This window comes from Zea mays, chromosome 1 (genome assembly GCF_902167145.1).
Source record: "Zea mays cultivar B73 chromosome 1, Zm-B73-REFERENCE-NAM-5.0, whole genome shotgun sequence".
Taxonomy (NCBI): Eukaryota; Viridiplantae; Streptophyta; class Magnoliopsida; order Poales; family Poaceae; genus Zea; species Zea mays.
The window spans coordinates 299393007-299464734 of record NC_050096.1 but is presented as its reverse complement, the minus strand read 5'-3'; the positions used below and the strand labels follow the sequence as shown (position 1 = coordinate 299464734).

Here is a 71728-nt window from a genome sequence, read left to right as displayed (position 1 = left end):
AAAAAGTGCCCAGTCATCACCCAGCAGTTATTTCCGGAAAAGTCGGCATGCCACCTCACCACTCGGATATTATCCTCAAAATAACCCGCGCGGCTGGCTAGTACTCGGCGCTGCCTCTAAGGCGCTAACCCCGTATTCAATCGCTCGGCATTACTTCTAAAATGCCGACGCCGACCTTCAAATCACTCAGCGTTGCTTCTAAAATGCTGACCCCGTATTCAATCGCTCGGCATTACTTCTAAAATGCCGACGCCGACCTTCAAATCACTCAGCGTTGCTTCTAAAACGCTGACCCCGTATTCTATCGCTCGGCATTACTTCTAAAATGCCGACGCCGACCTTCAAATCACTCAGCGTTGCTTCTAAAACGCTGACCCCGTATTCTATCGCTCGGCATTACTTCTAAAATGCCGACGCCGACCTTCAAATCACTCAGCGTTGCTTCTAAAACGCTGACCCCGTATTCTATCGCTCGGCATTACTTCTAAAATGCCGACGTCGACCTTCAAATTACTCAGCGCTGCTTCTAAAACGCTGACCCCGTATTCTATCGCTCGGCATTACTTCTAAAATGCCGACGCCGACCTTCAAATCACTCAGCGTTGCTTCTAAAAACGCTGACCCCGTATTCTATCGCTCGGCATTACTTCTAAAATGCCGACGCCAACCTTCAATCACTCAGTGTTGCCTCTAAAACGCTGACCCTGTATTCTATCACTCGGCATTACTTCTAAAACGCCGACGCTGACCTTCAATCACTCGGCGCGGTTTCTAACACGCCGACCTCGTGTTCAATCGCTCGACGTTACTTCTAAAAACGCCGACGCCGACCTCCAATCACTCGGCGTTGCCTCTAAAACGCTGAACTTGTATTCTATCGCTCGGCATTACTTCTAAAATGCCGACGCCGACCCTCAGTCACTCGACGTGGCCTCTAAAAACGCCGATCTCGTGTTCGATTGCTCGGTGTTACTTCTAAAACGCTGATGTCAACCTTCAATCGCTCGGCGTTGATTCTAAAGCGCCGATACCGACTACAATATTACTCGACAGCTACTTCTAGAAGCGTCAATGTGATGCGCAAGTTATTCATCTACAATATCAAAAGAACCAGTTCAACAATCAGAGAAAGCGAACCATCGAGATGGGGCCAACGACAGTTCTTCATTAAGGGGAAGTTAATAAGTTTACAAACCAACTCTTCACGAGTTGGTGCTTCCCTACTTCTACTCTACATTACTACTACTACTAAACTACACTACACTACTCTACATTACTACTACATTATTCTAACTATACTAATATCTAAAGACCAGTGGCGTTTAGCCACTGGCCCTGCCACCGCTGCCCTTGCCGCCGCCGCCTCCGGTGCTGCCCACGCTGCTGCCGCCCTTGGTGCCACCCTTGCCGCCGCTGCCTCCGCCGCCGTTGCCGCCATCACCGTCGCCGTCGCCACCGTCGTCGTCGTCGCCGTCGTCATCTTCGTTCTCGCCGCCGTCCGAGTCCTCCTCGTCCGAGGAGAACCCAGACTCATTCGAGCCCTCGAGCCCGGAGCGCTCGACGGCCCGGATGTACGTCCAGACCTCCGCCGCAAGCCCCTGGGAGTCGTCTGAGTCATCAGACGACTCACGCAGGGGGATGGGAGCCGGAGACCCCTCGGACTCAGAGGAGAACTCCTCCTCTGAGTATTCCGAGTCACCAAACTCCTCCGATGGAGGAGTCGGCTCACGCTTGCGTTTGTTGTTCTTGCCCATGGTGGAAGCTTTGGGAGAGAAGAAAGGGAAGAAGCAGAGAACAGCAAAGGATGCGAAAAAACCAGAGGAGCAAGGGCGTTATTTATAGAAAGGAAAGGCAACCGCTCACTTCCAACCGCGGTCACTGAACAGTCGCAAAGCATTCAATAAGCACTCCCACCCATCGAAGACACGTCAGACGGCGGACGCCGTTTCATGCAACACTACACCCATTGGGACTCCAGTCAACAGCGCAAAGGATATGATTACACTAGCCGTCCCATCACATTACTACTCAGAAGTAGCCGGCTAAAACACTCAGCGTACCAAGCCGTCCCTTGCCCACACCCATTGGGGAGGGGACGCCCAGGAATTATCAGTATATTTTTCAAAACGGTCACATCCGTGCAGGGCATGCAGTAAATACTTCAAGACAAAAATAAGATATCAGTAAGGATCAGAGGAAAGCCAAATATAGCCAGCAAAAGTACAAGATATGACCGACAGAAGCGATGTGAGGACTAGACAGAGAACGTCCATCAAACGTCCAATCAAGTTGCAGAAGCAAATAAACTGCATTACCTAGCAAGATATGGACAGATTGCAAACTCGGCTACTAAAGACAAAATATATGCTGACCTCTGCAGCAAAATTTTGATGACATAATGCTGACCTCCAAAGCATAATGCAAATAGCTTCATGCCAATTTTTTCAAGCAAAAGGAAGACCTTCGAATGGATTATCCTTAAAAAAATCCATTTGAAGGTCGGGGGCTACACCCATTGGGTGCACCTCCGGTGCACCCCATGGAGTATCATTCTAAACCGATATAGCGCCGATTTCTAAGGCGTGGGGCAAGATTGAAAAGACCAATCCTCAACCGAGATGCAGGAGCGCGAATGGAGATAACCTTTAGAGAAGACCTTCGAGTAGATTATCTTCTAAAATCTACTCAAAGGTCGGGGGCTACACCCATTGGGTGCACCTCCGGTGCACCCAATGAAGTCCAGAATCTTACAATCCAAAATGCCGACCTCTAAGGCACAAGCACAAAACTAAACTTTGGTCGAACGAGTGATCAGAGCAAGAGAAGATAGCAGGGAGTCATTTTTTGGACCTTGGATCTTTGAGTTGATTACCTCTAAATCAACCCAAAGATCGGGGGCTTGTGGGGGATAGATATCCCCTGGGTCCACTAAAGAAGTAAAAGGCCTCACGAAAGGCCCAAGGGCCCAATAATTCGTAAGGTCATTCTTTCGTGGGCCTAGGGAAAGGCAACCAACAAAGAAGGGAAGACGTGAGACTGGACTGGTGCAAACCCGGACGGCCCACAACGTCGGACGAATGAATCGCAACAGAGACCCGACTTTCCCGCGCTGAAGCCCCCATGCAACGGAGCCATGCAAGGATAAGTCGGCGAAGGTTACGTAGGGATAAATTCAAGAGGTTCACTATCTTTTAGCTACTTGTTGTTATCATATCTACATGTACTGCCCCACGGTCGAATATATAAGGCCTAGGGGGCACCCCTTCAGATGGATCGACCCTGTTTTACTTAGCCACCCACGTAAACTCTCTGCGCCCTCTATCCAGAGAGCCCTCTTGTAACCACGCTCATATACTCACCAGGACGTAGGGTGTTACGCACTTCTAAGCGGCCCGAACCTGTAAATCTTGTCCATTGTCCTTCGTGCGATCGGCACGAACCATTTTGCTACAGTCGTCGACACCGTCCTACTCCTAAAAACACCTTGAGAGGCAACCCCGGGTGTGCGGTCGGACCCAAAACACCGACATCCGCCTCTTGTCATGATAGCTCCTTTGCCTGGCCTGAGCAGCTTCCAAGTTCTTGGTAATAACCCTGACCTTTGCCTCTGCCTCGAGTACCAAATCTGGCCCAAAAATTTCCCTTTCTCCTGCTTGAGACCAATTTAGTGGGGTCCTACACCTTCTCCCATACAAAGCCTCAAAAGGTGCCATCTTCAGACTGGACTGATAGCTGTTATTGTAAGAAAACTCTGCCAAAGACAGACACTTGTCCCAATCCTTTCCATAATGTAGTGCACATGCTCGTAACATGTCTTCCAAAATCTGATTCACCCTTTCTGTCTGGCCATCCGTTTGAGGGTGATATGCTGAGCTTCGGATTACTTGGGTCCCAAGTGATTCTTGCAGTTTCTCCCAAAAGCGGGCCACAAACAGTGCTCCTCTGTCAGATATAATGGTCTTTGGAATACCATGCAATCTCACTATCTGATCAACATAAATTTCTGCGTACTTCTCTGTCTTGTGGGTGGTGTGCACTGGCAAGAAATGAGCAGTCTTGGTCAACCTGTCCACGATAACCCAAATAGAATCATGGTGCCTGGAGGTATTGGGTAGTCCCACTATGAAGTCCATGCAAATGTCCTCCCATTTCCAAGATGGTATGGGAAGGGGTTGCAGAGGGCCTGCTGCCTTCAAGTGACTGGCTTTAATTCTCTGGCAGGTGTCACATTCGGATATGTACTTGGCAATTTCCCTTTTCATTCTAGTCCACCAAAATAGAGATCTGAGATCATGATACATCTTGTTGCTACCAGGGTGCATGGAGAATTTTGAAAGGTGAGCTTCATCCAGTATTTGCTTTCTGAGCTCAGGGTCCTTGGGAACAACCAATCAATCTCCAAACCATAGAATTCCCTTGCTGTCCTGTCGGAAACACTTGTATTTTTCTGCCTTTTGCTTGATCATATCCTTATTAACCTGAACACCCTTATCCTCAACCTGTGCCCTGATGATCTGCTCTTGCAACGTGGGCTCCACCGAGATATAGCTTAGGTCACCCGAAGAAACAACTTCCAGGTTCAATCTGCATAACTCATCACATAGGGTGGTAACTCCCACATCCATGCTCATGCAATTGCACTGGGCCTTTCTGCTTAAGGCATCTGCCACAACATTGGCCTTCCCTGGGTGGTAATGCACCTCCAAATCATAGTCCTTGATCAACTCTAACCATCTCCTTTGCCTCATGTTCAGATCTGCCTGAGTGAAGATGTATTTGAGACTCTTGTGATCAGTATAGATGTTACAGTGAGCTCCCATCAAGTAGTGTCTCCATATCTTAAGAGCATGAACCACAGCCGCCAATTCCAGATCATGAGTGGGGTAGTTCTGCTCATGGGGCCTGAGTGCTCGGGAAGCATAAGCAATCACTCTGTTCTCTTGCATCAAGACACATCCCAATCCAGTACCAGAAGCATCACAATAAACTTCAAATGACTTGGTGTTGTCAGGTTGGGCCAGCACTGGGGCTGTTGTCAAATGCTGCCTCAAGGTATGAAAGGCATCTTCACACTTTTGGCTCCACTCAAATTTGACTCCCTTCTTTAACAGTTCAGTCATTGGCTTGGCAATTCTGGAGAAATCCGGAATAAATCGTCGATAATACCCTGCCAATCCCAGAAAACTCCGAATTTGCTTCACTGTAGTCGGGGGTTTCCAATCCATCACCTCTTGTACCTTCTCAGGATCCACTGATATCCCATCCTGAGAAATTGTGTGACCCAAGAATTTAATCTCCTTTAGCCAGAACTCACACTTACTCAACTTAGCATACAAATGATGATCACGCAGTCTCTGAAGTACAGTATGCAAGTGTTTGGTGTGCTCGGCTTCATTCTTAGAATAAACCAGAATGTCATCAATGAAAACGACCACGAACTGGTCTAACTCTGGCATAAATACTGAGTTCATCAAGTACATGAAATAAGCCGGGGCATTGGTTAGCCCAAAAGACATCACCAAAAACTCATACAGCCCATATCTGGTAGAGAAAGCCGTCTTGGGAATGTCACTGGCACGGATCTTGATCTGATGGTAACCTGAGCGAAGGTCTATCTTGGAGAATACCTTGGCTCCTACCAACTGATCGAACAGAACATCAATGCGGGGCAGTGGGTATTTGTTCTTGATAGTCACCGCATTGAGAGGGCGGTAGTCAACACACATCCTCAAACTCTCATCCTTTTTCTTCACAAATAATGCTGGACATCCCCATGGTGAAGTGCTGGGACGAATAAACCCCTTGTCCAACAATTCTTGCAATTGCTTCTTCAATTCTGCCAATTCCGCGGGAGGCATCCTATAGGGTCTCTTGGAGATAGGAGCAGTCCCGGGTTGCAATTCGATGGCGAACTCAATATCTCGGTCAGGTGGTATCCCTGGCAATTCTTCTGGGAAAACATCTGGGTAGTCACAGACCACTGGGATCTTTTCCACCGGGGATTCTATCATAACAAAGGCACAAGATCGGGTACAACCCTGGTCGGTTAAATGCAAAACAGTCTCGCCATAAGCAGGGGAATGGATTTCAATGGCTCTGGCTGCAATATCCAATACTGCCCGATGCCTGGTCAACCAGTCAGTTCCCAAAATAATGTCCACGCTATCCAATCCTAAGATGAGAAGGGTGGTTCTAATCACCAAACTACCAAATTTTATAGGCACTTGCCTGTTGATTTGATAAGTGGCAACTCTGTCTCCTGGTGTTGAAATTGTAATGCCCCCATCGGTATGGTGAAAGGGCAACTGGCATTTGGCACTAAACTTGGCACTGATAAAACTATGCGATGCACCAGAATCAAATAGAATAATAGCAGGATAATTCAAAACTGTAAAGATACCAGTCATGACGGGTGCTCCCTCTGGAATATCAGCCATGGTGGTGAAGTTCAGCCTGCCTTGCCTCACTTGCACCTTCTGCCTCTTGCCTTGGTTCTGATTAGCATTCTGCCCCTGCCTCTGCTGATTCCTGGGGCAATTCTTGGCATAGTGCCCGGTGTTGCCACATGTGAAGCACCTGTTGTCATTTGCCTGGCGGTACTGCTGCTGCTGCTGATTGTTCCTCTGAGCTGGAAACTGGGCATAGTTGGGTGCCTGCTGCTGCTGCTGAGGTCGGATCACCCATCGCCCTTGCTGCTGCTGGGGTCCCCTGCCCTGAGTGTCGGACACAATCCTGAAGCGCTGTGGCTGAGCTGAGGGTCCTGCCACAGGGGTCTTCCTCTTCTTCTCTGCCTGTCTAGCTGTAATGCAGTCCTCTTGGGAGATAGCCATGTTGACCAACTCATTGTAACTGTTGGCCCTGACGGTGTTGAGACGATCCCGGAGCTTAGTGCTGAGCCCCCTCCTGAACCTGTCTCTCTTTTTCTCATCCGTATCTGCATGGTACCCAGCATACTGGCACAAGTCATTAAAAGCCTGGGCATACTGCAACACTGTCCTGTTGCCCTGAGTGAGTGCCAAAAACTCATTGAGCTTCCTGTCCATGATCCCGGCTGGTATATGGTGTCCTCTAAAAGCTGCCTTGAACTCCCTCCACTCCACCTCTCGGTCCTCTGGCTGCATAGCAAGAAAATGATCCCACCAAGTCCTTGCAGGTCCGCGAAGCTGCTGGGTGGCGAACCTGACTTTGGTGACCTCTGAGCAAACTCCATGGAGCAGTGGGAATTTGGATTCCACCACTCGCAGCCACACATCTGCGTCAAGTGGGTCCTCCGCCCTCGTGAACAATGGAGGCTGGGTGCTAAGGAATTCCTGGTATGTAGCTGCCGCGGGGTGACGTTGGTGGTCTCCACCACCATAATGCTGAGGTGGTGGCTGACGTTGGGCCAGCTACCTCAGGATCTCATTCGGCTGAGCCATGAGCTCCTGCAGAGTGGGAGGTGGTGGCGGCGGTGGAGGAACGCGCTCGTTCTGGCCACGACGCTGCCTCCCGGCCATCTGAAAAACCACATACATTCTTAACACCACAGTTCCAAGTTCAAGATTTTATCACGGAGAAAAAGTTAAAACAACATGATAGACTCCGATTTCAACAAAAGGATGTTAAAGAGGCATAAACTCTCCCTTCCAAATTGAAATTGATAACAGCATCCATCAAACAAGCTCCCAAGAGAGTTTAGCACGATTACATCAAATTGTTCCAAAATGACTCAACTCTATCTAGCCTAGTACCCCAAGGGTGCAAAAGCTAAGCTAGCTGCGAGGAGTCCGACTATCCAACTTCTAAGCCTATCCTGAACACCTAGTGAGCAAACGAAGCAACACTCGACTCGGGGGAAGGTGGTCTTCCCGAGCCAGCAGTGTCCACACTGGAGGCAGGCTCATCTCCTCCCTCGATGTCGACGTCCTCGTTGGCCTCCTGGTCCTGGATCTCCTGGTGGTGCATGTCCAGGTGCTCGTTAGCCTCAGCAAGCTGTTGCTGAGTGTTAAGGAGCTGATCCTCTAGAACCTCGATGGTGTTCTCCCTGGTGCCTACCAGCTCCTCCAACTCCTGAATATCGGTGGATAGCTGTTCCACCTGCAAGTCCTTCTCCACCATTTCTTGAGACAAATCAACCACAAGTTCCTCTCTGTTGTCCAATGTAATCTTTGTTGCCTCCAGCAACGCCATCAGATGGGACATTGCCTCACCGCGCATCACCTGCAGACGGTACAGGGCATTCATGCACCGTACAGTCAAGTGCGCGGTCTGTACTGGGTAGATGGCCCAGATATCCTTGGCATGCTCCACCCGATCCTTCCACATTGGGTCGTCCTCCCTCTTAGCGGGGAACAAACCAATGGGGTGGGTGGCCAGCTCCAAAGGATGGAATCCGCAGAAGGTAGTTAATCCATGCAGAGCGATTGCCTCGATCGTGTCCTCTGCTCGGTACCCGAAAGACTCGGAGTCCAACGAGCGCCAGCCTGGCTGCAGGGGATGAGGCTCCAAAGTCATCCTCACCCTACAGCGAGGCACTCGGTGCTTCTCGAACTGCTGCACCGCGTACTGAGGGGGTGTCGCGTATCCGGCCCCCTGAAGCACCTCCCACAAAATGCGGGGAAAGCCCTCTCGTGCAAGTCCGTCCGTGTGGGTTAGTGCATTTCCGTCATCGGAGGATCCGTGGGAAGTCATCTGTGTACGGTTAAGCGTAAGTAAAAGAAAAAGAATTATAAAAAGAACAAGGAAAAATAAAACTCAGCCTGTTTCTAGTTAAGTAGAAAGGCACTGGGGACCTAGTTGGTTGTTATTTTGTTTTTAAGTTCTTTACGCAGTTATCCATTTGCTTGATTATGAATGCATGCATGCTCGTCCTGAACGACCTCACAACAAGATAAAAGGAATAGGGAGAAACTCCCATCCTGTAAAAGTGGCCTGTAGGGCCTAGTTACTTAGCCACCTAGCTACCCTTCTATTACCCTAAGGCTTCACGTCCTAGGTCTATCCTGCTCGTCCTACTATCTATCCGACATTGTTTCTATCAAGTTTTACTTTGGAAAAAGGATGGTATTCATGTTTTACTGATTCCTCTGTGGTGGTACAAGCTCCGATACCAGCTGTGGCGGAACTGCCTGAATTATTCCAACTTAAGTGTCTAAGCCCCGCCTTAGAGGCTAGACCACACTTAAATGGGAACAACCTGTCAATCCCTCGGATCTAGTTCGACACGGCCACTGACAGGATCAAGTACCACAATCTCACTCGAAGGTGAGTCACAGAGCAAATACAATAAAGCATAAAACCATACATATCAGAGTATTAAATTATTACATCATCATCATCATCGGAGTTTTTGGCAAAAGTAACCATCATTGTTCAAAGTGCAGCGGAATAAAACTAACGGTAATTAAACAGAGAGATGGGGAAGCCTGTCCCATCACTCCTCATGCTCCTCCTCAGCCGAGGCAGGGTCCCACTCAACAGTCCAACCCGGTGGCAAGGTGGACGACCAAGTTATCCCAGCAACCATCTCCTCCAGAGAACGTGTAAAAAATTATGCCACAAGCAAGGCTGAGTATACTAATACTCAGCTAGACTTACCCGGTGTGAGGAGTCTACTCCTCTACCTCTAGACATGCAGCTGTTTGGCTGTGGGGTTTGGTCGCCAAAAGCACTAGCTGAGTTTCTAAATCAAGATTTTAACTTAGTCAAAGTTAAGTGTGACTCTCTTAAGGCTAAAAGTGGACTATCTACTCATACATGGTAGCAAGCATTATTAACAATCAACATCTTATCTCAACTCATCATACTTTCACTTATTACTCAATGCAGTACAATGGATCAAGCAGTCTCATTAGCTGCGAGAAGCAGACGATTCGAATCGAGTTTTTATCCTTGCAAGGTAAACCTAAACACACGACATGCAGGGGCACTCCGTCCCCACACATATCAACCGTCCCCATCGATTCCCTGACAACAGAAAGGGGCTCACCGCCTTGGCGTACAATGCCTCACTGACCCCGACTGGCCGTCGTGCAGTGACCGCACTTGTACCCACCATAACCGGAATGGGAGACCTCGTCTCAGGTCGCGTGAGGAGGGCAATCTGCGGGCAGGTTCACTCAGGTACTAGGCTTACCGATTTACCATATTTCTCGGTATGTGTTTAGTACGTTCAAACGCTTGACACAGGTATCCGCACGTTAATCCTTATTCCATTTTCCCATCTCGTAAACAACCAATCCCCATGGATTGTTGTCCACCAACTGGTATCATGACAGTGTGAAAGTGGGTATAATCAATTTCCTGATCTCGCGCGAGTGCTAGAAAAATCACTCGTCTTCTACCGAGATCCTAATTAAGTAAAGCAACTACTCGACCTGTCATACTAGTATTCATCTCAAAAGGATTCCTGAGATCATGCAACTAGGGTTTCAAACAATTCCTATACCTAAGTGCACAATCAGTCCTACAATCATTAAGTGAAGTAAAATAGCATAAATAAGAGGTCATGCATAAAACCGGGGCTTGCCTTCCAAAGCAGTGGCTGGCAGGTCCTCTGGCGCAGGCTCGGGTGCTGGATCTGGGGCTACCTCCTGAGCAGCTCCGTGCTCCGGCACGAGGATGTACTCTCCGTCAGCAAGATTACAGTCTATCGAAGTACAATGAACATGTATGTCATGATTATGCAAGATTTAAGAACATTAAGCTAAAGAAACTAAGTCAAGAATTAACTTAGCGTTTCCTGGTTATGCGAATCTTCTAGTGGTATATATATACATAGACTTATTACCTTTTAAGCTTAGGTTTTCTTTTAGGATAACATAGTGGGTTGGTATTGTCCTTATAGATTTCAGTGGACAATTTTATAAAGGTTTTAGGACGACATTAATTTCCATTTTTCATTTTCCTTTCTTTAATTTTCATTTAGGGTTTCTCGTGTAGGTTTGAACTACGACAGTGCTTTAATAATTTCCAAAAATTCTGTAAAAATTACAGTGGGTTGTCACTTGCTATTCTAGCTTGTTTTAAGATTTTGAGGCTTAAAGTACAAAAGCTAGGCTTTAAACAAAAATGACAAGAGTTATGCAAAATGGGCCACTTTACACTACACCTCTTAGTTAGGGGTTGGTTCTGTCCTAAAGGTTATTTTTGCTGGCATCCCATAGTAATAATAGGTCTCTGTGCTAAAAATCACAGAAAACTAAGGGGTGGTTATTTAGTTATGATTTTCTTAAGTTTAATGTCAAAAAGGCTCTTTCTACTACATTATTATTTGAAAAATGACAAACAGCAGATCTCCTATTTTTCCTAAGTTCTTACTAACAAAACATTAGTTATCCCAAGGGTAGGGGTGTTTTTACTTTGGGGTTATTTTTGTAGAGTTTTTCTAAGTTTCACTTGTTTTATTAAAACAAAAGGGATCTTACTTATTTTACAATAAAACAGGGTATGATATATTTTTCCAGTGAACTACATTGAATAAGTAACCTAACAAAAATAGAGGTACTCTCTGGTTCATTAATTAAATTACATTTTCTATTTTCCTTATCCTTAAGCATATTATAGAATAAAGGGTAAAACTAACTTAAATGGAGTGGACAGAGAGATTTAACATTTTTATTTGGTTTAGTAGGTATATATAAACTTCTCAAAATTTTTCTAACCCCACCCAAATAGTGCAACTAATTTTGGCCCTATTCTTAAGCTTTTGGTTAAAACTATAATTAAATCAGAGCTTTAAAGTTTTCTACAGTACGTAGGGGGTTTTATATTTTTCTTAAGTAGATTACATTATTTAGAATCTGACAAAATTGGTTTAACCAAATTTGGATGATTTAAACAGAAGTTATGCATTTTCAAAGTTTCTGTCCATTTTAAAAACATATTTAATAAAGGTTTTCTGGAAAAACAGTTTACACCGAGGTCCCTGGGTTTAAACTAAATCCACCTTCGCAAATCTACCCCCACGCCACTATTCCCTTGTGTCTCTGACATTTCACAAAACCCCCTGACCTTCTCTCCCTCTCACCCGTAGTCCTTCCCCGTATGCAAACAGTAACCGCGGGAAAGAAAAGGGTGGCGCGGCTTACCGGCGGCGAGGGAGGTCCGGCGAAGGGTGGGGTTGGCTCGGGGAGACTCTGGCGGTCACGTCGAGGTACGGCTTGACGTCGGGGATGGCCGTAATCGCCCGGTCCACGCGTGCAGGCGGGTGTGCTCGTCGGCGGCGAGTGTACCGGCCAAACTACGGCGAACTGGTTCAATCCAAGGGCACGGTGAGCTTCACGAGGTAACGTAGCAACTGTGTGCACAAGGAATCGAAGGATGGTGGAGTGGTTTACCCGGTCCACGTACTCCGGCGGGGTTGAGAGCTCCGGCGAGCGTGGACTGGCCTCTCCGGCGAAGCAAACTCCGATTCCTTGCTCGGGGAGCCTCACGGAGGTGTGCACAGGCTTCTCCGAGGGCTGGACGGGGTTGGGAATGGCTCCACCGACCGGTCTACGGTGGCAGAGGGATTGGGCGGCCGCAGACTCGCTGCGCACGGGCAAACGGCGACGAGCTCGACTCCGGTGAGGTTTGAGGGTGCGCGGAAGGGTACAATCTAAGTCTGGGAGGGTTTTATAAGCGTGGGCGCGGGCCATGGCGCTGGCTTGGCTCGGGCGCGGCGCTGGGCGTGCGGGGGCGCGCGTGAACGTGCTCTGGCGCGGGCAGAAGGCGTCGAACACGTGGAGGTGTTTTTCTTCCAGTGTTCAAACGTCTCCAGAGATCGCAAACGTGCGAATCTCGCCATGAATCCGGCGCAGGCCTCTTCCTGGCACCTAGGGCTATCTCACATGTGTGAGTTCCAATGGAGGATACGCCCTAGATCAGGAGATAGACGGGCGCCAAATCTGGCTTGTCTCACTGCCCACATTGCGACAAAACTGATGTCAAGAGCTGTCAAACGTCCGAGTCTCGGTCTCCACTTTTTCCAGGGGGTGCCTCAAGTGGTATACCACATTTTTGGTATAGAACCCAAGTGGTTTTGGTGCCATCTTCAAAGTGAACACGGTTGATCTTTGGGTTAGGGTTAAAAATTGACTTAGAGGGAAATAGAGAGCTCTAGCTCTCTCTCCACTTGGAGATTTGAATTGGGGTTTCTCCAGGGGTCTTTCTGCAATATTTCCCTCCCCTAATTGATGGTTACAAAGTTAGTTAGGGTTTGGGTAAAAGTTACACATGCTTTGCCCACTTGATTCACTCTCTTCCCCCCCCCTTACCTAGGGTTTTGGAAGATAGGGTTTAGGAGAGGTCTAGGGTTCTTCTCCCCCCTGATCCAAGGTAGTAAGTGTGCAAGGATTAGAGTAATGCTTCTTATGTCATTGGCAACTTTATTAGCATTTGATCTCCAAATTCTTATGTGTTGCCCTAAGCCTTTACCCCTTGTGATCCCAGCTTCTAGTGCCAAGGTGGGCTCTAGCCAAGGTAACACTTGGGGTGTTACAGGATTTGTAGCGCATGTCAAGTAGGAAAGCAAGTTGGAGTCCATCATCCACACAAAAACATCATGACAACTGACAGGCCACTTGAGCTACTCCACATGGACATGTTCGGTCCGATTGCTTACATAAGCATCGACGAGAGTAAGTACTGTCTAGTTATTGTGGATGATTATTCTCGCTTCACTTGGGTATTCTTTTTGCAGGAAAAATCTCAAACCCAATATACATTAAAGTTATTCTTGAGACGGACTCAAAATGAGTTCGGATTGAGAATCAAAAAGATTAGAAGCGATAATGGAACGGATTTCAAGAACTCTCAAATCGAAGGATTTCTTGAGGAGGGCATCAAGCATGAGTTCTCTTCTCCCTACACACCTCAACAAAATGATGTAGTGGAGAGGAAAAATAGAACTCTGTTGGACATGGCAAGAACCATGCTTGATGAGTACAAGATACCGGACCGGTTTTGGGGGGAGGCGATTAACATTGTCTGCTACTCCATCAACCGATTATATCTTCACCGAATCCTCAAGAAGACATCATATGAACTCCTCATTGGTAAAAAGCCCAATGTTTCATATTTTAGAGTCTTTGGGAGCAAATGCTTTATTCTTATCAAGAGAGGTAGAAGTTCTAAATTTGCTCCTAAAGCTGTAGAAGGCTTTTTATTAGGTTATGACTCAAACACAAGGGCATATAGAGTCTTCAACAAATCCACTGGATTAGTTGAAGTTTCTTGTGACATTGTGTTTGATGAGACTAATGGCTCCCAAGTGGAGTAAGTTGATCTTGATGAATTAGATGATGAAGAGGCTCCATGCGTCGCACTAAGAAACATGTCCATTGGTGACGTGTGTCCAAAAGAATCCGAGGAGCCCACACAAGCACAAGATCAATCGTCATCATCCATGCAAGCATCTCCACCAACTCAAGATGAGGATCAGGCTCAAATTGATGAAGATGAAGATTAAGAGGATGAGCCACCTCAAGAGGAGGACATTGATCAAGGGGGAGATGAAGACATTGAAGACATGGAAGATGAGAAAGAAATTAGGGATCAAAGACCACCACACCCAATAGTCCACCAATCAATTCAAAGAGATCACCTAGTCAACTCCATTCTTGGTGACATTCATAAGGGGGTAACCAGTAGATCTCGAGTTGCACATTTTTGTGAACATTACTCTTTTATGTCCTCTATTGAGCCATACAGGGTGGAGGATGCACTAAGAGATCCAGATTGGGTGGTGGCTATGCAAGAGGAGCTCAACAACTTCACGAGGAATGAGGTATGGCATTTAGTTCCACGTCCTAATCAAAATGTTGTAGGTACCAAATGGGTAATCCGCAACAAACAAGATGAGCATGGTGTGGTGACAAGGAACAAAGCCCCACTTGTGGCAAAGGGATATTCACAAGTCGAAGGTTTGGATTTCTATGAAATCTATGCACTCGTAGCTAGGCTTGAGTCAATTCGTATATTACTTGCCTATGCTACTTACCATGGCTTCAAGCTTTATCAAATAGACGTGAAGAGTGCCTTCCTCAATGGCCCTATCAAGGAAGAGGTCTATGTTGAGCAACCTCCCGACTTTGAAGATAGTGAGTACCCTAACCATGTGTATAAGCTCTCAAAGGCACTTTATGGGCTCAAGCAAGCCCCAAGAGCATGGTATGAATGCCTGTGAGACTTCCTTATCACTAATGGCTTCAAAGTCGGTAAAGCCGATCCTACTCTCTTCACTAAAATTGTTGCAAAAGACTTGTTTATATGCCAAATTTATGTTGATAATATTATATTTGGGTCTACTGACAAGTCAACTTGTGAAGAGTTTAGTAGGATCATGATACAGAAATTCGAGATGTCTATGATGTGGGAGTTGAAGTATTTTCTTGGATTTCAAATCAAGCAACTCTAAGAGGGCACCTTCATCAGCCAAACTAAGTACATTCAAGATATACTCAAGAAGTTTGGAATGAAGAATGACAAACCCATCAATACACCCATGGGAACCAATGGGCATCTCGACCTCGACACGGGAGGTAAGTCCGCGGATCAAAACGTATATCGATCGATGATAGGTTCTTTACTCTACTAATTATGTGCATCTCGACCGGATATTATGCTTTCTGTATGCATGTGTGCAAGGTTCCAGGCAAATCCTAAGGAAGTTCACCTTAGGGCCGTGAAAAGAATCATGAGATATTTAGTTTATACTCCTAAGTTTGGGCTTTGGTACCCCAATGGATCTACCTTTGATCTAATTGGGTATTCCGATGCCGACTATGCCGGATATAAAATTTATAGAAAGAGCACATCAGGGACTTGTCAATTTCTAGGAAGATCCCTGGTGTCATGTGCTTCAAAGAAACAAAATTCAGTAGCTCTTTCCACTGCCGAAGTCGAGTATATTGCCGCAGGTCATTGTTGTGTGCAATTACTTTGGATGAGGCAAACCCTTAGGGACTATGGCTACAAGTTGAGCAAAGTCCCTCTCCTATGTGATAATGAGATTGCAATACGCATGGCGGATAATCCCGTTGAACATATCCGCACTAAGCACATAGACATCCGGTATCACTTTCTGAGAGATCACCAACAAAAGGGGATATCGAAATTGCCTATGTGAGCACCCACAACCAATTAGCTGATATCTTTACCAAGCCACTAGATGAGAAAACCTTTAGCAAACTTAGGAATGAGCTAAATATACTTGATTCTCGCAATTTTGATTGAAACATTGCACATATAGCTCAAGTATATACCTTTGATCATATCTCTTTTGGTACAAATGCATATTTCTTATTCTTCTTGTGCCAAGGATAAGACTAATGTGCTTTCAAGTATATATCTATGATAAGTCTTAGATTGAAAGGGAAATGGAGTATTCGGCAAAGACAAGGCTTTCACTCCAACTCTGACGGTATCACTTACCCTTTGCCGTTATTACTCGTGTCACTCTCAATGGTATGACCCTTCACTCGTATTTATATTACCATTTAGGAGGAGGTATTAGACCCCAAAAGGGGAGAAAAATGCAAAAAGGCTCTCAAGTTCTCCGTTTTTGGCGATTAATGCCAAAGGGGGAGAAAGTATTTAGCCCAAAGCAAAAGGATCGCACCACCATTTCAAAATTTAAAAAAATAAGTATTTCAATTGGTATTTGATCAAAATGAATTTCCAATTAGTATGTAAAGTGAATTTCTCAATTGGTAGCTCATTTGATATTTCAAAACTGTTTTTCAAATTGGCATCTTCAAAACTTCACATTAAGTATGAAAGAATTTCAATTGTATAATTTCACTTCATATCTATTTCAAAACCCTCTTGAAAGCTAAGGGGAGATTTTCATTCAGGGGGAGCTTTTTATTTAGTCAAAAGAAAAGCATTTAAAATAGGGGAGAAATTTTAAAATCTTAAAAATGCTTCTTGCAATGTTATTCCTATACCTTTGACTATTTGCAAAAGATTTTGAAAAGATTTTTCGAAAGAATTGCAAAAACAATCATGTGGTGCAAATGTGGTCCAAAATGTTAAATAAGGAAAAACAATCCATTCATTCTTAGTCATATGTTTAAAGTCTTTCAATTGGTATAATTCTAAGTAACCTATGCACATCTATCTTAATTACAAACTAGTTACATTTCTATTCTTCATATTTGCTTTGGTTAGTATTGGCATCAATCACCAAAAAGGGGGAGATTGAAAGGGAAATATGGTTAACCATTTCCTATAAATAGATTTTGGTGGTTGACGACCAACACAAACCATATGGACTAACTAGTTTGGCTAGATGCGATTTATCTCAGGTGCATAAGGTTCAACACAAACCAAGAAAGAATTTCAGTTAGGGACACAATTAAAGATTAGAGCAAAAGGACTTGTGCGTGCTAAAATTTGGCGCACCAGACACTGTCCGGTGCACCAACCCCGTACAGTCCCAAACCATCAACTCTCGGGAATTCAGAGGCACGCTCCACTATAATTCACTGGACTGTCCGGTGTGCCACCGGACAGTCCGATGAGTCAGCGGAGCAACGGCTCCCTGCGTAGTGCGCACTAACGGTGGACTGTGCAGAGCTACAGTGCGCTACAGTACCACGATAGAGGTCAGAGCGCAGAAGTCAGAGGGCATCAGACTGTCCGGTGCAGCTAGAAGACAAACATATCCAATGATCAACTGCTCCGAACCCTAACGATTGCGCTGACGTGACGCGCACCGGACAGTGCACAGTGGCTGTCCGGTGGCGCACCGGACTGTTCGGTGCGCCCATCGCCAGCAGCCTTCACCAACGGCTAGGAAGTGGTTGGGGGCTATAAATACCCCCCAACCACCTCATTCATTGCTATCCAAGTTTTCTGAAGATCACATTCAATACAAAATCTAGAGCATTCACTCTAAGACACAATTCCAAAGATCAAACCCTCTCCAAGTCCCAAATTCATCTCAACCACTTAGTGACTTGAGAGAGAGTGAGTTTGTGTTCATTTGCGCTCTTGTTGCTTGGATTGCCTTTCTTCCTTCCTTACTTCTTTTCTAAGTGCTTGTAAGCGAAGCAAGAGACTCCAAGTGTGTGGTGGTCCTTGCGGGGTCTTAGTGACCCGTGAGATTAGGAAAAGACTCACTCGGTCTAAGTGACCGTTTGAGAGAGAGGGAAAGGGTTGGAATAGACCCGGCCTTTGTGGCCTCCTCAACGGGGACTAGGTTCTTTGGAACCGAACCTCAGTAAAACAAATCACCGTGTCTAATCGCTTTGATTCTCACTTGATTTGTTTGCCCTCTTTCCTCTCTCTAACATTTCCTTGCTAGTATTAATTTGAGTTTGCTCCCATACGTCATCCGCACTCTTTGAGCAACTCCTAGCAACAGAAACAATCTTTCAGACTTGGATTTAATTCTAACGCTATCCTTGGCCTTTTGTGTGTGTTTAAGTTTGTAAATTTTAGGTTTCGCCTATTCACCCCCCTCTAGGCGACTTTCAAATTGGAATAACTAAACAAGTAGAAATTGCCCAAGGACACATTTCCCTTTCAGTATCCAACTGATCTACACTTCATGACATCGTCGCCCACTCATAACTGCCTTGGTTCACGTTATCCTGAGCTAGCATTAAATGCGCATGGCGTGGCTACACCGTTGAGTGCCTTGGTAACGCGTAGAGCGGTCTTGTCGACCCGCTTGGCATGTCAGATGTCTGTCGCACTCTATGTGCGTTAGAGCTCCCCTCAAGTCGCCTACATTAAATGCATGTGACGGGCCTACAAACAGGGGTTGGTTCTAAGCGAAGGCTTGTGCCATGAACCTTAAGGCCACGTGGCGGCACCGGACCCCTGCCTAACCTGAGGGTAGGGATGGCAATTTAACCCGCAAATCCAAAACCTGAGGGGTACCTGCACCCAACACGAAGTTTTGCGGGTGTGGGTGCAAGTTTCTATTTCAACCCCCAGGTGACCCACACCCAACCCGAAATTTGGTTTATTCGTTATTTTGTGCAATAATGATTAAGATACAATAGTAATTATTTTTAATAAGTGACTTGGCTATTGATTGAGGAAGTGTTTTGTTGCTGCTCAACATGAGAAGACTTAAAATCTATAGATATAACTCAATTATTGGTGGTATTTAATTGCTTATAGCTAAATTATTGGTTAAAAGTGTACAATGAGTAAAACCCGCGGGTGACCCCAAACCCACCCGAAACCCGATTAGTTTGGGTGCGGGTTTAGAATGGCACCCCACGGGTGTGATCGCAAGCGGGTTTAGGTAAACTTTACGGTTGTGACCGCGGGCGGGTTTTTGCACCACCCGACCCGAACCCGGCCCATTGCCATCCCTACCCGAGGGCCACGCTTGTGACGTTGTCCAACCGAAAGATCTGGGCCCCACCGATAGGGTTTCGAGAGATAGGGAGATTCGATTACCATGAGTGTCCTTCCAGGACCTGTCCTAGACGACTTGGACGACATCTGTGAGGGTCCGGGCCTTCCTCACGGGCGTCCGGACCCATAGGTATAGGCCCCAAGCATCCCTTATCTAAGGCATACGACTGCATGAGAAACATCCCGGAGCAGGGGACTAGTACGGAGCCAATGTCCCTATCAAGAGGAACTGGCCCCGGGGCCCCGGCCTGCTTAGTTCCTTTAGGACGCGGCTATGCTAAACATCATGAGTATCTTCCTTGACACAATAGAAGAGGGTACCCCAATCATGGGGTACCGACAGTTTCACAACCAAATATGTGACATGGGCCATAGTAAGAGATAAGAGAGTCAATACCTACACAAAAAAGTATGCTTAATTGCACTTACATCTTCCTCAAAAAATAATTTATTTTAAATTACAATCAACTTTGATAAGAATATCCTAATAACAAGGTGAATATCCTAATAACAAGGCTATCATTCCATTCTTATGATAAACTTTATCTCACAGAAAACGTCATCAAATTTTTATCGTAGAAACAACCGTCAAACTTTATGCACAAATCATAGTAAATCTTGAATAAACAACCTGAATTCTTTCTATGAACATTTAAGATCCATTTTATGGTAAACAAATTATATTGGTAAAATTTCGCAAACAAGAGAAGCATTCCACCTAAATAAAAAATACAACTAAAATTGTATGCATATAGAAATAGCGGTAGAAAGGACACCATTACTAAAGAAACTTAGATCCTTTACCAAATACAGCGAGCAAATCCATGCTATTTTAAACCTTGTGGTATAATATATAAATCATTCATTCGTATAGACCAACGAACAAGTAAGCAATAATTACATCATATCAGTTTCCTGGTAGCTAAAAGCAAAATATTGTTATCTTAAATGGCCCAGTGTTGGAGATTCATGTTGTGGAATTAGTCCTCCTTATAACCCAAGTGGTCCAACAAGCTGCCACCTTGGTCTACAAAAAACGACCTAGGATCTCCATAAGCAGGAGCGAAGCCAGACAATAAAGTTATTAGGGTCGGTTCCACTGAAAACCATCTAAATACATTAGTTAACAATACATTTGTATACTATTTGCCAAGTTTTATTGGGGTCAACTGACCCCGGTAAAAACATATAGCTCCACCCCTGCCACAAGTTCCCTCCAGATTTCTCTAAGGGGATATGTACTCCATCTGAATGAGCAAATTTAAATAGTATAAGCATACATAGATTGCTCAATATAGCCATACAGATCCAAATAAATCAGTGCACCCTAAATCAAAAGGATAAAGATTGAAACTCTCCCCGTTCAAAATTATAATTCAATTGACGTTTTTGTGTCACGTTTGATCGGCTCGTCCTATTCAATTATTTTTACGAAAAAAATAAAAAATTCAAAGCCACATTTAAAGTATATTATATGCTATACAATATCACAACAAAAATTAACATTAATTATGATTTTTTTAATAAGACGAGCCGGTCAAATTTAGGGTGTAAAAGATTAAGCTGATTATAAATTAGAACGAAGTACAAATTAACATGACTGAAACAACAAATCATAACCTTCTTCGTATGATGTGTGTAGGATTACCTCATAGGAAATAATATGAACACCGCACCTCTTTGTAGTTCAAAGTGCTAATTTGCATTTGCAAATTATGACCTTCTTTGTATGATGTGTGCAGGGCTACCTCATAAAAACAATATGAACAACATCAACATACTTCTTTGCATTTCAAAGTGCTAATTTGCATTTGCATAAGACCTTATTTGTCGGGGACCATAATTAGGGGTACCCTCAAGACTCCTAATTCTCAGCTGGTAACCCCCATCAGCACAAAGCTGCAAAGGCCTGATGGGTGCGACTAAGTCAAGAATCGGTCCATTCGAGGGACTCGATCATGCCTCGTCCGAGCCCAGCCTCGGGCAAGGGCAGCCGACCCCGGAGGATCTACGTCTCGCCTGAGGCCCCCCTCCAGCAACGGACATACTTTTGGCTTGCCCGAGGCCCAGTCTTCACCAAGAAGCAACCTTGGCCAAATCGCCACGCCAACCGACCAAATCGCAGGGGCATTTAATGCAAAGGTGGCCTGACACCTTTATCCTGACGCACGCCCTCCAGTCGACAGAGCCGAAGTGACCGTAGTCATTTCGTCGCTCCACTGACCGGTCTGACAAGAGGACAGCGCCGCCTGCGCCGCTCCGACTGCTGTGCCGCTCGATAGAGTGAGGCTGACAGCAGCCAGGCCCGGCCTCAGGCGCCATAGGAAACTCCGCTTCGCCCGACCCCAGGGCTCGGACTCGGGCTCAGCCCCGGAAGACGACGAACTCCGCTTCGCCCGACCCCAGGGCTCGGACTCAGCCCTGGCCTTAGCCGACGGTCTTCGCCTCGCCCGACCCGGGGGCTCGGACTCGACCTCGGTCTCGGAAGACAGACTCGACCTCGACCTCGGAGGATCCTCCACGTCGCCCAACCCAGGGCACGGACCGACCACGTCAACAGGAGGCGCCATCATTACCCTACCCCAAGCTGACTCAGGCTACGGGGAACAAGACTGGTGTCCCATCTGGCTCGCTCTGCCAGACAAGTAATGATGGCGCCCCGCACGCTCTATGACGACGGCGGCTTTCAGCCCCCTTACGGAAGCAAGAGGACATCAGCAAGGACTCGACAGCCCCGACAGTTGTCCTTCCACCAGGCTCCAGCGCTCCTCCGACGACCACGACACCACACGAACCGGGTGCCAAAACCTCTCCGGCTGCCACGATGGCATGTACTTAGGGCGCTAGCTCTCCTCCGCTAGACACGTTAGCACACTGCTACACCCCCCATTGTACACCTGGATCCTCTCCTTGCGCCTATAAAATGAAGGACCAGGGCCCTCTTACGGAAGGTTGGCCGCGCGGGGAAGGACGGGACGGCGCTCGCGCGAGGCCGCTCGCTCCCTCCCGCGTGGACGCTTGTAACCCCCTACTGCAAGCGCACCCGACCTGGGCACGGGACAAACACGAAGGCCGCGGGATTCCCACCTCTCACGCCCGTCTCCCTCCGGCTGCCTCCCCCCTTCGCGCTCCGTCTCGCGCCGACCCATCTGGGCTGGGGCACGCGGCGACAATTTACTCGTCGGTCCAGGGACCCCCCGAGTTTCGAAACACCGATAGTTGGCGCGCCAGGTAGGGGTCTGCTGCGTGTTGACGAACAGCTTCCCGTCAAGCTCCAGATGGGTAGTCTCCAGCAACCTTTCCAGCCCGGGACGGTGCTCCATTTCGGGAGTCTTGAGTTCATGTCCCTCGACGGCAGCTACGACATGACACTCCTTCCCCCGCCGTGCGACAACGACAATGGCGGCCGACAGCCCGCCCACTGGCGGCGGAATCGACGACGTCTTCCCCGCGTGGTGGAAGAACAACATTCGAGCTCACCCGTCCCCTCCCCCGCCGACGGAGGAGGAGGCGGGGCAACCAAGGCCAAGCAGGAGGCGGCACCTCGTCGGCTATCGAGCGAGTCGACGGCGCCGGCGCCCCAACGGGGGGCACGTCGGGCATCGACCTCGCGTCTGAGACGAAGACGAGCGCCGTCTCCCCGCAACGCGCCAATCCCAAGCAAACGGACGACGCCAGCACGCTCGCGAAGGACTTGCTGGGCGTCACCCTCGTACTTGAGATGACGGTGCAGTCAGTCCCTGACGTGACTTCGTCACCGCCCGTCAACCAAGAGGTACCAACCGATTCCCATCTCACGCCTTTTGGGTTCAGCCTCGACCCGCCAAGCGACTTCGCTTTGGCGGGTGCTCTCGTAGAGGCGAGTCCAAACCCTCTAGGGTATCGTATGCGGTCACCCTGGGACCGGCTGACAGACGTCTCGACCTACGGGCCCTCAGGGTCCGAGGAAGATGACGAGCCCGACTTCTGTTGGGATTTCTCCGGACTTGGTAACCCCAGTGCCATGCGGGACTTTATGACCGCGTGTGACCACTGCCTTTCCGACTGTTCCGACGGTAGCCGCAGCCTCGGCGACGAGGACTGCGGCCCAAGTCGTGAATGTTTCCCGATCTAGGGGGTCCCTCCGAAGGCAACCATCTTGGTATGCCGGAGAACGGTGATCTCCCTAGGCCTGTGCCTCGCGTTGACATCCTACGGGAGCTAGCTGTGGTCCCCGTTCCGGTGGGGGGTCATGACCCATAGTTCGAGCAAATTCGCGGGGTGCAGGCCAGGCTCGACGAGGGAGCAGGAACACTTGAGCCGATCCGCCGGGACATCGGGCAGGAATGGGCGGGCCAACCTCCGGCCGGAGAAGTGCGTCATCTACCCCAGGGTATCCAGCACCGCATCGCCGACGATGTCAGGGTGAGGCCGCCACCCGCTTCCAGTGGAGTCGGCCAGAACCTGGCTGCAGCGGCAATGCTTCTCTGCGCGATGCCGGAGCCGTCAACCACCAAGGGGCGGCGTATCCAGGGAGAGCTCAAGAATCTCCTGGAGGACGCCGCGGTCCGACGGGCCGAAAGCTCCGCCTCCCGAAGGCAGGGGTACCCCTCGGAACATCGCGCCGCGACTTCCCGATTCATGCGGGAAGCCTTGGTCCACACCGGGCGCACGCGCAACACAGCGCCTGCGGCCCCGGGTCGCCTCGGCAACAAGCACCATCACCGCAACCGTCGGGCCCACCTCGACGAGAGGGTGCGCCGAGGCTACCACCCCAGGCGTGGGGGACGCTACGACAGCGGGGAGGATCAGAGTCCCTCGCCCGAACCACCCGGGCCACAGGCTTTCAGCCGCGCCATACGACGGGTGTCGTTCCCGACCCGGTTCCGAACCCCGACTACTATCACAAAGTACTCGAGGGAGACGAGACCGGAACTGTGGCTCGCGGACTACCGGCTGGCCTGCCAACTGGGTGGAACGGACGATGACAACCTCATCATCCGCAACCTCCCCCTGTTCCTCTCCGACACCGCTCGCGCCTGGTTGGAGCACCTGCCTCCGGGGTAGATCTCCAACTGGGACGACCTGGTCCAAGCCTTCGCCGGCAATTTCCAGGGCACGTACGTGCGCCCTGGAAACTCCTGGGACCTCCGAAGCTGCCGACAGCAGCCGGGAGAGTCTCTCCGGGACTACATCCGACGATTCTCGAAGCAGCGCACCGAGCTGCCCAACATCACTGATTCAGATGTCATCGGCGCGTTCCTCGCTGGCACCACCTGCCGCGACCTGGTGAGCAAGCTGGGTCGCAAGACCCCCACCAGGGCAAGCGAGCTGATGGACATCGCCACCTAGCTCGCCTCTGGCCAGGAGGCGGTTGAGGCTATTTTCCGGAAGGACAAGCAGCCCCAGGGCCGCCCACCGGAAGATGCCCCCGAGGCGTCAACTCAGCGCGGCGTCAAGAAGAAAGGCAAGAAGAAGTCGCAAGCGAAACGCGACGCCGCCGACGCAGACCTTGTCGCCGCTACCAAGTACAAGAACCCTCGGAAACCCCCCGGAGGTGCCAACCTCTTCGACAAGATGCTCAAGGAGCCGTGCCCCTATCATTAGGGGCCCGTCAAGCACACCCTTGAGGAGTGCGCCATGCTTCGGCGCCACTTTCACAGGGTCGGGCCACCCGCGGAGGGTGGCAGGGCTCGCGACGACGATAAGAAGGAAGATCACCAGGCAGGAGAGTTCCCCGAGGTCCGCGACTGCTTCATGATCTACGGTGGGCAAGCGGCGAACGCCTCGGCTCGGCACCGCAAGCAAGAGCGTCGGGAGGTCTGTTCGGTAAAGGCGGCGGCGCCAGTCTACCTAGACTGGTCCGATAAGCCCATCACCTTCGACCAAGCCGACCACCCCGACCGCGTGCCGAGCCCGGGAAAATACCCGCTCGTTGTCGACCCCGTCATCGGCGACGTCAGGCTCACCAAGGACCTCATGGACGGAGGCAGCAACCTCAACATCATCTACGCCGAGACCCTCGGGCTCCTGCGTGTTGATCTGTCCTCGGTCCGGGCAGGCGCTGCGCCTTTCCACGGGATCATCCCCGGGAAACGCGTCCAGCCCCTCGAATAGCTCGATCTTCCCGTCTGCTTTGGGACACCCTCCAACTTCCGGAGGGAGACCCTCACGTTCGAGGTGGTCGGGTTCCGAGGAACCTACCACGCAGTACTGGGGAGGCCATGCTACGCGAAGTTCATGGTCGTCCCCAACTACACCTACTTCAAGCTCAAGATGTCGGGCCCCAACGGGGTCATCACCGTCGGCCCCACGTACCGACACGCGTTCGAATGCGACGTGGAGTGCGTGGAGTACGCCGAGGCCCTCGCCGAATCTGAGGCCCTCATTGCCGACCTGGAGAGCCTCTCTAAGGAGGTGCCAGACGTGAAGCGCCACACCGGCAACTTCGAGCCAGCGGAGACGGTTAAATCCGTCCCCCTCGACCCCAGCAGCGATGCCTCCAAGCAGATCCGGATCGGCTCCGAGCTCGATCCCAAATAAGAAGCAGTGCTCGTCGACTTTCTCCACGCGAACGCCGACGTTTTTGCGTGGAGTCCCTCGGACATGCTCGGCATACCGAGGGATGTCGCCGAGCACTCGCTGGATATCCGAGCTGGAGCCCGACCGGTGAAGCAGCCTCTGCGCCGATTCGACGAAGAAAAGCGCAGAGCCATAGGCGAGGAGATCCACAAGCTAATGGCGGCAGGGTTCATCAAAGAGGTATTCCATCCCGAATGGCTTGCCAACCCTGTGCTTGTGAGAAAGAAAGGAGGGAAATTGCGGATGTGTGTAGACTACACTGGTCTAAACAAAGCATGTCCGAAGGTTCCCTACCCTCTGCCTCGCATCGACCAAATCGTGGACTCCACTGCTGGGTGCGAAACCCTGTCTTTCCTCGATACCTACTCGGGGTATCACCAAATCAGGATGAAAGAGTCCGACCAGCTCGCGACTTCTTTCATCACACCCTTCGGCATGTACTGCTATGTCACCATGTCGTTTGGCTTTAGGAATGCGGGTGCGACGTACCAACGGTGCATGAACCATGTGTTCGGCGAACACATTGGCCGGACGGTCGAGGCCTACGTCGATGACATCGTAGTCAAGACGAGGAAAGCCTCCGACCTCCTTTCCGACCTTGAAGTGACATTCCGATGTCTCAAGGCGAAAGGCGTGAAGCTCAATCCCGAAAAGTGTGTCTTCGGGGTTCCCCGAGGCATGCTCTTGGGGTTCATCGTCTCCGAGCGGGGCATCGAGGCCAACCCAGAGAAGATCGCGGCCATCACCAGCATGGGGCCCATCAAGGACTTGAAAGGCGTACAGAGAGTCATGGGATGCCTTGCGGCTCTGAGCCGCTTCATCTCGCGCCTCGGCGAAAGAGGTCTGCCTCTGTACCGCCTCTTAAGGAAGGCCGAGTGCTTCACTTGGACCCCCGAGGCCGAGGAAGCCCTCGGGAACCTGAAGGCGCTCCTTACAAACGCGCCCATCTTGGTGCCCCCCGCTGCCGGAGAAGCCCTCTTGATCTACGTCGCCGCGACCACTCAGGTGGTTAGCGCCGCGCTTGTGGTTGAGAGACGAGAAGAGGGGCATGCATTGTCCATCCAGAGGCCAGTCTACTTCATCAGCGAGGTACTGTCCGAGACCAAGATCCTCTACCCCCAAATTCAGAAGCTGTTGTACGCGGTGATCCTAACGCGGCGGAAGTTGCGACACTACTTCGAGTCTCATCCGGTAACTGTGGTGTCATCCTTCCCCCTGGGGGAGATCATCCAGTGCCGAGAGGCCTCGGGTAGAATTGCAAAGTGGGCGGTGGAGATCATGGGTGAAACGATCTCGTTCGCCTCTCGGAAGGCCATCAAGTCCCAGGTCTTGGCGGACTTCGTGGCTGAATGGGTCGACACCCAGCTCCCAACAGCTCCGATCCAACCGGAACTCTGGACCATGTTCTTCGATGGGTCGCTGATGAAGACAGGAGCAGACGCAGGCCTGCTCTTCATCTCGCCCCTCGGAAAGCACCTACGCTACGTGCTACGCCTCCACTTCCCAGCGTCCAACAATGTGGCTGAGTATGAGGCTCTGGTCAACGGTTTGCGCATCGCCATCGAGCTAGGGGTCCGACGCCTTGACGCTCGCGGTGACTCGCAGCTCGTCGTCGACCAAGTCATGAAGAACTCCCACTGTCGCGACCCGAAGATGGAAGCCTACTGCGATGAGGTTCGGCGCCTGGAAGACAAGTTCTACGGGCTCGAGCTCAACCACATCGCCCGACTCTACAACGAGACTACGGACGAGCTGGCTAAAATAGCCTCGGGGCGAACAACGGTTCCCCCAGACGTCTTCTCCTGAGACCTGCATCAACCCTCCGTCAAGACCGACAACACGCCCGAGCCCGAGAAGGCCTCGGCCGAGCCTAAGGCACCCTCGACTCAGTCCGAGGTACCCTCGGCTCGACCCGAGGCACCCTTGGCCCAACCCGAGGCGCCCTCGGCTCAGCCCGAGGCACCCTCGGTTCGGCCCGAGGTACCCTCGGCCCCTGAGGGTGAGGCACTGCGCATCGAGGAGGGGCGGAGCGGGGTCACGCCTAATCGAAACTGGCAGACCCCGTACCTGCAATATCTCCACCGAGGAGAGCTACCCCTCGACCGAGCCGAAGCTCGGCGGTTGGCGCGGCGCGCCAAGTCGTTCGTCTTGCTGGGAGATGGGAAGGAGCTCTACCACCGCAGCCCCTCAGGCATCCTCCAGCGATGCATCCCCATCGCCGAAGGTCAGGAGCTCCTACAAGAGATACACTCGGGGGCTTGCGGCCATCACGCCGCACCTCGAGCCCTTGTTGGAAACGCCTTCCGGCAAGGTTTCTACTGGCTGACGGCGGTGGCCGACGCCACTAGAATTGTCCGCACCTGCGAAGGGTGTCAGTTCTACGCAAGGCAGACCCACCTGCCCGCTCAGGCCCTGCAGACGATACCCATCACCTTGCCTTTTGCTGTGTGGGGTCTGGACCTCGTCGGCCCCTTGCAAAAGGCACCCGGGGGCTACACGCACCTGTTGGTCGCCATCAACAAATTCTCCAAGTGGATCGAGGTTCGACCCCTAAACAGCATCAGGTCCGAACAGGCGGTGGCGTTCTTCACCAACATCATCCATCGCTTTGGGGTCCCGAACTCCATCATCACCGACAACGGCACGCAGTTCACCGGCAGAAAGTTCCTGGACTTCTGCGAGGATCACCACATCCGGGTGGATTGGGCCGCCGTGGCTCACCCCATGACGAATGGGCAAGTAGAGCGTGCCAACGGCATGATTCTACAAGGACTAAAGCCTCGGATCTACAACGACCTCAACAAGTTCGGCAAGCGATGGATGAAGGAACTCCCCTCGGTGGTCTGGAGTCTGAGGACAACGCCGAGCCACGGGCTTCACGCCGTTCTTTCTAGTCTATGGGGCCGAGGCCATCTTGCCCACAGACTTAGAATACGGTTCCCCGAGGACGAGGGCCTACGCCGACCAAAGCAATCAAGTTAATCGAGAAGACTCACTGGACCAGCTAGAGGAGGCTCGGGACATGGCCTTACTACACTCGGCGCGGTACCAGCAGTCCCTGCGACGCTACCACGCCCGAGGGGTTCGGTCCTGAGACCTCCAGGAGGGCGACCTGGTGCTTCGGCTGCGACAAGACGCCCGAGGGCGGCACAAGCTCACGCCTCCCTGGGAAGGGCCTTTCGTCATCGCCAAAGTTCTGAAGCCCGAAACGTACAAGCTGGCCAACAATCAGGGCGAGGTCTACAGCAACGCTTGGAACATCCAACAGCTACGTCGCTTCTACCCTTAAGATGCTTTCAAGTTGTTCGTATGCCTCGTTCCTACGCAAAGTTTAGTCATCAAGGAAGGGTCAGCCTTGCCTCGGCAAAGCCCGACCCTCCCTCAGGGGCTAAAAGGGGGGAACCCCCTCTGCATCGAAATTTTCTCGAAAAAAGATCTTTTCTGCCAGAATGTCTTTCATGCTTTTCGACTACTTCGAAAGTGGATCCTAAAAACGACGGAGTACAAGTAAGCAGCCAAGGCTGACCGAGCCGAGGGACTCCTACGCCTCCGGGATACGGATACCTCACTCATCACCTTCTGCGATAAGTAACTCGCGTTCGGATAAGTGATTCCGCGGACCGAACAAGTCTTCACGCTCGAAAGCTCCTCTGCCGAAGCGATCCTTCGGGCCTTCTCGACTGCGTCGGTGATAGAACCCTATGGACGGGCAAGGGTGCGCGTAAGCGGCAAGGCCGACCGAGCCGAGGGATTCCTACGCCTCCGGGATACGGATACCTCACTCATCGCCTTCCGTGAAAAGCAACTCTCGCTCGCACAGACAATTCTGTTACCGACGAAAAAGTCTAGATACTCGAAACAAGAGGAAAAGAAACGCAGCTTTACAACACGACGATGGTGTGTTTGGGCCTCGGCGTCCGCAGAAAACATACACGCACTACAAGATAATCCGATCCTGCAGGCTCGGATCTTGACAGTTGAAGGGAGCAGCAGCACCCTCGGCATCAACTAGACCTTCAGCGAGGTCCGACCTAGCCTCGGACGGCGAAGCAGTCGGAGAATCTCCACTCTGAAGGACGACATCATCACCACGCCCGGGCCATCGCCGCCAGGGTCTTCTCCAGGAATCCGGCTCGAGCAGACGGTTAGGCCGGTCACTCCGAGGCCTCGGCCAGCTGTCCCCCGAAGACATCAGCCTGACCCGAGGCCTCGGCAACTCAATTCCGGCGTCGGTCCCGCCAGTGGACGACCCGGCCAGGCTCTGGCCGACCAAGTCTTCTTTTTGAGCCAACTCTGCCTCTGTCCGTGCTGACACCGCTACCCCTGGCTTCGGCTCATCGAAGAGCGTCCGAGAGGTTCCTTTAACTAAACAAGAGAAGCCTCGGACAGCAGGGCCGACCGAGCCGAGGGACTCCTACGCCTCCGGGATACGGATACCTCACTCGTCACCTTTGCACGGGGCAACTCACGCTTGGTGAAGCGGTTCTGTTAGCCGACAGACGAGTCTTAGTGCTCGGAAGTGAGGAAAAAACACGGCTCCGCGCCGAAGATACACACATGTTCAGGCCTCGACAGCCACAATGAACAAAAAGACCGGCATTCAAGGTGCCATTACAAACGGAACTCCGGTTCCGTCCCCGCGGGTATGAACAACCTCCACACCGGGGAGCCTGCGGGGCGACAGGTCCCGGGCGACTCGGCAGCGACCTCTGCAGCAGCAGCTATGGTCCCAGGACGGACGCGGCCACCGGAAGGCTCTCGTTCGCGTCCCCGCTCAAGGGATGCAAACCAGACATCAAAGCCAAAGAGCGGGCCGCTCCAAAGCGCACCGGCAGGTCATCGCTCCCGTCCTCGCCACAAAAACGAGGAAGAGGGCGGAATGTTGCATCCTAGCTGGGCAGCAACAGTTCGCCTTCCTCGGCATGGCTGGAGGACGCCTCCTCCGCAGAGCTGGGGGATGGTTTCCACCACCAGAAGCTGGAAGAGGGGGTGGCTAGCCGACCCGTGCGGGAGGTAGAGCCCCGGCTCGCCTCGCTCTCCGCCCCAGCAAGGATGGTAAGCATCCTTGAAGCTGAGGGAGAGGCGGGGGCCGCAACCCGGCTTGCTTCTCCCCATCCAGGGGCTGGTGGTCACCGTCTTAGGTGACCACCGGCGAGGGGGTGCAGCCGGGCTGCCTGATGAAAATCCTTGAAGCCGAACGATGGCTGAAAGGTACCAACTTCCACGAAGTTGCGTTCCTCCAACGATAAGGCGGAAGGATTGCGGGTGTCCCCCATCTGGGGGCTCGGAAGGTGGAAAGACACGGTGCATAAGGGAGCGCGAAGACATGGTCGCCTTTCAAGGGGGTCACCCTCCTTTTAAAGGTGACTCTCCCTACTTGTGTCCCCAGCCGTCGTGGGCTGAGTCTTCTCCAACACGCCCCAAGGTCCTCCCCCTATGGCGCGGGGGCTGGGTCCCACGCGTCATGCAAGCTGGCCCAGGGCAGAAGAAGCCAAACCGCCGCGCGCGGTGCATGCAACCGCCCAGCGGTTACAAGCATTCCTCCACTTTCGCCCAGACCAGCGGGTGAAAGGGCGGACAGCCGTGCAGGCGGCATGCAACTGTGCCAAGTGGGTGCGCCCCTCCGACTTCCAACGCACCCAGCATGGAGGCCCAGGCCCACGCGTCATGCAACCGGCGCGCCGGTTGCTACGTGCGAGCAACTGCACCGCCACTCGCACCACTACCACGCCTCCTCGACTGCGGAACTAGTACCGCGACTCAAGGCAACCCTGCGTACGACCCAGCAGTGCCAGCCAGGCGCGATGGTCAATTCGGCCAAAGATGGGCCGACAGTAATGGCGGTGGCAGGCGGGCAAGAGCAGCGGTCACGTCGTCAGCCAAGCTTACGTCCCATCCAGGGGCAGCGAGAGAACCCTCTCTCACGGCGTGAAGACGGCGCGCCCGTGTTCCGTTCCTCGAACGGCTCGCGCACGCGCAATGGCCGCCTCGCGAACCGCTCGCCCCGTCGCATTAACTCCGCGGTGGGACAGGCGGCGCCTCTAGCAGGAGAAGCGAGCGACGCTTCGCCTTCGCCATAATGACCGCGTCAAAAAAGGTACGCCACGTCATCCGATTTCGTATCCTTTTCCTTTTCCTCTTTCTCTCTCTTACAACAGGGACCGGGAAAGGGGGATACCCCGAAAAGGATCCTTCTCCGTGAAGGAAAGAGGCCCCGAGCCTCCCTACTGATCAGAGGTTCAAAGGCTGGCCCCTCGGAGGGGTTCAACAGCCGCCTCAGAGCGCTTGGGTTCCACGCCCACTACTGGTCAGAGGTTCGAAGGCCGGCCCCTCGGAAGGGTTCAACGGCCGCCTCAGGCCACTCGGGCTCCGCGCCCACTACTGATCAGGGGTTCGTAGGCTGGCCCATGAAGGGTTCACAGCTGCCTCAGACACAGAGCGAGGGATGACCCTGGGTACGTTCGATACATGACCAAGGCTCGGGCTACGCTCCCGAGGTACCCTAGGACATTTCCGAGACCAGCGGGAACGATCTTGTAACGGAATCCCATCAGAGGGAGGCATCGAGCCCTCGGACCCCGTCGAAAGGGGACCGGGTCCGGCAGATCACCCGCAGGTACTTTTGGAGCGCACCTCCGGGCCTCTAGCCGACCCCTAACAAATGGGGCACGAGCGTCCACTCGAATTACCTGCCAGCAGCTCACCGGAGACACCATGTTCGGCGCCCTCCGAGGGCAACATGGCGCTCCCCCCCTCCTCCTTGTGGAAAGGCGACGCAGGGGCATATGTAAAAAAGTCGAGTCTGTCCTTGACCGTCCTCTCGCCCTGTGCAGAGGCTCGGGGGCTGCTCTCGCGAACCCGGCTCCGGCCAGACCGTTGACAGCGTCAACATACCAGCCCGAGAACTTGGGACCCGACCGTGCACCCGGGCTACGACCAGCTCGCATGAGGGAACGACCAGACCAGCCGAAGCATTGCGCGAGGCATTAAGACCTCGGAGGAGTCAAACCACTCCTCCGAGGCCTCGGGGGCTACACCCGGCGGGTGCGCTCGCGCGCACCCACCGGAACAAAATGCAACCGAGAAAGGCTGGTCCCCTTGCAAAAAAGTGCGACAAAAGCCTCCAAGCGAGTATTAACACTCCCTCCGAGGCTCGGGGGCTACTGTCGGGGACCATAATTAGGGGTACCCTCAAGACTCCTAATTCTCAGCTGGTAACCCCCATCAGCACAAAGCTGCAAAGGCCTGATGGGTGCGACTAAGTCAAGGATCGGTCCATTCGAGGGACTCGATCACGCCTCGTCCGAGCCCAGCCTCGGGCAAGGGCAGCCGACCCCGGAGGATCTACGTCTCGCCCGAGGCCCCCCTCCAGCAACAGACATACTTTCGGCTTGCCCGAGGCCCAGTCTTCACCAAGAAGCAACCTTGGCCAAATCGCCATGCCAACCGACCAAATCGCAGGGGCATTTAATGCAAAGGTGGCCTGACACCTTTATCCTGACGCACGCCCTCCAGTCGACAGAGCCGAAGTGACCGTAGTCACTTCGCCGCTCCACTGACCGGTCTGACAAGAGGACAGCGCCGCCTGCGTCGCTCCGACTATTGTGCCACTCGACAGAGTGAGGCTGACAGCAGCCAGGCCCGACCTCAGGCACCATAAGAAACTCCGCTTCGTCCGACCCCAGGGCTCGGACTCGGGCTCAGCCTCGGAAGACGACGAACTCCGCTTCGTCCGACCCTAGGGCTCGGACTCGGGCTCAGCCCCGGAAGACGACGAACTCCGCTTCGCCCGACCCCAGGGCCCGGACTCGGGCTCAGCCCCGGAAGACGACGAACTCCGCTTCGCCCGACCCCAGGGCTCGGACTCAGCCCTGGCCTTAGCCGACGGTCTCCGCCTCGCCCGACCCGGGGGCTCGGACTCGACCTCGGCCTCGGAAGACAGACTCGACCTCGACCTCGGAGGAGCCTCCACGTCGCCCAACCCAGGGCACGGACCGACCACGTCAACAGGAGGCGCCATCATTACCCTACCCCAAGCTGACTCAGGCTACGGGGAACAAGACCGGCGTCCCATCTGGCTCGCTCCGCCAGACAAGTAATGATGGCGCCCCGCACGCTCTATGACGACGACGGCTCTCAGCCCCCTTACGGAAGCAAGAGGACATCAGCAAGGACTCGACAGCCCCGACAGCTGTCCTTCCGCCAGGCTCCAGCGCTCCTCCGACGGCCACGACACCACACAAACCGGGTGCCAAAACCTCTTCGGCTGCCACGATGGCATGTACTTAGGGTGCTAGCTCTCCTCCGCTAGACACGTTAGCACACTGCTACACCCCCCATTGTACACCTGGATCCTCTCCTTGCGCCTATAAAAGGAAGGACCAGGGCCCTCTTACGGAAGGTTGGCCGCGCGGGGAAGGACGGGACGGCGCTCGCGCGAGGCCGCTCGCTCCCTCCCGCGTGGACGCTTGTAACCCCCTACTGCAAGCGCACCCGACCTGGGCGCGGGACAAACACGAAGGCCGCGGGATTTCCACCTCTCACGCCCGTCTCCCTCCGGCTGCCTCCCCCCTTCTCGCTCCGTATCGCGCCGACCCATCTGGGCTGGGGCACGCGGCGACAATTTACTCGTCGGTCCAGGGACCCCCGGGTTTCGAAACGCCGACATTATTGCTCCACAAGTGTCAACAAAAGAATATTACAATAGGAAGTCAGACTAATCTAACTTTGGTTAGGTGTGACAAAGTTTGTTTGGTAAACCAAAAACAGCAACAATGACTCAATCTTAGAACTATGTTTCATAAACGATAATACAGGGTAAATATTCCAATTTGAAAACCATGTTAGTTCTATAACGAGGAAAGTACCAGTCATCACATATTCAGGGACAACATAACTGTAGATTCCGATCACCTGTGTTGATCATGCGTCTGATTACCTTTGGGGCCAGCTTTTGCTAGGCCCTGACGCTGACGCCATCTTGTTTATGCTTGCCGGTACGCCACATAAACAAAATGAGACACCCATACCATCCAGGGTAAGACAACAATTTGACAAAGTTTAATATGTTAACACCTGATTTTATAGGCGAAGGTTTAAATAAGTCACATCAATACTTTAGGGATCATTTAGATTTTTTCATAAAAAATACATGAGGGGTAAATCATTTAACCTAGGGCTAAAGGAAAGACTTTTTCGTATGGGTTTATCAAAGCCACATTTGCATCGCCGCGTATGGGCTCTCCTGACCCATATGCACCAGCGAATTCGGCCGACTAAAGCCCAAAAAACAGAGCAGCATCGACGGTTTACTGCCCGTCCTCAACTCGTGTTCCTTCTTTCCCCTTTCCCCTCTCGCCTCTGCTGCCCTCGCCGAGTCCACCCAATCCCCCGCGCGGCGACGCTAGTCGCCTCCGATGGCAGCCCGGCGCGGGCCCCACGTCATCAAGCTTCACGATCCCAACCCGCCCCTCCTCGGACGGGCGCCGGGGGCCGCGCCGGCCGCCGTCCCCGCGTCCTCGCGCGATGAGGGCCTCCTCGCGCAGCACCTGCGCGCCTCCGCGGCGCACCCGGCCTTCGCCCTCATCGAGGAGCGCCTCGCCGCCCGGGACCAGGATATCCAGGAGCTCCTCGTCGACAACCAGCGGTTCGCTGCCACCCACGTCGCACTCCAGCAGCAGCTCATAGCGGCGCAACACGAGCTCCGGGCGGTCTCCGTCGCCGCCACCAGGGCGCGCGCCGAGCGGGAGGGCGAGGTGCGCTCCCTGGCCGACCAGGCGGCGCATATGGAGGCTGAGGCGCGGGCCATCGCCGCTGCGCGCGCGGAGATCGACCAGGTCCACGCCGACGTCCAGGTGCTCGCCGCGGCGCGCACCGACCTCGTCAACAGGCTCCAGGTCCTACGGGAGAAGCTCGCGCACAAGAAGGCTGAGGCGAGTAAGACCGATTCCGTCCGTCCCCAGATTGAAACCATGCGCCGGGAGATCCAGAACGGCAGGTATTGCTGTTGCCTCATTTTATAATGTCCACTGGTAACATGCGATTTCATGATTTTTCTACCTTAGCTCTCCCCGCTTGTATTGACCTATTGCTTATTGAAAACAGTCATGGTTTTTGGTGTTTAGTTTGTGTAAGTTTATAAAACTATAAGAACATGCCACACCTTGATATATCTGTTGCACAGCTGCTCCTCAAACTTGGTAACACATCTGCTTCAGAGAGCTGTTGCATATAAAAGAGAACTAAGCATTTGTTGATCCTTAGCCAGCGCCTTGTCCAAGTATACCTTTACACTGTCACCATGCCAGTTTCACAGGATATGCTTACAACAGACTGGCGATGCCTTGGGAGGTGACAAGGTTAACCAAGGAACTAATTAACCGCTCCAAGGAAATCAACCGGACCAGGGAACCAACCACACCAGCCATGCCCGATTAATGGAGTTGATCCGTCCACTACCTGCAACGCGCAACACCAAATATTTAGCCATTCAAGGTTTACTTTAGTCAATCAATGTTTACTTCAACGTACAACAGGAACAAATATTTAGTCATTCAAGGTTCTTCAACCGTTTAAGGTTTACTTCAACGTATAATAGGAACAAATATTCAGTCATTCAAGGAGGCTTCATTCAAGATTCAAGATCAATAATTTAAGGTGCTGAGTCAAGGACTCAAGGATGTGCTTTTTTCGTTAGGGGTGGGTCGCTTGGGTGTGGAATGGGTGAGCGGGATTAACAGTGTGGCCGATGGGGGGTTGGGTTCGATCGTGATTAAGCAGGACTATCACCCGAAGCAGCCCACCGAACCACCCTGCACGCCGAGGCGCTTAATTGATTCTGGCATTCTGCTGATCCCTCGCTCGTGCCTCACTCGCCTAGTCCACCGCCCAACATCTGCAATTTTTCACTGTCGCGTCTCCACTCATCCCCCTGCAGCTAGGGATGGCAATGAGAAGGATATGGTGGATTTTTATATCCGCAGGTATGGGTATGGATACTATAAAGTATCCACAGATAAATATTTTGCGGGTATGGATATACAATATTCATATCCGTTACCCGTTGGACATATGACATGTGGGTCCCAATTTTCCCTTGCTTCTCATGCAGTCATGCGGTCCTCGGGTCTTGCCTTGAGCCCCACACGGCCTGGCGGCCCACACCACTCACCACCACTACGTCACTACCACACGGAGTCACAAACAGATCACAAACGGACTCGTCGATCACTCACTCGTTTACCCTAGTAGCCGTGTGCTAGCCGCCCTAAATCACATCGAGCCACCGTCGTACGACCGGTTGGCGCTGCCTAGCGCGAGCGGTCGTCGTTCCTTGCCCTCCATACTCCGTCGAGCGGCCAACGTCCTATTCGGTTGTTCCTTGCATCAGTCATCGAGTGGCCGTCGTCTCGCTGCCTGCACCCTCCGTCGAGTGACCACCGTTGTGGCATTGCCTCGCCTCCGTCGAGCGCCCTCTGTCACGCCCCCACTGTCCGGTGCCCCGTGACCTCTGTCGAGCAGTCGCGAGTCTACGTCGCACGCCCAATACAACAACTGGTAATTTTTTGTTTCGATTTGGATTGGACTGATTGCTTATTATATGTATTTGGACAGATTGCTGAAGTAGTGAAATGGTTTCATAAGTTTGGATAGATCAATTTGTATAGAATACAGATTGATTGTTGAATGTTGGAATATAGTGGGTGGGCGGGTAACGGATATCTGTTGGATAGCGGATAACCGGCGGGTACGGGTACGGATATAGATCCGTACCCACGAGCGTAAATGGGTATGGATATGGGTTGGGTTTTATCTCGTGGGTATGGATACACGAACCATATATACGCGTTATACCCGCCCGATTGCCATCCCTACCCGCAGCAGCCGCCTGCCGTCCTCGACTCATCACCTTGAATTGTCGACCTTGAATGGCTGAAGTAATTCTTGAATGGCTCCTTGATTTGTTGAATATTTGTTCATGTTGTACACTGAAGTAAACTTTGAATGGCTGAATATTTGTTCTCGCTATACGTTGAAGTAAATCTTGAATGACTGAAGTAAAACTTAAAATGCTGAATATTTGTTGGCCCGCGCTACGGGCGGAACAACCCTATTAAGCGTGGGCGGACCTGATCGACTGGTGTGGTTGGTTCCGTGGTGCACTTAGTTTCCTGGTGCGATTGGTTCCTGGTGGGCTGGTCCGGTTATACCTTTTGGTCCAGGTGATGGACCATGCGTCCCATCACCCTAAGTGATGATTAGCGTTTAGATAATACACTTGCATCTGTCAAAAAAAACTAATTGGTTGGAGCCAAATTATTTGTATGCAAATACAAAATGTTTGGGCTCCAGACTGTGCACAATACGCAAAATTCAACCAAGAATGAAGCATGGTGTGCTGCATGTTTTTGAAATGAAAGGCTGTAGAGGAGGCCCCTACAACACAAATTTGTTTATTAAATAAACGGAACAGATCGAGAAAAGAATACAGAAGGAGGAAGAGAAAGGGAGGATAAGGATCAGCTATCTAGAGTTTAGCCATAAGGATACATGAAGCTTAAGAGTAGGGCTAAATCTAAACATCTGAAGCTTCAACATGTCGTTGAAACAGATCCTTCAAGAAGAGAAAGAGGGGGTGATGTTCCTGAAAATGGAATCATTTCTTTCTTCCAGACAGTCTAAGTCACCACAACCACAATTTCCATGAAGAAGCGCCTGCCAAAACATTCTTTGTGTCTTCTAACATTCTGAAGAAATCAAGCTCAAGGTTCCACTGGATACCCACGTATTGCCAGCAGTTCCAGCTGAAGGGGGACTCAAACAGCAGATGGAAGTTTGTCTCCTTGTAGTTGGAATCACAAAGCACACTGTGCGGATCGCTAGCTGCATTCATAAAGCCTTTCCTCTTGAGCAAGTTTTTCGAGATGATTCTGTCTCTGAAGACAAGCCAGATAAAAACCTTGATCTTTTTACAAACTTTGGACTGCCACCACAGGAACGGAGGTGGTGGTTCGATGGATGTAAAGCTGAGGCTGTAGAACTTTGAGGAACTGAACTTGCTATTCCCCCAAGGGTAGATCCACCTGTCTGCGTCCTCCCTGGCCACCATCATTTGCTCAACGATCTCAGAAAAGGTCTCATATTCCTGAGCAGCTTGCAAGGAGAGAGGGGTATGAAAATTATCCTCCATGGACATATTGTTGAGGAAGGTCTGCACAGAGGTCTCTTTATTCTTGACGAAGGAGAAGAGACAGCGGAAAGCAGTCATGGAGAGAGATTGTTCCGAACATCTTGCCAGAGAAGAATAGTGCTTCCATCTCCCACACGAGGCATACGTAGCCTCTAAAATAAGTAAATAACCTGATAACATCCTTCCACCAGAAAGAACCTTTCTCGGGGGAGCAATGAGGGATCCGACCCAAAGCATAGTACGACTGTACGACCCCCAAAGTCCCAAACCAAGTTGACCCAGGGTATGTCCAATCTGTTATAGAACTTGTGAACAAATTTCATCAGAAGGGCCACGTTCTGGATTCTTAAATTAAGCACACCAAGGACTCCTTTGCTCTTTGGACAGGTGACACAGCTCATTTGTTTGGTCCATTGATCTGTTGCTGCATCCACTAATCCACCTGGACCACTCCAGTCGTTCTGCTCAAAAGTATTTTTCACTGAAATGCACCTGGTGTCCTTTTCCTAAATTCTCAACCAGTCCCACAACAAACTCTCAAACTGAGGATCTGTGCCCTTATACCTTTTTTTAAGTAGTTTGCTCCAAATGACAATTCATGTCCATGATTCAATAGTGGTTATGTTGTTTTGTCTCTGACGTCTTTTTATAATGACAGAGCTGCGGTTGATTTTGAAAAGAAGGCACACTCTGATAACCTCGAACAAAGTAAAGCAATGGAGAAAAATATGATTGCTGTGGCTAGTGAGATTGAGAGGCTTCGAGGAGAGCTTGCAAATGCTGAAAAAGGGGCCACTGCTGTCAACCCAGCAGCAGCTGTTGGTAACTCTGGTACCATACTGAATCTGCTGAGTATACTGTCACTTTTCTTTAAGTAGAATTTATGTATTTTAGAAGAATGGGCATAGGAAGTTAGCATAATGACCATAATTCATTGCAGGCTGTTAAACACAAAGCCAATTGCTTTCAGCAGCTTAGATCATCTTTGTGGTTGTGGCTAGTTTTGTGAAATATGTACAGATTTGAATGAGTTTTTCCTGTTGTTTATAGCCCCAAAAAAAAGCTTCCGGATAGTTTTAGTATCCTGAAGTACTGTAGAAACTTGTAAGTGTATTTGAAAGCCCGACATGGTACTGAATATAGAACCATTTGTCCCTTGAGCTTACTACGTTATCTAAAATGCTAGCTTTTGGGATCAATGGTGAAGGGTGGGCAGACTAGGTTCACGTAGGAATCAAAGAAAGTTTGATAATAGTAGCACTAGGCTGCTATCTTATTCGAGAGGTGATTGTTTGGGTGGGCCTTGGGTTCTGTTCAGGAGATGATCCCTACATCTTCTGGCTTCTTTAAATAGGGCAGCTTTAGCATATTTAGATACCAGGTGAAGAAGCATTTCATTTAGCTCCCACTTTCTGTTAGCCTGGATTATTTAGTTGAAGCTAGATCTAACTTAAATTGCATTAAATTTCTTGTGTAATTGTTCTAAATTACCATTCTTATATTTTTGTGCAATCCTATATCAGGGTATGCTGCGCCTTATGGCAATTCTGCGTCAACATATACTGGAATGTATGGCAATCCTGATGCAACGTATACCGCGCAGGCTTATCCTGACGCTTATAGCACTAATCAGGTTTGTTTACTTGCTTTATGACTGTTATCTTATTTGCTTTTAATGTAACTACAACAATTGTTCTTGGATGCATCTAAAAGCTGTAGTCTATTGAGTCACACTAGGGGCATGTACAGTGAGTGTCTTGAGCCGTGTCTTCAGCTGTGTCTAAGGAGGTAAATGTAAAAAACTTAAAACATGTCTCTTAACGAAGACACTTGTCTTGGCTCTTTGCTCGAGGTAGAAGTCATGGTTGATTGGTCCATTGAATTTATTGAATACTCTGAATGGGTGCAATAATATAGTAATATATAGGTTTTAGACACATCCACCGTATCATACCGTGTTTTAGCTGTATCTTATACCTGGAGTACCGTGGTTGTGCATGCCCTAATGAAAATAAAAATACCGTTCCAGAATTAATTTCTCATTTCTGTTGTTTGAATCTCAATTATTTATTTTGCATGATTAATGATCAACCCTTCACCTCTTATTTCTTCTCTTCTACGTTGTTTCCCATTCTGAATACTTTTCCTTTAGTAGTTCTGGATTTGCGGGGAAGGTTTGTCTCGGTTTATCCCCACTCTTATGGGAGCCTCTGTCACTAGGTCTATTCTTTAGTTATGGGTTTCCCTTATATCTATAGGAAGTTTAGTAGAATGACATGATGAATATGTTCCCCAGTTAAATGACCTCCCTTTTGTGGGCTCATAAATATAGGAACCAGTGAACCACTTGCGTGGTTGCAGCAGAAACAAACCTCATATCCTGGTGGGAATTAATTTCTGGAAACATGCCTATAGACATGTAATTTACTTGTACTGTTAGCATCACGTTATCTGTGATAATCTCATCGTGTCACTTTAGATATTTTTGGTCTGGTTAGCTGAACATCCCTTCTTCCTAAGGTCTTGTTCGGTTGCGTCTGGATTGAAGGTCTTGTTCGGTTGCGTCTGGATTGAAGGGGAATAGGGGATTGAGGTGGATTAAATCCACTTCTATTTAATTTTGACTAGGAACCATTGTATTGCAGATAATGGGAGTGTGGAACAACCAGCATTTCTTGCCAAAAAGAGTCGTAGATTTTTGTTTACTTTTTTAGTTGCCTTATGCAAATCATCTTTAAAATAAGTACCACATAATGCAACAAGCAGCTCAGCCTGAATCTAATGTTGACATCTCTATGTTCTAAATTACAGGGTCACATGCACACCGTCGCCAATCCGCATTACATGAGTCAACCTGTTCCCTATGGACAATACGAGAGCCAGCACACCAATGTTCAAAGATGACTGGCTGCAAGAGATAGCTTTGACTCGCCTGCCATCTCATTGTAACAGGATAGTCGCAGAATCCACCATGTTACATTGAAAGTGCTGAAGTCCTCATGTTCATGATTTTTTTTTTATTTATTTGGCTAATTTGTTCCAGAATCGATGGGTTGAATTTTGGAGCAAAAACCTCTCGCGCCTCTCCATTTACTACCCTGATGATTCCTCAGTTAGTGATGGTGTTATTCAGGGACGATGATGCCTCTAGCCTTTTACGAATGCGACCGTCCATGCTCGCCGAGATCAAGCTTAGGGCATATTTGGGAGTAAAGTATTTTTATAGTTTCTTGATAATGCTATGTTTTTAATAATATTTTAGTATTTTATATCATAAGATGTTTGGTTGTGTTTCTAAAAACTATGGTATTTATCAGGTATCGTAATTAGTGGTACCTATATTACACCCCTAAAACACGCTTAGGCCCAATACCACCGTCAGAGAGTGTAAACCACGATTCGCCTGAGGTACCTTCTCGCGGTCACTCATAACTCCGCTTCGTTCGATCCTGCCTTCAAACAAGGTACGTATTCGGGAGAATTCTCGTCCCGGCCGAGGTCCCCTCTCCCTAGAACTGTCGTCTCCGCCTTGCCTGAGCTCATCTCGGGCAAGGAATACAACACTGAGGCAACCTATAAGCATTTAATGCGCATACCTACCCCGTGCAGCTTCGCAGGTGAACAGGAGCGACAAGACCACGGTCCCATCGTACTCCACTAACTATAATGATCCATGCGGTCACTGTTCTCTCACGTTGTCTGCCAACTCCTGATGGGACATACATACGACAAAAGTGCGAGCTGACCCTCGGGCGCAAGCTCCGTCTCGTCCGTAGCCGGCCTCAACCTCGAGACAAACTCTGCCTCGCCCGAGCCCGGCCTCGGCTACCTGGTCCCCGCGAATCCCACAGGAGGCCACTCCTTCAACTGTGTGGCGCGTGTCTACAAATCCTAGAGCAGGCTCGGTCATGTCCTCTGGCAGACTTCCGCCTCGCCCAAGCCCGGCTTCATCATTGATATTATCAATGAAAAGCACCCGACGTCATCAGAAACAGTAGAGCTGACGTATTACCCAAGGGCTTTTCGCCATATTCAGCATTGTACCAACTACTACGACATGGACAACCTCACTGTGAGATAGGCTCGGGTACATGACCGAGCCCTCGGCCCTGATCTTGGCTCTCTACATGAACCAGACGTCTCCACTGGACATAAGTCAACAATAAGTACAAGCCCCATACCACATGCTATACCATCTACAGGGGCTCGGCTTCGCCTCCTCACCGTACGCGGCTAACCCCGACACTCCTAGCAGCCCTCCTTGAGGCTATAAATAGAGGAGTCCACTACTTCAAGGGGGCAAACGAATACTTCACAATTTTTACCTCCACCATGATATTGGCACTTGCCTCAATCAACCACGGGGACTTAGGATTCTTCCCTCTCCCGGTCAGTTTATACTCCCTAGTGCAAACACTTAAGTGCAAGTAATATAAATCTCATCCTCCCTCTGCTGGAAGTAGGACTTTCTCTCGCTCGAATCAGATTAAACGACTTGTGTCAACTTGCATCACTTATCTAGGTCAGGGCACGCAGCACCATTTTACTAGTTGGTGAGACCCTCGTGTCAAGCTAGATACCGTTGGTATTTTTAGAGTACTGAAAACTTCATTTCAATACAAAGTTTTCATAACATGGCTAGCTTTTGTTTAATATTATAGTTTACAATGTTATATCCAAACAATGTTTCTCAAACTATGATATTGTCATAACGATTGTATAATACTAGTACCTTGCTCGCGCCTTGCGTGAGTTTTTCACCGTTGTGTTTATATAGTTGAAAGAGTATTGCTTTAGATATATAGGAGCACCAATATATGTAGATACATACATATAGAAAATGGCAGGATTATCTAAACATTCAATTGTTTGAAGTAAAACAGATTAGTTTATAAATATAGCATTATGAACAGTCTAAATGTTATATTACCATGGTGCTATGTATAGATAGGATATATACATGTACCGAACATACAAAATACTGGTCTTAGTGGCCACAAAATAATTATGCGACTAAAGAAAGTTTACAATGAGTTTCTAAAGCTACATACTGAGAGCAAATAGAATGGATGACCAAGCACAAAAAATTAGTATTTTATTGCATGGAATATATTATGGTTGATATTCTGTGTGGCTTAAGGAAAAGAAAAAATGATAAAAGGTTTTCAAGTAAAAAGCAATTGCTTGTATCATTCTATCTACATATCCACCAGAGCAAACAAAAAACTGCTTTGAGTTGGATTAGCATAAATAGTACTTGAAATACCCATCTATAAGACTACATATGTAATGAAAGCTCGTTGAAGCTTAAGTGGACATATATGCTTTGTAAGATAGGAGAGGAAAGGGTTTGTTTCATTCGAGCCTAAAGTTAAGCACAGAAAATAAGGAAACGTTTAACATCTTTGAAGTGAGGTGCCGATTCTTCATTGTACGATTGTTACTTACGTGTAAAGTTCATCTTGTGAATAATTTCAGAAATGAAGCTGAGAATAAGACCCTTATCACTTCTGATACCTTCTGATAAGAAATCCGAATCTATAAAACAGTTAAGATTCTTCGATCACTATGGCCTACATCAGATCACACTAACTTGTTCGGTTTTCTAGTTTTATCCCCAATAGAGAATACATGTACAAAAACATCACATATGCACATTTACGGAGAATATTGTCTCTCTCTATAAAGATAGCATCCACAACAGAGCAGAGAAAGCTAAGAGATGTGAGATGAGGGTGATTTTTTTCAGTCATCCATTCAATGCAACTGGTATGCCCACATATTGTCTTTCGATCTACACGAATTTCTAATGTTTCAGGTTGCTAAAATCGTTTTGTTGTTTTAGTTCCTATGTGCTAGAACGATTCAATTGCATGGAGGGTAGGAACTGAGAAGCAGAGAGGTAAGCGGTAAGGAGCCATGTTATCTGAATGGAAAAGCAGTGCATAAATTACAACCAAAAACGGTTTCTTGAATTGAACAGAGAAAAAGGAGATGACACAGAACAGAGCAAAGCAAGCTGAGAGATGAGGGTGGGAGTAGGAACTAAACTCTGCTGGTAGCACACATGATTCACATAGCTCAATTGGGAACCAAAAAAAGCAAATATTGTTATAGTAGTGGATCAGTAAGTCGTACATCATATCGAGCATTCCGGAGCAAGCAAGGATGGGGAGCGGGCATGAAGGAGTCTGGCACCATGGGCAGCGTCATCGTCCAACACAGGCTTTCCATTTCTTTAGGCAGCACCAAAAAATACAACACATGTTTCCATTTCTTCTTCATGCACCCCTCCGTCGTTGCTTTCCTTTGGCATCTGTTCGGCAGCACACATCTGCAGTTCCTTGCGGTATAGATAGATAGATAGACTAGACAAATGGGAGTCTAAATCGTATAAACATTGTCAATTAGAATATTAGGAAACTATATGCATATATTTACTTTGATCAGTTTTGCAGTGTTATTAGTATACAGGAACCTATTGGTCACATGCATGGGAAACTCGATATGTATAGCTTAGTTTCATGTATACTTAAGATACTATCCTAAATAGGTGTTTAGGGTTTAGGGTATGGCCGCAAAAGGATGTACTATAATCATTACAAAGTTTAGTGATATCAAGAAGTTACTAAGTAAAAGGTTATGATTTTCTCTTTAGAACACATATTTTAAAATAATATATTCAATAGCATTAATTTGACATATAGAGATTCAATATTCTGAATTTGAGTTGCCAGGCTCACTTAAATTGTAACTAGGAACAGGTACACCACGACGACCCATCATCATCAACTGTAAACTGGGTGCCTGATAGTTGTGGTGACGACTAAGTGGGTCCTTAGTGATTTAATGTGTATTTGAATTAAACTAAAAAAATACAATGATTTGTACGTATGTAGATAGAACAATCAAACAATTTGTGACAAAGCGAGCTATATTTATGGTATTATTGATGTTTTTATGTATATGTACATAAGAATACTTAGTCACAACTAGTTGCTTTTGTGTTGTATTATAAAGGGAGAAAACAATGAATTCTTACCTCTTTGTGAGTCGTTTATCAAGAATATAGCAGAGGTGTATGGCAATCAAATGAGACATGTGTCCATATTCATGTTGTAAAGAGGTAGAATATATTGTGGACACTGTTAATTAACATAGATAACAAACATAGATAACAAAACAAATTGCTAGTGTCTTTGCATACTCCGTATGAAATCATAATATATAGAATATAGTAGAATGTAGAAGTATGTTCAAAATAAAAGAGAAATATGTGCCATTATTCATGTGATAAAAAGATTTCACATTTCAAGGTATGGCTGCAAAAGGCTGTATTATAATCATTACAATGTTTAGTGATAGCAAGAAGTTACAAAGTAAAAGGTTATAATTTTTTCTTTAGAACATATATCTTAAACTAATATATTCAATAGCATTATTTTGACATATAGAGATTCAACATTCTGAATTTGGGTTGTCAGGCTCACTTAAACTGTAAAATGGGTGCCTGATAGTTTTGGCGACCAATAAGTGGGTCCTTAGTGATTCAGTGTGTATTAAAACTAAACTTAAAAAAATAACACGATTTGTATATAGATAGAACAGTCCAACAGTTTAGGAGAAAGCGAGTTAGATGTATGGTATTATTGATGTTTTTATGTATATGTGCATAAGAATACTTAGATTCACAACCGGTTGCTTATGTGCACTGTGAGTAAAAAATGAATTATTACCTCTTTGTCTGCCAGAACCATACAAATGTGTAATAAAAAACAAATGAAGAGCAAAAAAAATGAAACACAAGCTGGTAATAATACGACAAAAAAACTAGATCAACACGATGCACTGTACCTTTATATTTTTTCCTCTGTAAATAAACACTAGAAAACTGATCAGACACATCAGAATTTACTAACCCAAAAAAGGGGGGGGGGGGGGGGGGGGGGGAAACAAACATATGCAAACGGTTCAAGGATCCTCGTACCAGTTCTCTACAGCTTCACTTATTCCTATTCATATTCTAATTTCAAACTTGAATCAGCTCCGTACATTCATACAAAACTTGTGACAAGACGAGACGACGAAAGTATCAAGAAACAAACATCCACTCGACGCACTAGCAAACGGTCTTCATCTTCACTTATTTCTCACTGGGTCTTGGGATGGGCTTGTAGTCGTAGCTGTTTATGTCAACCTTCTGCTGCAAAGCCTGTGAATGAGCAAATGGCTAACTTAGTCCCTGTTTAAAACCTCTAAGGTCCTGTTTGTTTCCCTTCATTTTGAGGAATTAGAATCTTATTAATAGAATAGTCTATTTTTTAAGAATGTGACATTCAACCACTTTTTTAAGTTATCATATAAGCCTATCTTAAATTCATGGTGTGAGAGATGAAAATTGATTCTATAGATTTACATGCTATTTTTTCGATGTACAACTTATAACATACTTTTCTACTTGCTTCGTTATAACATAAATGTAGTATATAACTATCTCTCTCATATGATTTAGGATAATATACAAATATATTACATATATAAATATATGAACTTAATTAGTTTTGTCTAAATTATAATCATTAAAATGGAATTCAATTCCAACGAAACAAACGGGGCCTAAATCTAATAGTTAGCCAGCTAACAAATTATTAGCTGGATTAAGCCAACTAATAAACTATTGTTAGATGTGAGTTAGCTAACAATTAGCTATGGATGTTTGGAACCTCTACGGCTAATTTTAGCAGGCTAATTTAGCAAGATAATTATTAGATCTAGAGGTTCCAAACAGGACATCAGTCAAAGTAGACGTGCATTTTATACATACGAATGCAGCATACCTTCAGTTCGTCCTCTAGAGAGAGTTTCTTAGGCTTATAGGCTCCTTCCACTGGCCCTGTTCGACTTAGAGCTTTTGTTGTCTCTACAACCTCCCATTCCATATCCTCCTTTTCCTTGGTCACTTCTTTGCTGCCAAAATACAAATCAACCAGCGTTGTCACATAAGTGAAGACTAAAGGAATGCATAACAGACTGGTCCATGTGATTTGGGCAAAGCGCAGAAAGGCTTGAATCATTTACCTGCCCTGTATAAGGTGAGCAAGTCCCACTGCACCAAACACTGTCAAGGAAATGAGTGGTAACCCATACCGAACAAATGGATGTTTTCGCCCCCACCTTTTGAACTGTGGGGCTTGTTTCACAAAAACCTTAGCATCTTGTTCCACCAAATTAGCTTTCTGAGTTGTATTCATGATCATCTGACAAGTAAAGAAGGAAAACAATAAAAGGGAGCAAACAAAATTGATATCATAAACAGTACACAAGGAGGATGTCTTGTTAAATAGTTAGATGCTACCTCATAGAGGCCTGCCCATGCCATTTAAACAAAAAAATGTATACTGAAAATTTACACAACAGCATGCACCAACTTACTCATCGGGAGTCAATTTAATCCTTATATCTGAGCATATACACAAAAGGGCTGAAAGAAAGAACTTTATGTGACAACGGATTAATACGAAACATGGCTTTCAACGTAGCTGACAAAATTAAGACAGCAGACGAGCCAACAAGCACTGGCGGTGTAGTGGAACATTTTTTCGCCTCCAACACCGCAAGAAGCTAACCGCATAATTGACACGCTTGAATTGTAAGACTAGCTCCAGCAAGGACCGGTAAACGGTCCTGAACGCTAAATATAGCGCCCCTCGGATTGATCTCTCCCTCCAGCAACACACGCTACACGGTCCACTAAATTTTAGCGTGCGCTCTTCGTACCCTAAATGTGGCGTCTCTCGAGTGTCCGCTATCCGGGCAACGGATCGTCCTCCCGCCACGGTGAAGAGTCCGGTACTTCCTTTCCCCTTTCCCTGGCGATTCCGTTCCTCAGTGCAGTGCCGTTGTCGCGCTGCGCTTTGTCGGAGGCGGCGACCAAGCTAGGATCCAAGCGGCCATGGGTGGGCGGGTCCTGCAGTGGACCGCTCCATGCGCTTGGAAGGAAGGAGGAGGGCGGCGTCGAGAGCCCGATCGAGGTCGTTCGAGGCACCGCAGCAGTCCCTCGCCGGAGACTCGCCATCACCAAACGACTTCGACGTCAGCTGCCTTCGTTCAAGATTGGTGCCGAAAAAAGGAAGCGCAACCGTCGCACGTATCTTCATCGTCGTTGATTCGGTCGTCCGCTCTAGATCCGACCCGAGCAAGGTAAAATACTTCGTATTTGTATGTGGATCCAAAGTTTAGGGTTGATCTGCACACAATATTTTGCGCTTGCCCCAGATCGACTCTTTGTTTGTTGATTCATTTTTTGGATCTACTGATTACTTTAGTTCTAACCTTTGAAATGAATACAAAGATTGGAAAGCAGACAAGAATGAACTGTTATGTTATTTAGCCTATGAAAATCATTTGTCATGCTTCATGTGTTGCAGTGGTGAGATGAAATTAGTGTGTGCTTCTATGATCTCTTGCAATGATGAGATGAAATTAGTGTGTTCATTCTCACATTAGTGTAAACAGTCCACAAAATTCAGTTTACCGAGGATGCAAGCAGAAATTCAGACCTGGTAATTGGAGTTCTTGAATTTGTTTCGTGGCTGCTGTCCTCATACACTTCATATACTTTGAGTTATTTAAATGTTCACCTCTAACATTTTACAAAGTTCACTTTGTTGTTGACGTACTGGATGTGTTTAATGGCTGACTTAAATTTAGTTGACAACAATTTTGTAGCTAGTTCAAACCCTGTGCGATGTTGATGATTGAACTTATTAGGACTTGATCACTAACTTCAAAATCTGTTTCATGTAGACCATGGATTCGGAGAACGAAATGCTTCGAAAAGCCCTGGCTAATTTGGTGAGAGCTGTAGCGTTGTGCCGACATTGTAGATGTCATGCACGATGCCTTCCAGCCATTTAACTCACCAGAGTTCAATGAATTTAACTGGGCCTTAGTTGAGATCGAGGACCTCGCCAAGGACCTTTGATCAGTTAGCACTGGAAACCAAGTGGGAGCTGTGAACCATAGACCCATGTCATGATAAGGACGCCGCAGATCCAGATGATGTGCTTCCAATTGACTACGAATCACCAAACAATGATGACGGCTACGTCGGCTACGACGACGGACGTGATTACTCTAGCGACAGCTCCTATTATTACTAGCTTAGCTGGTAGTCAAATAAATGTAGGAGTATGGAATGAAGGATCGTTTATGTTGGTTGCATGTTGAACAATTTGAAGTATGTGTCATGTCGAGTCCTATTATTACTAGCTTAGCTGGTAAAGAACCAGATGATGTTGTCTAGCTTTTGTTGGTTGTATGTTGAACAATTCGAAGTATTCCAAGTATTGTTTACTTGTGACATGTTGTGGCTGTCCAGATTCACTGATTATTGTTGCTTGTGTGAACCAAATGCTGCATTGTTGATTTTGATTCGAAATGGTCATGACTCTTTGCTGTGTCCACTTCATTTTACAGAATGACATCAGACTGGAACCATCTGATGCCAAAGTATGGCAGCTTCCTCAGCCAAGCAGATCTTGATAATTTGGACCCCGACCACTTTGGTAATAACCTGCAGTTGGATGGAAACGCAGAGGGATCTACCCCACCATCTTCAGTGAAGAAGGCAACTCAACCAACTAAGCTAGCAAACTTCTTCTCAGAAGATGATATGAGGCTTTGTCATGCTTGGCTTGCAGTCAGTTGTGACCCGATAGTTAGCACAGGCCAGAAGCGTCAAGGTTTCTGGAATCGAATTACTGAGGCTTACAACTCGAGACATGGAACTATGCCAGAAAGGACTACTAAATCTTTGATGAGTAGGTGGGACAGCATCAAAACACAGTGTTCAATCTTCTCTGGGTACATGACTGTTGTCCTTCGACAAAACCCCAGTGGCCTCTCTGATGCAACAAGGTACTAGTTACATTATTTGTTAGTAATGTTATGTTAGTAACCACTAGGCTACATGACTTATGTCCCTCGCTAATCATGTGATCTGTTGTAGACGTCTCTGGCAGCGAGTAGGTTTGCAGCCGTTCCATTTCTTGCATTGTTGGGCTATCTTGAAGGATGAATCGAAATGGATGGACCATCACATGGGTCAGCAAAATCAGAGATCTAACCCAGTTTCAAATCAATCCCACACTGTCGACGTTGATGCATTCGTCCAAGGAAAAGGCAAAGAAGGCCCGATCTGTGGACACATCGTCCACGGATTCAAAGTACCTGACCCGGATGGGTGAACTTTCATTGGAACATTTGTCTGTTTACAAATCAGTAGCCTCAACTAAGGAAAGGAAGTTGGAGTCCATGAACAGAGTAAACAGGCAGAAACTGATCCTAGAGAAGAAGCTGAACCTTGAGAAAGTGAAGATAGATCGGCAAAAACTAAAGGAGGACAAGGAAGAGGAGGTAATGATCCCAAACATGGATCTAAGTAAGTGTAACCCTCCGCTTCGACGCCCGCCCGCTCCCCTGCCTCTGCTTGGCCTGGACAGCCTGGACAGTGCACACGCCCAGTCTCAGTTTCATCCTCTACAGGGAGTACTAGACATTTCATTCCACTTTGTTTGCGGCTTGCTATTAGTTGAACTTGTATTATTGTGGTATTGTGGTTGTGGACATGCCATTATGCACAAAATTATTATGTGAATTTATATTGGTTGTTTGGTATTTAACTTTACGTTATTGTCTAAAATTATGATATACTTCCTCCGTCCCAAAATAGCAGTCGTTTTAGCTCTTGGTTTTTATGTCTATATTTAAAACACATACATCAAGAATTGTATGAACCCACTAATTCACTAAAAACGACTACTTTTTAGGACGGAGGATTATTCAATATATTTCCTATGTTGTTTAAACGTTTAGATGTTAAAACTTCACTCACCATCCATGAACGTTTTGTCGTTTTAATAACATTGTTGTCTATCTTGGGCCTCTTGACGAAGTCTTCAATGTTTCCTCTATGTACAGGGGTAAACGAACAGAGGACGATCTTCAAGTGCTGGTAGGTAGGTACCTGGAACCTGGAATCTGGATTCTGGTGTAGGCGGAGCTCGATAGGGCGGGGGCGAGGAAGAGCTCGGCCTGCCTCGGCGGCTGAGCGCAGGACCGGATCCGGAGGGCGGACGTGGGCCGGACCGCCCGAGTTGGCCGCCTCGTCCTCGGCGGCGGGGCAGACGTGGAACAGGGCGTTGGGCTGGTAGCGGCGGGGACAGAGCTTGGCTGGGCGTTCTCCAGACGCTCCGGCAACTCGGCGGCCGCGGACAGGGCTGGGGCACGGAGCGACGGAGCTGGGCAGGTGCGGCGTCGGCCGCTCGCTCGGCAGACGGCAGATACGGGGGAGTACGGGAGCAGACAGCGACCCAGAGAGGGTTTGGGCCTCGAAACCGTAGTTTATAATACGTCTATTGTATGTCCATGCATAACTATACTATATTTTACATAGTTCAGCCTAATATATGTTTTGAGGCAAAATATTTCAGTTATAGTGTAGGAGAAGAGAAGACTGTAGCTATATGAATGCTAAAAACTTTAATCTGAACCAAAGTTTTTCTAAAAAAAAACCATGGTATTAGTAAAACCATAGTTTAAAATACATAGGCTCTGTTTGGCATAACTTATTTTCAACTTCTTCACAAATTTAAGCAGAAGTTCTGTCAAATAGCTAGCTTCTGCAGCAGCTTATCAGTTTAGCTGCTTCTCAGAATACACTAAAAGCAGCTAACAAGAAGAAGCTGCTTTTCACCAGCTTATCAGATAAGCTGCTTTTTCAACAAACAGCAGCTGTGCCAAACAGGCCTATAGTTTTAAACGTGCTTCTAAACGTTTTTTTCTAAAATATTATGGTATATTCAAATAATATGGTATTGTCTCAAGACTAAGGAAATATTGTGTTTGCAAACATATCTTTAGGCCATCTTCAGCAGGCCATGTAAATGGTCGTATAAAATATTATTTTCCACTGTAAATTGTATTGTTTGTGTAATGAAGTTTAAAATAGAAAGTAACACGTAGGGTTAGGGTTGGATATGGGTGTTAATCTTTTTGGGCTGGGCCAAGCAAGCATACGGGGTTGTGTGTGGTGGGTAGGGATGGCAACGAGAATTTCCCGTCGGGTTTTAGCTCCCGATCCTCGTACCCGCGACGAAAAAACTTCGCCGCGGGGATCCCCACGAACGCTTGCGGGGGATATTTCTTCCCCACCCTCGTTACCCGTGGGGATAAATCCCCATCGAGGATCCTCGTCCCCACTTAAATTATAATTAGATCGTACTTCATTTGTTATTAATGTAAAATATTTTCACTTATACACATTGTTGGATGTAAAAATCATTATGTGTACATTAAAATGAACGTATTTGTACAACTAGTGATCTTTTGACAAGATAATTATTTATTTTTATCATTAACTATTATATGAAAACATCGTCACATATAAGTTTAACGGGTCCCGCGGGGAACGGGGATGAGGAATGTTTTTCTATCCCTGTCGGCGTTTCGAGACCGGGGGTCCCTAAGCCGACGAGTGAAATGTCACCGCGTGCCCTAGCCCAGATGGGTCGGCGCGAGGCCGAGCGCGAAGGGGGGAAGTGAGGTGGCCGGAGATGGGCGAGAGAGAGGTAGAAATCTCGCGGCCTTCGTGTTCGTCCCGCGCCCAGGTCGGGTGCGCTTGCAGTAGGGGGTTACAAGCGTCCCACGGGAGAGGGAGCGAGCGGCCTTGCGCGAGCGCCTGTCTCGTCCTCGTCCCCGTGCGGCCAACCCTCTCTAAGAGGGCCCTGGTCCTTCCTTTTATAGGCGTAAGGAGAGGATCCAGGTGTACAATGGGGGTGTAGCAGAGTGCTACGTGTCTAGCGGGGGAGAGCTAGCGCCCTAAGTACACGCCATCGTGGCGGCCGGAGAGATTTTGGTGCCCGGTTTGTGTGATGTCGTGGCCGTCGGAGGAGCGCTGGAGCCTGGCGGAGGGACAACTGTCGGGGCTGTCGAGTCCTTGCTGACGTCCTCTTGCTTCCGTAAGGGGGCCGAGAGCCGCCATCGTCAGGGAGCGTGCGGGGCGCCATCATTGCCCATCTAGCGGAGCGAGCCAGATGGGACGCCGGTCTTGTTCCCCGTAGGCTGAGTCAGCTTGGAGTAGGGTAATGATGGCGCCTCCCGTTGACGTGGCCGGCCCGCGCCCTAGGTTGGGCGATGTGAAGGCTCCTCCGAGGTCGAGGTCGAGTCCATCTTCCGTGGCCGAGGTCGAGTTCGAGCCCCTAGGTCGGGCGAGGCGGAGGCCGTTAGCTGAGGCCAGGGCGGAGTTCGAGTCCTGGGGTCGGGCGAAGCGGAGTTCGTCGTCTTCTGGGGCTGAGCCCAAGTCCGAGCCCTGGGTCGGGCGGAGCGGAATTCGTCGTCTTCTGGGGCTGAGCCCAAGTCCGAGCCCTGGGTCGGGCGGAACGGAGTTCGCCGTCTTCCGGGGCTTAGCCCGAGTCCGAGCCCTGGGTCGGGCGGAGCGGAGTTCGCCGTCTTCCGGGGCCTAGCCCGAGTCCGAGCCCTGGGTCGGGCGGAGCGGAGTTCGCCGTCTTCCGGGGCCTAGCCCGAGTCCGAGCCCTGGGTCGGGCGGAGTGGAGTTCGCCGTCTTCCGGGGCTTAGCCCGAGTCCGAGCCCTGGGTCGGGCGAAACGGAGTTCGCCGTCTTCCGGGGCTTAGCCCGAGTCCGAGCCCTGGGTCGGGTGGAGCGGAGTTCGCTGTCTTCTGGGGCCTAGCCCGAGTCCGAGCCCTGGGTCGGGCGGAGCGGAGTTCGCCGTCTTCCGGGGCCTAGCCCGAGTCCGAGCCCTGGGTCGGGCGGAGCGGAGTTCGCCGTCTTCCGGGGCTTAGCTCGAGTCCGAGCCCTGGGTCGGGCGAAGCGGAGCTTCCTATGGTGCCTGCGGTCGGGCCTGACTGCCTGTCAGCCTCACTCTGTCAAGTGGCACCGCAGTCGGAGCGGCGCAGGCGGCGCTGTCTTTCTGTCAGACCGGTCAGTGGAGCGGCGAAGTGACGGCGATCACTTTGGCTCTGTCGGCTGGGGGGCGCTCGTCAGGATAAAGGTGTCAGGCCACCTTTGTATTAAATGCTCCTGCGATTTGGTCGGTCGGTGCGGCGATTTGGTCAGGGTTGCTTCTTGGCGAAGACAGGGCCTCGGGCGAGCCGGAAATATGTTCGCCGCTGGAGGGGGGCCCCGGGCGAGGCGGAGATCCTTCGGGGTCGGCTGTCCTTGTCCGAGGCTAGGCTCGGGCGAGGCGTGATCGAGTCCCTCGAATGGACTGATCCCTGACTTAATCGCACCCATCAGGCCTTTGCAGCTTTATGCTGATGGGGGTTACCAGCTGAGAATTAAGAGCCTTGAGGGTACCCCTAATTATGGTCCCTGACAGTAGCCTCCGAGCCTCGAAGGGAGTGTTAGCACTCGCTTGGAGGCTTTCGTCGCACTTTTTTGCAAGGGGGTCAGCCTTTCTCGGTTGCGTTTTGTTCCGGTGGGTGCGCGCGAGCGCACCCGCCGGGTGTAGCCCCCAAGGCCTCAGAGGAGTGGTTTGACTCCTCCGAGGTCTTAATGCCTCGCACAATGCTTCAGCTGGTCTGGTCGTTCCCTCATGCGAGCTAGCCGTAGCCCGGGTGTACGGTCGGGTCCCAAGTTCTCGGGCTGGTATGTTGACGCTTTCAACGGTTTGGCCGGAGCCGGGTTTGCGAGAGCAGCCCCCGAGCCTCTGCACAGGGCGAGAGGGCGATCAGGGACAGACTCGACTTTTTTACATACGCCCCTGCGTCGCCTTTCCGCAAGGAGGGGGGGGAGAGCGCCATGTTGCCCTCGGTGGGCGTCGAACATGGTGTCTCCGATGAGCTGCAGGCGGGTGATCCGAGCGGACGTCCGTGCCCCATTCGTTAGGGGTCGGCTAAAGGCCCAGAGGCGCGCCCAAAAGTACCTGTGGGTGATCTGCCGGACCCGGTCCCCTGGCGACAGGGTCCGAGGGCTCGATGCCTCCCTCTGGTGGGATTCTGTTACAAGATCGTTCCCGCTGGTCTCGGAAATGTCCTAGGGTACCTCGGGAGCGCAGCCCGAGCCTTGGTTATGTATCGAACGTACCCATGGTCATCCCTCGCTCTGTGTCTGAGGCGGCTGTGAACCCTTCGGGGGCCAGCCTTCGAACCCCTGATCAGTAGTGGGCGCGGAGCCCGAGTAGCCTGAGGCGGCCGTTGAACCCTTCCGAGGGGCCGGCCTTCGAACCTCTGACCAGTAGTGGGTGTGGAGCCCACGTGCTCTGAGGCGGCTGTTGAACCCTTCCGAGGGGCCAGCCTTCGAACCTCTGATCAGTAGGGAGGCTCGAAGCCTGGTTCCTTCACGGGGAAGGATCCTTTTCGGGGTATCCCCCTTTCCCGGTCCCTGTTGCAAGAGAGAGAAAGAGGAAAAAAGGAAAAGGATACGAAATCGAACGACGCGGCGTACCTTTTTTTTGACGTAGCCATTATGGCGAAGGCGAAGCGTCGCTCGCTTCTCCTGCCAGAGGCGCCGCCTATCCAGCCGCGGAGTTAATGCGACGGGGCGAGTGGTTCACGGGGCGGCCGTTGCGCGTGCGCGAGCCGTTCGAGGAGCGGAACACGGGCGCGTTGTCTTCACGCCGTGAGAGAGGGTTCTCTCGCTGCCCCCGGATGGGACGTAAGCTTGGCTGACGACGTGGCCGCTGCTCCTGCCCGCCTGCCACCGCCATTACTGCCGGCCCATTTTTGGCCGCATTGACCGTCGCGCCAGGCTGGCGCTGCTGGGTCGTGCGCTGGGTCGCCTCGAGTCGCGGTATTGGTTCCGCAGTCGAGGAGGCGCGGTGGTGGCGCAAGTGGCGGTGCAGTTGCATGCACGAAGCATTCGGCGCGCCGGTTGCATGACGCGTGGGCCTGGGCCTCCATGCTAGGCGTGTTGGGAGTCAGAAAAGTGCGCCTACTTGGCGCAGTTGCATGCCGCCTGCATGGCTGCCCGCCCTTTCGCCTGCTGGTCTGGGCAAAAGTGGAGAGCCGCTTGTAACCGCTGGGCGGTTGCATGCACCGCGCGCGGCGGTTTGGCTTCTTCTGCTCTGGGTCGGCTTGCATGACGTGTGGGACCCAGCCCCCGCGCCGTAGGGGAGGACCTTGGAGCGTGTTGGAGAAGACTCAGCCCACGACGGCTGGGGACGCAAGTAGGGAGAGTCGCCTTTAAAAGGAGGGTGACCCTCTTGGAAGGCGACCATGTCTTCGCGCTCCCCTATGCATCGTGTCTTTCCACCTTCCAAGCCCCCGGATGGGGGATACCCGCCGTCTTTCCGCCTCGTCGTTGGAGGAACGCAACTCCACGGGAGTTGGTACCTTTCAGCCATCGTTCGGCTTCAAGGATTTTCATCATGCAGCCCGGTTGCACCCCTCCGCCGGCGGTCACCCAAGATGGTGACCTCTAGTTTGATGGCGGGGGAGAGCGAACCGGACCGCGACCTCTGCCCCTCCCTCAGCCTCAAGGATTTTCATCACCAGGGCTAGGGAGGGGAGTGTGCCGAGTTGGGGTCGGCCCCTGCGTGGGCGGTGGCCCGCTCCTTCCCTCAGTGATCGGGGGGAAGGGCGGTTATCGTCTGTGGTGCTGGCAGTTGCCGCGTGCCTGGCTCTCGGACCCGAGTGGATTCGGAGCCGTTCTCGGTGCCGGCTGCTGTCGACGCCAGCCACGGCAGCTGGAAGAGGTTCTTCCGCCGACGAGACAGCCAGGGCCACCCACGGACCGACCTCCAACTCTATGGCCTTCTGCCCGTCCTTGCCTCACGAGTTTGGGCATGGGCGGGGGCCTCCTGGTAGCAGCATCCGCCCTGAGGTCATCGTTGAAGCTGTTCGGCCCCCCGAAGCAGAAGTCGTCGTCGTCGCCGCTGCCGGAGCGGGCGACGGCGCGCCGTTCGTCGGTCTTCTGTTGCTCCGCAGGCCCCCCCTCATCGAGTGGGGTTGTTCGTACCCGCGGAGGTGGAACCGAAGTTTCGTTTGTAATGGCACTTCGAATGCCAGTGTTTTTGTTCATTGTGGCTGTCGAGGCCTGAACATGTATGTAATTTCGGTACGGAGCCGTGTTTTTTCCTCCTTTTCGAGCACTAAGACTCGCATGTTGGTTGTCTGAACCGCTTCACCAAGCGTGAGTCGCCCCGTGTAAAGGTGACGAGTGAGGTATCCGTATCCCGGAGGCGTAGGAGTCCCTCGGCTCGGTCAGCCTTGTTGTCCGAGGCTTCCCTTGCTTAGTTAGAGGAACCCCTCGGCCGCTCTTCGATGAGCCGAGGCCAGGGGTAGCGGTGTCAGCGCGAACAGAGGCAGAGTTGGCTCAAAAAGAAGACCTGGTCGGCCGGAGCCTGGCCGGGTCGTCCGTTAGCGGGACCGACGTCGGAATTGATCTGCTGAGGCCTCGGGCCGGGCTGATGTCCTTGGGGGACAGCTGGCCGAGGCCCCGGGGTGACCGGCCGAGCCGCCTGCTCGGGCCGGATTCTCGGAGAAGACCCTGGCGGCGATGGCCCGGGCTTGGTGATGACGTTGTCCTTCAGAGCGGAGACCCTTGGACCGTGTCGCCGTCCGAGGCTAGGTCGGACCTCGCCGAAGGTGTTGTCGACGCCGAGGGTGCTGCTGCTCCCTTTAGCCGTCAAGATCCGAGCCTGCAGGATCGGATTATCTTGTAGCGTGTGTTTTCTGCGGCCGCCGAGGCCAAAACACACCCTTGCCGTGTTGTAAAGCCGCGTCTCCTTTCCTCTTGTTTCGAGTATCTGGACCTTTTTGTCGGTAACAGAATTGTTTGTGCGAGCGAGAGTTGCTTCTCACGGAAGGTGATGAGTGAGGTATCTGTATCCCGGAGGCGTAGGAGTCCCTCGGCTCGGTCGGCCTTGCCGCTTACGCGCACTCTTTCCCGTCCATGGGGTTCTGTTATCGACGCAGTCGAGAAGGCTCGAAGAATCGCTCCGGCAGAAGGGCTTCCGAACGTGAAGACTTGTTCGGTCTGCGGAATCACTTATCCGAACGTGAGTTACTTATCACAGAAGGTGATGAGTGAGGTGTCCGTATCCCGGAGGCATAGGAGTCCCTCGGCTCGGTCAGCCTTGGCTGCTTACGTGTACTCCGTCATTTTCAGGATCCACTTTCGAAGTAGTCGAAAAGCACGAAAGACATTCTGGCGGAAAAGATCTTTTTTCGAGGAAAATTTCGACGCAGAGGGGGTTCCCCCCTTTTAGCCCCCGAGGGAGGGTCGGGCTTTGCCGAGGCAAGGCTGACCCTTCCTTGATGACTAAACTTTGCGTGGGAGAGAGGTATATGAACAACTTGAAAACATCTTAAGGGTAGAAGCGACGTAGCTGTTGGATGTTCCAAGCGTTGCTGTAGACCTCGCCTTGACTGTTGGCCAGCTTGTACGTTCCGGGATTCAGAACTTTGGCGATGACGAACGGCCCCTCCCAGGGGGCGTGAGCTTGTGTCGACCTCGGGCGTCTTGTCGCAGCCGAAGCACCAGGTCGCCCACCTGGAGGTCTCGGGACCGGACCCCTCGGGCGTGGTAGCGTCGCATGGACTGCTGGTACCACGCCGAGTGTAGTAAGGCCTTGTCCCGAGCCTCTTCCAGCTGGTCCAGCGTGTCTTCTCGATTAGCTTGGTTGCTTTGGTCGGCATAGGCCCTTGTCCTCGGGGAACCGTATTCTAGGTCTGTGGGCAAGATGGCCTCGGCCCCATAGACTAGAAAGAACGGCGTGAAGCCCGTGGCTCGGCTCGGTGTTGTCCTCAGGCTCTAGACCACCGAGGGGAGTTCCTTCATCCATCGCTTGCCGAACTTGTTGAGGTCATTGTAAATCCGAGGCTTGAGTCCTTGTAGAATCATGTCGTTGGCACGCTCTACTTGCCCATTCGTCATGGGATGAGCCACGGCGGCCCAGTCCACCCGGGTGTGGAGATCTTCGCAGAAGTCCAGGAACTTTCTGCCGGTGAACTGGGTGCCGTTGTCGGTGATGATGGAGTTCGGGACCTCGAAACGATGGATGATGTTGGTGAAGAACGCCACCGCCTGCTCGGACCTGATGATGTTTAGGGGTCGGACCTCGATCCACTTGGAGAATTTGTCGATGGCGACCAACAGGTGCGTGTAGCCCCCGGGTGCCTTCTGCAAGGGGCCGACGAGATCCAGACCCCACACGGCAAAAGGCCAGGTGATGGGTATCGTCTGCAGAGCCTGAGCGGGCAGGTGGGTCTGCCTTGCGTAGAACTGACACCCTTCACAGGCGCGGACAATTCTAGTGGCGTCGACCACCGCCGTTGGCCAGTAGAAACCTTGTCGGAAAGCATTTCCGACAAGGGCCCGAGGTGCTGCGTGGTGGCCGCAAGCCCCCTAGTGTATTTCTCGGAGGAGTTCCTGACCTTCGGTGGTGGAGATGCATCGCTGGAGGATGCCTGAAGGGCTACGGTGGTAGAGCTCCTTCCCTTCTCCCAACAAGACGAACGACTTGGCGCGCCGCGCCAACCGCCGAGCTTCGGCTCAGTCGAGGGGTAGCTCTCCTCGGTGGAGATATCGCAGGTACGGGGTCTGCCAGTTTTGATCAGGCGTGACCCCGCATTGCTTCCCCTCGACGTGCAGCGTCTCGCCCTCGGGGGCCGAGGGTACCTCGGGCCGAACCGAGGGTGCCTCGGACCGAGCCGAGGGTGCCTCGGACTGTGCCGAGGGTACCTCGGGCTAGGCCGAGGGTGCCTCAGGCTCGGGCGCGTCGTCGATCTTGACGGAGGGTTGATGCAAATCTCGGGAGAAGACGTCCAGGGGAACCGTCGTTCGCCCCGAGGCTATTTTAGCCAGCTCATCCGCAGTCTCGTTGTAGCGCCGAGCGATGTGGTTGAGCTCGAGCCCGTAGAACTTGTCTTCCAGGCGCCGAACCTCATCGCAGTAGGCCTCCATCTTCGGGTCGCGACAGTGGGAGTTCTTCATGACTTGGTCGATGACGAGCTGCGAGTCACCGCGAGCATCGAGGCGTCGGACCCCTAGCTCGACGACAATCCGCAACCCGTTGACCAGAGCCTCGTACTCAGCTACATTGTTGGACGCCGAGAAATGGAGGCGTAGCATGTAGCGTAGGTGCTTCTTGAGGGGCGAGATGAAGAGTAGGCCTGCACCGGCTCCTGTCTTCATCAGCGACCCGTCGAAGAACAAGGTCCAGAGCTCCGGTTGGATCGGAGCTGTTGGTAGCTGGGTGTCGACCCATTCAGCCACGAAGTCCGCCAAGACCTGGGATTTGATGGCCTTCCAAGGGGCGAACGAGATTGTTTCGCCCATGATTTCCACCGCCCACTTTGCAATCCTACCCGAGGCCTCTCGGCAATGGATGATCTCCCCAGGGGGAAGGATGACACCACAGTTACCGGATGAGACTCGAAGTAGTGTCGCAACTTCCGCCGTGTCAGGATCACCGCGTACAACAGCTTCTGAACTTGTGGGTAGCGGATCTTGGTTTCGGACAGTACCTCGCTGACGAAGTAGACTGGCCTCTGAACGGGCAATGCATGCCCCTCTTCTTGCCTCTCGACCACAATCGCGGCGCTAACCACCTGAGTGGTCGCGGCGACGTAGACCAAGAGGGCTTCTCCGGCAGCTGGGGGCACCAATATAGGCGCCTTCGTGAGGAGCGCCTTCAGGTTCCCGAGGGCTTCCTCGGCCTCAGGGGTCCAAGTGAAGCACTCGGCCTTCCTTAAGAGGCGGTACAGAGGTAGACCTCTTTCGCCGAGGCATGAGATGAAGCGGCTCAGAGCCGCGAGACATCTCATGACCCTCTGTACGCCTTTCAAGTCTTTGATGGGCCCCATGCTGGTGATGGCTGCGATCTTCTCCGGGTTGGCTTCGATGCCCCGCTCGGAGACGATGAACCCCAAGAGCATGCCTCGGGGTACCCCGAAGACACACTTTTCGGGATTGAGCTTCACGCCTTTCGCCTTGAGACATCGGAATGTCACTTCAAGGTCGGAAAGTAGGTCGGAGGCTTTCCTCGTCTTGACTACGATGTCATCGACGTAGGCCTCGACCGTGCGGCCAATGTGTTCGCCGAACACATGATTCATGCACCGCTGGTACGTCGCGCCCGCATTCCTCAAGCCGAACGGCATGCTGACATAGCAGTACATGCCGAAGGGTGTGATGAAAGAAGTCGCGAGCTGGTCGGACTCTTTCATCCTGATTTGGTGATACCCTGAGTAGGCATCGAGGAAAGACAGGGTTTCGCACCCAGCAGTGGAATCCACGATTTGATCGATGCGAGGCAGAGGGTAGGGAACCTTCGGACATGCTTTGTTCAGACCAGTGTAGTCTACACACATCCGCCATTTCCCCCCTTTCTTTCTCACAAGCACAGGGTTGGCAAGCCATTCGGGATGGAATACCTCTTTGATGAATCCCGCCGCCATTAGCTTGTGGATCTCCTCGCCTATAGCTCTGCGCTTTTCTTCGTCGAATCGGCGCAGAGGCTGCTTGATGGGTCGGGCTCCGGCTCGGATGTCCAGCGAGTGCTCGGCGACATCCCTCGGTATGCCGGGCATGTCCGAGGGACTCCACGCGAAGACGTCGGCGTTCGCACGGAGAAAGTCGACGAGCACTGCTTCCTATTTGGGATCGAGCCCGGAGCCGATCTGGACTTGCTTGGAGGCGTCGCTGCTGGGTCGAGGGGGGCGGACTTGACTGTCTCCGCTGGCTCGAAGTTGCCGGCATGACGCTTCACGTCTGGTGTCGGTGTTTTGGGTCCGACCGCACACCCGGGGTTGCCCCTCAAGGTGTTTTTAGGAGTAGGACGGTGTCGACAACTGTAGCAAAATGGTTCGTGCCGATTGCACGAGGGACAGTGGACAAGGTTTACAGGTTCGGGCCGCTTAGAGATGCGTAACGCCCTATGTCCTGGTGAGTATGCTTGGTGAACGTGGTTACAAGAGAGCTCTCCGGATTGAGAATACAGAGAGTTGGTGTGGGTGGCTACGTTATAGGGTCGATCATTCTGAAGGGGTGCCCCCTAGGCCTTATATACTCGACCGTGGGGCAATACATGTGGATATGATAACAACGTGTAGCTAAAAGATAGTGAACTGTTTGAGTTTATCTTCCTGTAGTTCTGCCGACTTATCCTCGTATGGCTCCGTTGCATGGGGGCTCCAGCGCGGGAAAGTCGGATCTCTGTTGTGGTCGCTCGCTCGACGTTGTGGGTTGTCCGGGTTTGCTCCAATCCGGCCTCATGTCGATCTGCTTTGCTGGTTGTCTCTCCCCAGGCCCACGAAAGAATGACCTTACGATTTATTGGGCCCTTAGGCCTTTTGTGAGGTCTTTTACTCTTTTAGTGGACCCGGGGGATATCTATCCCCCACAAGCCCCCGATCTTTGGGTTAATTTAGAGGTAATCAGCCCAAAGATCCTAGGTCCAGCTTGCAGGTGATTTGAAGAAAATGACTTCTTATTGTCTCCTCCTGCTTTGATCACTCGTAGACCGAAGCTTTGTTTTGTGCTTGTGCCTTAGAGGTCGGCATTTCAATTTGTAGGATTCTGAACTTCATTGGGTGCACCGGAGGTGCACCCAATGGGTGTAGCCCCCGAGCTTCGAGTAGATTTTAGAAAATAATCTACTCGAAGGTCTTCCCCAGAAATTATTTCCATTTGTGCTCCTGCGTTTTGGTTGAGGGCCGGCCTTTTAATCTTATCCCACGCCTTAGAAGTCGGCACTATCTTGGCTTGGAATGATAATCCATGGGGTGCACCGGAGGTGCACCCAATGGGTGTAGCCCCCGACCTTCAAATGGATTTTTGAGGATAATCCATTCGAAAGTCTTCCTTTTGTGTCTCTTTGCTGAAAATTATCCTTTCTGTTTGTAAAAATTGGCATGAAGCTATCCGCATTATGCTTTGGAGGTCAGCATTATGTCATCAGTATTATGCTTCAGAGGTCAGCATATATTTTGTCTTTAGCAGCCGAGTTCGCAATCCATCCATATCTTGCTAGGTAGTGCAATTTATTTGCTCTGCGACTGATTGGACGTTTGATGGGCGTTCTCTGTCTAGTCTTCACGTCGCTTCTGTCGGCCATATTTTGTACTTCACTGGCTATATCTGGCTTTCCTCTGATCCTTACTGATATCTCATTTTTGTCTTGAGGTATTCACTGCGTGCCCTGCACAGATGTGACCGTTTTGAAAAATATACTGATAATTCCTGGGCGTCCCCCCGCAATGGGTGTGGGCAAGGGACGGCTTGGTACGCTGAGTGTTTTAGCCGGCTGCTTCTGAGTAGTAATGTGATGTGACGGCGGGTGTAATCATATCCTTCGCACTGTTGACTGGAGTCCCAATGGGTGTTGTGTTGCGTGAAACGGCGTCAGCCGCCTGACGTGTCTTCAGACGGGTTGAAGTGCTTATTGAATGCTTTGCGACTGTTCAGTGACCGCGGTTGGAGGTGAGCGGTTGCCTTCTCCTTCTGTAAATAACGCCGTTGTCTCTCTGGCTTTTTCACATCTCTCGCTGTTCTCTGTTGCTTCCCTTTCTTCTCTCCCTTTTGCTTCCACCATGGGCAAGAACAATAAGCGCAAGCGTGAGCCAACTCCTCCATCGGAAGAGTTTGGTGACTCGGAGTACTCAGAGGAGGAGTTCTCCTCTGAGTCTGAGGGGTCTCCGGCTCCCATCCCCCTGCGTGAGTCGTCTGACGACTCAGACGACTCCCAGGGGCTCGCGGCGGAGGTCTGGACGTACATCCGGGTCGTCGAGCGCTCCGGGCTCGAGGGCTCGGATGAGTCGGAGTACTCCTCGGATGAGGAGGACTCGGACGGCGGCGGCGAGGACGAGGACGACGACGACGATGACGACGACGGTGGCGACGGTGACGGTGACGGCAGCGGCAAGGGCGGCAGCGGCAGCAAGGGCAGCAACCGGGGCGGCAGCAGCAGGGGCAGCACCAGGGGCGGCAGCGGCGGCGGCAGCAACAGGGCCAGTGGCTAGATGCCACTGGTCTTTTAGATATTAGTATAGTATAGTTAGAATAATGTAGTAGTAGTGTAGAGTAGTATAGCGTAGTGTAGTAGTAGTAGGGAAGTATCAACTCGTAAAGAGTTGATTTGTAAGTATGTTATCTTCCTTCTAATGAAAGAATGATGTTGGCTTCTCCTTGATGATTTTCCTGCTCATTTGCGAAGCTGATTCCTTTGAGACAGTAAGTGAATAACTTGGGCATCAAACTGATGCTTTCAGAAATAGCTGCCGAGTAACTTGTAGACGGTGTCGGCGCTTTAGAGGTAACTGCCGAGTGACCGAACACAATATCGGAGTTTTAGAAATAACTGTCGAGCGACTTGAGACAATGTCAGAGGGCGGCGTCAGCATTTTAGAGGTAACACCGAGCGACTGAAGGGCGACGTCGGCGTTTTAGAGGCAACGCCGAGCAACTGAACACTATATCAGCGTTTTAGAGGCAACGCCGAGTGATTGGAAAGCGACGTCAGCATTTTAGAGGTAATGCCGAGCGACTGAACACGATATCAGCGTTTTAGAGGTAACGCCGAGCGATTGGAAAGCGACGTCAACATTTTAGAGGTAATGTCGAGCGACTGAACACGATATCAGCGTTTTAGAGGTACCGCCGAGCGACTGGAGGGCGACGTCGGCGTTTTAGAGGCAACGCCGAGCAACTGAACACTATATCAGCGTTTCAGAGGCAACGCCGAGTGATTGGAAAGCGACGTCAGCATTTTAGAGGTAATGTCGAGTGACTGAACACGAAATCAGCGTTTTGGAGGCAACGCCGAGTGATAGCAGGCCACGCGAGCCACTTTGAGGATGATAGCCGAGTGATGAGGTGGCACACCGGTGTTTTGGAAATAACTGCCGGATGACCACGTGGCACGGCAGTGTTTTGGAAATAACCGTCGGGTGCTGACTAGGCACTTTTTGAAACGGTATCTGGCTCGGGAATATCCCATAAGTGTTGTGCCTTTAGCTGCCTCTGCTTTCCGTGCCCTAGTTCTTGCTTTCTGGCTTCCAAATCCCCTCTGCAATTCGCCTTCCACTCTGCTCGCCGGTAGAATCGAGATGGCGCCTAAGAGGAAAACCTCGAGTTCGTCTGCTGTGGTGATTCCTCCAATCGACCCCAACAGCCAGTTGCCTTTCGCAGGTAACCACATGTCCGTCATTTCTGAGCCTGAACTTCTCCATCTTGTATATATCGGGGTTCTTCCTCCGCGGGAACTCTGTTCTTGGCGGATTTGCCATGGGTTTACCGTTCCAACTGAGGATACCCATGAGTCCGTTGTCTATGCCCCTTTCCTTCTCCGCGGTCTTGGCCTTCCCATTTCTCCCTTTTTCCGCGGCCTCCTTGATTTCTACCATCTTAACTTGACCCATTTGAACCCCAATTCAATCCTGCAAATCTCCATTTTTGTTCATTTATGTGAGGCTTTTCTTGGCGTGCTGCCGCATTTCGGTCTGTGGAAATACTTGTATCATTGTCGCCCTGGGATGGCCGGGGGACAACATCAGTTGGTTGGGGGTGCCAGCTTGGAGATGCGCCGCGGGAGGAAGACTGAATATCTCGAGATCCCTCTCAAGGACAGTATCAAGGGATGGCGCTTGGAGTGGTTCATAGTTGAGAATTATGGGAATTCTCTCCCCTCCCGGTCAGGAAGACAGCCGGACGTTCGCACCCCAAGCTGGACCGAGTCTCCCACAGATCAGGAGGTAGCTGAGGCAGGTGTGTTGCTAGCTGAAGTTGGACTGCTGAAAGAGAGGGGTCTGACTGCTGAAGCCGTGGTTACTGATTTTGTTTTCAAGAATATTCAGCCATTGAAAGACAGGGCATACCCAGCTTATCTGTATCGAGGGCTAGCCGACTCAACTCGGGTTACCAACAGAAGAATTCCCTCTGCAGACTTGGTGAGCCGACTTGAGATGATCCTTAGGGGCAAAGTGTCAAATGTTGGTGCTCCAGTGGCATACTCGGCCTGGAACCTGCCTCCTCCCAAAGCCTTCACCCTTTTTGTGTCGAATCCACCTGTCACTGATGGCAGTTTGGGCCTTAGAGTGCGACCCTCTGCTGATGAAGTTAGTGCCTTGGTTGCTTCGCTTGGGGAGATTCCTGATGATGAACGGTAGGTCCATTTTGAGGTGCCCTTGAACCCTAGTGATGCAGAGATAAGTGCTATGCTTGATTTGCTGGCTGAGGATTCTTCCGACGCTGCTCCTGCTGGGGCGTTGGTAGTGGCGCCCCTCCCAGAGGCTGATACAACTTTGGATACTCAGAAGCCTGTCAGTACTCGCCCGAGGCACCCTTGCCGAGCCAATCAGCCTGATCCTTCTGCTGATGAGCAGAAGAAGAAAAGAAGACGCCTCCGGCGAGTATCCAGTTTGGATCAGGACGCTGGTACCTCGGTTCCTGCTACTGAAGAAGTGCCTGCGACTGGATTTACTGATGCTGACCCCAATTGGTGTACCCAATCCGCTGCTGATCCCAATGTGGGTGCTCCATCTGTTGCTGATCCCAATGGGGATGCTGCTTGTGTTGCCAATGTGGATGACGAGGAGGAAGAAAATGAAATTCCTTTGACTCGGAAAAATAGCCGACAGTTCATCGCCGGCGGTGAAAGTAGTGGAGTTCCCTCTCCTGCTTTGTCTGCCCTCATTGGTCTGCAAGAACTGTCCCTGGCCAACTTTGATCATACTCTTGAGGATATGGTCCCAGAGGACTTGTTGTCGGAGCCAGTGGATGATGGTGCAATGGAGGTTTGCGCTGACGTGCCTGATGCTGGGTTGAGGTCATCCCGTGCCTCGTCGACCTTAGAGCGCGATCTTGAGGGTCGGGAGACTGACTTGGATCGTCCTGGTCCTATGGAAGTAGCTGAGGGCCCGTCAACCTTAGAGGTGGCTACTACAGAGAACTTGGACCCCAAGGATGGTGCTGACACATGCCCAGCCCCCGAGGATGTCGCCGGGGATGACTTGGCTCGGGTGGGGAGTGTAAGCCACTGCCCAGCCCCCGAGGGTGCTGCCGGGGATGATCCGGCTCAAGTGGGCAGTGCAAACTATGACCCAGCCCCCGAAGGTGCCCGAGCGGGGTCTCCCTCCTGTACTTCCATGGACGTTCATGCGGGATCTCCTCCACACTCTGGCTGTATGGTGGTAGCCCAAGCCTTGGACCAGGGAGTCGCTTTAGAGGGCAGCGTCCCCGCTGACCGAGTGTTGAGCTCTGTTGATGGTATCGAGCTGGTTCCTGTTGGTTTGTTGCAAGTTGCTTCGGGCGGTGGCCTTACACCTGGTTATCAATTGATCTCTCCTGGTTTGGGGATCCCTTCGTTCTTTTCCAACCTCCAGGTACTGTGATGTATTTTAGCTTGATTTTCACATTGCATGAACTGCTGTCATTACACTCATCTGTTCTCCTCATCAGGCTTTGGTGGATGGGATGGCTAGCCAGCTGAGGCTACAGGGTGCTTCTGTCCCAGAAGTAGCTTCGTCTCTTGCATGTTGGAACCCAGTGTCACTTCAACATCGTGTCTCTGAATTGGAGGCAACCAACACTGGTTAGTGCTTTTTTGCTTCTCTTTGCATTCACTGTGGACTGCTTTACATTCTGACCCCCTTTTGTTTGATTATCTCCTGTTAGGAATGACTCGGCAGATCTCAATTCTTGAGGAAAAACATACCCGAGATCAGGCTGAATTGGTCCAGCGGTGTACCGATTTTGAGGAAAAGTACTCTCAGAGCCAAACTGAACTGGGTCAGGTCTCCGCTGCCTTGGATGACGCCAATGCACTGAGTTCTTCTCTTCATGCTCAGCTCAATTCTGAGAAGGTGATTTACAAAACTGTACTTTGCCTTGTTGTGTTCCTATTACTTGCTTGGTTTTTGAGGGGGTTGACTTTTGCTTGCACGAAGAAAAACGTATCCTTGCTGCTTCTCGTGACAGTCTTGACAGATTGTATCGTGATTCTAGCAACTCGCTGACCATCTTGGAGAGGAGTCACCACTTTACTATGGAAGAATTGGACAATCAACGCTGTAAGCTGCAGGAATCCGCGGATGAAGTGACCCGTCTCAAACAGCTGATATCAGCGAAGGACGCTACCATCAAAGAACTCCGAGCTTCCAAGAAATCCATTGTCCAGGAGTTAGAAACTGCTCGACTGGCTACTAAGGTTGCCGAAGAAACTTCTGTTACTCTCAGAGCCCAGCGCGATAGAGCCATGGACAAGGCTATTCGGGCGAGGCGAATCTTGATGAGGAGACCCGGTGTGGTTGTTCCCGAAGATATAAGGGCTGATGTGAATGCTGCCCCTGATTCCTCAAGTCGCCCTTCTTCGTCGGTCGCTCCTGAGAAAGATATTGCGAAATAGAGAAATACTTTGCGTGCTTTGAGCGCGCGGTTAGCATGATCGAATATTTGTTAGAGGACATCGGTTCAGCATTCGAATGATATAGTTACTCTCTTATTGTTTCAGAATTCATCAGTTCGTAAATTTGCAGTAGTAAAATAATGCGTGATGGTTATGAAATTCGTTTGCGGGATATTGAAGTCATCCTTATATGAGTAATTGTAATCTCGTCGGATCGCCTTAAGTCGCTGCTGACTTAAGTCGCTTGCTTTTGTTGATAGGGCGTAGTGGTCACCCTGAATTGCGTAGTCGTGAGCATGTTGCACCGGCTTAAGTCGCCACTGACTTTAGCCGATTGCTCCGTTAGTAGGGCATAGTGGTCACCCTGAGTTAAGTAAGTGTGAGCATGTCGCACCGCCTTAAGTCGTTGCCGACTTAAGCCGATTGCTCCATTAGTAGGGCATAGTGGTCACCCCGAGTTAAGTAAGCGTGAGCATGTCGCACCGCCTTAAGTCGTTGCCGACTTAAGCCGGTTGCTCCGTTAGTAGGGCATAGTGGTCACCCCGAGTTAAGTAAGCGTGAGCATGTCGCACCGCCTTAAGTCGTTGCCGACTTAAGCCGATTGCTCCGTTAGTAGGGCATAGTGGTCACCCCGAGTTAAGTAAGCGTGAGCATGTTGCACCGCCTTAAGTCGTTGCCGACTTAAGCCGATTGCTCCGTTAGTAGGGCATAGTGGTCACCCCGAGTTAAGTAAGCGTGAGCATGTCGCACCGCCTTAAGTCGTTGCCGACTTAAACCGATTGCTCCGTTAGTAGGGCATAGTGGTCACCCCGAGTTAAGTAAGAATGCAAGTCAATCGTCAACAAACTGAGTATCTTTGAAACCCCTTTTTTATTGATGACATATTTCCACTTTACAGAGTACATCGTCGTCCTGATAGCTTCTGAAATACAGCTAGGGATAAAACTTCCTGAGGTGTTCTATGTTCCAGGAGTTTTCGACTTCTGTGCCATCCATCTGAGTGAGACGATATGATCCTGGCCGAGTGACTTCTGCTACTATGAAGGGTCCTTCCCATAAAGGCGATAACTTGTGTCGTCCTTCCCCCGTTAGAATTCGGCGGAGGATGAGATCTCCTACTGAAAAGGATCGCTGTCGCACAGCCTTGTCGTGATAGCGCCTTAGAGTCTGCTGGTACCGTGCTGATTGGATTGCCGCATTCAGCCGTTCTTCTTCAAGTATATCAATGTCCTCCAGCCTGGTGGCCTCGACTTCTGCTATGTTTTCGAAGATCAACCTTGGCGCCCCAAACTTGAGATCGGCGGGTAGCACTGCCTCCGACCCATAGACCATGAAGAAAGGAGTGTTTCCATGCAGAGCTCGGCTAGGTTGGGTTCTTAGGCTCCAAACGACATAGGGCAATTCCCTTATCCACTTTCCTGCGAATTTTTCATTCTTATCGAAGACCTTTTTCCTGAGTGCCTCCAATATCATCCCGTTGGCTCGCTCAACCTGCCCGTTGGCTCTTGGATGTGCTACAGATGCATACTTGATCTGAATGCTCTTTTGCTCGCAGAAGTCGAAGAACTCTGAACTTGTGAAGTTGGATCCTAAGTCAGTTATGATGCTATTTGGTATCCCAAATCTGAATATTATGTCTTGTATGAATTCCACGGCCTTAGCAGAGGTTAAAGAAGCAATGGGCTTGAACTCTATCCATTTAGTGAATTTGTCGATCGCTACCAATACATGAGTGTATCCTCCTTGAGCTTTCTTGAAAGGTCCAATCATATCCAGTCCCCAGCATGCGAAAGGCCAAGTTACTGGTATGGTCTGCAGTTGCTGTGCTAGCAGATGTTGTTGCTTTGACAAGTATTGGCAAGCTTCGCACCTCTGAACTAACTCAGCTGCATCGTTCTTTGCTGTTGGCCAATAGAATCCTGACCTGAAGACCTTCCCGACTAGTGTTCTGGAGGCTGCATGTATTCCACATTGCCCAGCATGGACCTCCTCCAGAAGTTGCTTCCCAGTGGACGGGAGGATGCACTTCATGAAGACGCCTGATGCACCCCTTCTGTACAATGTCTCCCCAATGAGTGTGTAGTGAGCCGACTGCCTGACAATGCGCTCGGCCGTGTTCTTGTCATCTGGTTCTTCTTCATTCTTTATATACTTATGATTGGCCTTCTCCAGTCGTCAGAGTCTGACTCGGGTTGATCTATAATGTTGCACTCTTCTGTTTGATCCATTGAGATACTCGGTTGTAGTATTTCTTGCACAAAGACTCCGGGTGGGAC

At 50.5% G+C, this 71728-nt stretch overlaps 2 protein-coding genes across 2 annotated transcripts; one reads left to right on the top strand and one right to left on the bottom strand.

The window, feature by feature from the left end:
• Positions 1-35183: 35183 nt before the first annotated feature.
• Positions 35184-42384, top strand: LOC100284881 (myosin-like protein). Its single transcript, NM_001157776.2, has 4 exons — positions 35184-35896; positions 39747-39919; positions 40612-40721; positions 41900-42384. The coding sequence occupies exons 1-4, from the start codon at positions 35316-35318 to the stop codon at positions 41990-41992; spliced, it is 957 nt and encodes a 318-aa protein (NP_001151248.1). The 5' UTR covers positions 35184-35315; the 3' UTR covers positions 41993-42384.
• A 4535-nt stretch (positions 42385-46919) lies between these two features.
• On the bottom strand, positions 46920-52489 carry LOC100280548 (uncharacterized). Its single transcript, NM_001153467.1, is given in 4 exon segments — positions 46920-47300; positions 47926-48055; positions 48167-48345; positions 52116-52489. Coding segments are annotated over 3 exon segments (378 nt in total). The 5' UTR covers positions 52116-52489; the 3' UTR covers positions 46920-47231.
• Positions 52490-71728: the final 19239 nt, after the last annotated feature.

Coding starts and splice junctions, on each gene's coding strand:
- LOC100284881 (NM_001157776.2), top strand. CDS start 35,316: ATGGCAGCCCGGCGCGGGCCCCACGTCATCAAGCTTCACGATCCCAAC. Junction 39,920..40,611: donor AGCAGCTGTTGGTAACTCTG/GTACCATACTGA, acceptor ATCCTATATCAG/GGTATGCTGCGCCTTATGGC. Junction 40,722..41,899: donor ACGCTTATAGCACTAATCAG/GTTTGTTTACTT, acceptor TCTAAATTACAG/GGTCACATGCACACCGTCGC.